Source organism: Trichosurus vulpecula, chromosome 8, assembly GCF_011100635.1.
Source record: "Trichosurus vulpecula isolate mTriVul1 chromosome 8, mTriVul1.pri, whole genome shotgun sequence".
NCBI lineage: Eukaryota > Metazoa > Chordata > Mammalia > Diprotodontia > Phalangeridae > Trichosurus > Trichosurus vulpecula.
The window spans coordinates 96813882-96885970 of record NC_050580.1 but is presented as its reverse complement, the minus strand read 5'-3'; the positions used below and the strand labels follow the sequence as shown (position 1 = coordinate 96885970).

General features: G+C 37.9%; 1 protein-coding gene across 1 annotated transcript; it reads left to right on the top strand.

Moving 5' to 3' along the window:
- Positions 1-25258: 25258 nt before the first annotated feature.
- Positions 25259-48891, top strand: LOC118828926 (inactive pancreatic lipase-related protein 1-like). The gene is made up of 13 exons (XM_036735818.1): positions 25259-25278; positions 25455-25503; positions 25978-26132; positions 29072-29197; positions 31037-31171; positions 32139-32247; positions 38049-38168; positions 38292-38411; positions 39887-40005; positions 41733-41862; positions 43836-43944; positions 46552-46716; positions 48828-48891. Exons 1-13 carry the CDS (start codon positions 25276-25278, stop codon positions 48889-48891), a joined length of 1404 nt encoding a protein of 467 aa, XP_036591713.1. The 5' UTR covers positions 25259-25275.
- Positions 48892-72089: the final 23198 nt, after the last annotated feature.

The window sequence follows — 72089 nt, the reverse complement described above, 5'->3', positions numbered from 1 at the left end:
TTCCAACCCATTCATTTCCTTGTCATGTTGGGAGAGTTAGAAGATTTCTTGTTCCCCACTGTCACATCTAGACTCTCCCTCTACCGCTTTTACTTAGTAGCCTCTGCTTGCTTGAGGATCATTCATTCATTATTTATCACAAATCAAGATTCTGGTAGGTGTTACCTACTGATCTCCCAGTTACTATCCTTCTTTTCTCAATTATTTCAGTGCTAAGCTCACTCAGTTTTCCTCTCCTCTCCATTTGTTGTCTTAATATCAGGGACCTCAACATAAAGATTGAAGTGCCCACAAAACCAAAACTTCCTAGTACCTCAATTTAAACATCCTCCTTGACTTCTTCCACTCCCTCTCAACCACATGGTCATATTCTTGATCTTTCCGTCCCCCCGCCCCAGTTTTTCACTTCCATAATCATGAACTCTAAAATTCCTTTACTTGATCATAATTTTTATCAGTCCATATTTTCTCCTCCCTTACATTCTTTAACCCTATTCTTGGTCCTCACTGTGACCTCCAATCTTTCTACCCTTTGGTTCTTTCCCAATGCCATTACTCTTGGGCCGGCTACATTCTCCTTCTTTTTCCATTTAATCCCTTAGTGAAATAGCTCAACTTGACAGCATCCTCTGTTCTTGTACCTTGTTCCCTAATAGCTGATCTTGTCTGGCAGGCTTCAACTTTAGATTGCTCCCAAGTGTGGCTGCCTTTGCTCCTATTCATGTGTTTCTAAACAAAGCTGGAGAACTTCATGAAACTATGTTGATAGACCCATTACAGATTTATCTTACAAAATCTCCACTGGATTATTACAGAAACAAGGCATTTCACTAATCAATATATTATCTCATTAACCACAATGGCTTTTACCAATCCCTCTTCAAACCTTCTATGACTTCTCTCACTGTTCTTTTTAGCTGAGAAATTTGCCTCCTTATTTCACTGACAGCTTTGAGGCAGTTGACTAATAGATCTCACTGCTACTATTACTACTACTACTACTACTACTACTAATACTGCTACTGCTACTGCTACTACTTCTCCTTCTCCTCCTCCTCCTCCATTTCACTTTGTTCAGACAGCTTCCCTCCCTATATCCTGCTTCATTTCTGACTCATATGAAAAGATGGTCTTTCTTGCCCAGATAAACCTCTCTATGTGCACAAGTGATCTCATTTCATCCTCTCTTCTCTAGTAGATTCATCCTTCTTCTATGCCCAGTCTGTCACTCATCTGCAATCTTTCCATGTCTCTTGGCTTCTTCTCTACTGCAAATAAACGTGGCCATGTCTCTCCCATTCTTATAAAACTCTCATTTGATCCATCCAGACCCACTATCATCCTATGTCACTTCCTCTCTTTTGTGACTAAACTCCTTGAAAAAGCTGTGTACATTGATTCCATTTCCTTTTCTCTTCCCTTCTCAATTCTCTGTAGTTTGGCTTTTGACCTCATCACTCAACTGAAACTGCCCACTCCAAAGTTACCAATTGCTAAATCTAATGACCTTTTCTTAATCATTATTCTTCTTGACCTCTCTGCAAGTTTGACACTCTCAATCAACCTCTTCTCCCTGATACTGTCTTCTATTTATGTTTTTGTGACATTATTTTCTCTTGATTCTTTTCCTTGTCTGGCTCCTTTGTTGTAGCTTCTTCTAGGCCATGCCAACTAACCATTTCTATCCCCTAAGGCTTTGTTCTAGGCCCTCTTCTATTTATATCTATACTATTTTGCTTGGTGATTTCATTAGCTCCCATAAATTCCGTGATCATTTCCATTCATATGATTCTTGGATCTATTTATACAGCCCTAATTTCTCTCCTTACCTCCATTCTTATATCACTAACTATCTATTGAACTGGAAGTCCCACAGGCATCTTAAATTCAATGTATCCAAAACTCAACTCATTATATTTCCCCCTTTTTCCGTCCTTCTAAGACTAAAGGCCTTCCCAGTAAATTCAGAGATATTGCAAGGTGGTCCATGATCACAATTATTATTTGATACTGTTACAGAAAAGCTAATGGAAGAAAGAGAAATTGAATGAATGAGTATAGGCAAAACAGAAACAATATTACAACTTTAGGAAGAGTCAAGATAGCAGATTAAAGGCAGCAACCCAGCCAAAGTCTCCCAACATTCCCCTCCAAACAACTTTAAAATAATGCCTCAAATCAAATTTTGGAGTAGTAGAGCCAACAAAAGACCAGGATGAGATATTTTTTTCATCCTGAGACAATTTAGGAGATAAGCAGGAGAGGTCTGTGACACTGAGGTGGGAGCTGGCCTAGAACATGGCAGCAGCACCACCAGCAGGCTTTGGAGGTGGCTATGTAGCAGTAGCAGTTTTGGAAGCTCTCAACCCAAAAATGGCAAGGGGTTTGGACAAATGGTCAGAAAGAGAATTCAACTGACTGTTTGCTGACACTGCTTGCAGCTGATGCTTATTAGCAACGTTTTACCTGTATGCAGTTCTGGGTAGCAATTTCAGGGTGGAAGAAAGTGCTGGGGGGTCAGTCACAGGGGATCAGAGGCCCTGGTCATAGTGCCAAGGCAGAGCAGAGCACTAGGACTTGTGGCTGAAGGAGAGCACCATTCCAGAAACAAGAGGAGCACTATCACTTGAGTCTACAGAGGAGCAGGGGCCCATCCCGGGTAAAGACCAGAGTGTAGACCAGGAGAGCAGTGACCACACCTCTCCTTACATCACACCACCTTGAAAGCACTAAAAACTTGCAGACCCACAGAAGTACCTCTGAAAACAGTAGCAAAAAAAGTTAGAAACTTTGGATAGTGCCTCCTCATGCTCAGATAAGCAAAACTCAACTTTAACATAAACTTCAAAGTCAAGAAATAAGCTGGAAAATGAGCAAACAACAAAAAGGGAACTTGACCATCAAAAACTACTACAGTGGCCAGAAAGACCAAGACACAAACTCAGAAGAAGATGACAATGTGAAAATTCCTACAACCAAAATATCAAAGAAAAAAATGCTAATTGGACGGATGCCTAAAAAGAATTCCTGGAAGAGTTAAGGAAATAGAGTGGTATAAGAAAAATAGGGAAAACAAATGGGAGTGATGGGAAAAATTATGAAAAGAGAATTAATAGTGTCAAAATATTTCAGAGATATCCTGTTTTCCAGAGCTAAGGTCCAGCAAGCAGGCTGTGCCCTGAGCTTGCCATAATAATAATCCTTTGTAGTCTGAATGATCTCAGCCTCTTGCAAAGTGTATTGCTTTGACCAACACTAGATATTCACAGAGAGATTTATGACTTTAGCTCCCCCTATTTCCCTGGGCCCTGAGAGCCAACATCCATCACATCTGTTGACATGTTAACAATCACTGTTACTTGTAACTAACAGGTACTATGTTCCTGTTTCCATCACAGAACTCTGGTTCTGTACCCCACAAAGTGGCAATGACCTCTAAAACTTCAGACAATGAGTGTTCCCACAGGACCGCAGAATGCCTATATTGTTCCAAGAAATGTCAACCATGAGAACTGTCTCAAGACCTAAGAATGATTGTGTCACAGGCCAATGCCTTTCACGTGTGTGTGTGTGTGTGTGTGTGTGTGTGCCCACAGCCTTAGTAGTCTTAGTCTCCTCGTTAGGATGGGAGAAGGGGCAGTGTTCTGCCTGCAGGCATAATATTCTTCACTCTGAAATTAATTAAATTTCTATTGGGTCCTGATTCTCCTGTGTCTAGCCTGCTCTGTTTTGGGTGTGGCCACCCACAGGTTAGAGGCCAGTACTGGTCCAGTTGAAAAAATCTTGGTAAAAGAGGGACAAAAAAATCCACCTTAAAAACAGAATTGGCCTAATGGTAAAAGAGGTACAAAAATTCACAGGGCAAAAGAATTCTGGAAAAAAAAACTTTGGTCAAGAAAAAAGGCACAAAAGCTCACTGAAGAAAATATGACTTAAATTAGAATTGGGCAAGTGGAAGCTAATGATTACGTGAAACAGCAAGAAACAATGAAACAAAGTCAAAGGAAGGAAAAATAGAATGATATGTGAACTGCTGCATTAGAAAAAAACTGACCTGAAAAATAGATCAAGGAGACATAATTTAAGAATTATTAGACTACCTGAAAGTCACCATCAGAAAAAAATGTCTAGATATCATAGTTCAAGAAATTATCAAGGAAAACTGACCCAATATCCAAGATGTAGAGGCTAAATTAGAAATTGAAAGAATCCACTGATCACCTTCTGAAAGAGATACCAAAATGCAAACTTCCAGGAATGTTATAGCCAAATTCCAGATCTCACAGGTTAAGGAGAAAATATTTCAAGCAACCAGAAAGAAACAATTCAAATATTGTAAAGTCACTGTCAGGATCATGCAGGATTTAATAGTTTCCATGTGAAAGAATTGGAGGGCTAAGAATAGCATATTCCAGAAAGACAAAGAAGGTAGGATTACAATTAAGAATAATATATCCAGCAAAACTGAGCCTAATTCTTTCTTTTAAAGCACTTTATTTATTTAATATTTTTAGTTTTCAGCATTGATTTTCATAAGCTTGAATTATAAATTTTCTCCCCATTTCTACCCTCCCACCCACTCCAAGATGGCATATATTCTGATTGCCCCTTTCCCCAGTCAGCCCTCCCTTCTGTCACTCCACTCCCCCCCATCCCCTTTTCCCTTACTTTCTTGTAGGACACGATGGAGTTCTATGCCCCATTGCCTGTATATCTTATTTCCTAGTTGCATGCAAAAACTTTTTTTTAACACCAGCTTTTAAAACTTTGAGTTCCAAATTCTCTCCCCTCTTCTCTCCCCACCCACCCTCCCTAAGAAGGCAAGCAATTCAACATAGGCCACATGTGTATCATTAAGTAAAACCTTTCCACAATAATCATTTTGTAAAAGACTAACTATATTTTGCTCCTTCCTATCGTATCCCCCTTTGTTCAATTTTCTCCCTTGACCTGTCCTTTTTTGCTTTTGACTACCTCCTCCCCCATCTACCCTCCCTTCTATTGTCCCCCCTTTTTTATCTCCTTCCTCCTTCTTTCCTGTGGGGTAAGATACCTAGTTGAGTGTGTGTGTTATTCCCTCCTCACATCAGATCTGATGAGAGCAAGATTCATTCATTCCCCCTCACCTGCCCCCTCCTCCCTTCCTACAGAACTGCTTTTTCTTGACACTTTTATGTGAGATAATTTACCTGATTCTATCTCTCCCTTTATCCCTTTCTCAATATATTCCTCTCTCATCCCTTAATTATTCAACTCATCCTGTGGCCTCTCTCTCTCTCTCTCTCTCTCTCTATATATATATATATATATATATATATATATATATATATATATATATGTATATATATACATATATATATAGATAGATATATTGCCTTCAGCCGTTCTAATACTGAGGTCTCATGGATTATACACATCATCTTTCCATGTAGGAATGTAAACAAAACAGTTCAACATAGTTCAACTTTAGTAAGTCTCTTATGATTTCTCTTTCTTGTTTACCTTTTCATGCTTCTCTTGATTCTTGTGTTTTAAAGTAAAATTTTCGATTGAGCTCTGGTCTTTTCACTGAGAAAGCTTGAAAGTCCTCTATTTTATTGAATTATTTTATTGAAAATTCATATTTTGCCTTGGAGCATGATACTCAGTTTTTCTGGGTAGATGATTCTTGGTTTTAATCCTAGCTCCATTGACATCCAGAATATCATATTCCAAGCCCTTCAATCCCTTAATGTAGAAGCTGCTAGATCTTGTATTATTCTGATTGTGTTTCCACAATACTCACATTGTTTCTTTCTGGCTGCTTGTAGTATTTTCTCCTTGATCTGGGAGCTCTGGAATTTGGCAACAATATTCCTAGGAGTTTTCTTTTTGGGATCTTTTTCAGGAGGCGATCAGTGGATTCTTTCAATTTCTATTTTACTCTCTGGCTCTGGAATATCAGGGCACTTCTCCTTGATAATTTCTGGAAAGATGATATCTAGGCTCTTTTTTGATCATGGCTTTCAGGTAGTCCAATAATTTTTAAATTATCTCTCTTGGATCTATTTTCCAGGTCAGTGGTTTTTCCAATGACATATTTCACATTGTCTTCCATTTCTTCATTCCTTTTGTTCTGTTTTATGGTATCTTGATTTCTCATCAAGTCACTAGCTTCCACTTGCTCCAATCTAATTTTTAAGATAGTATTTTCTTCAGTAGTCTTTTGGAGCTCCTTTTCCATTTGGCTAATTCTGCCTTTCAAGGCATTCTTCTCCTCATTGGCTTTTCGGAGCTCTTTTCCCATTTGAGTTAGTCTATTTTTTAAGGTGTTATTTTCTTCAGTATTTTTTGGGTCTCCTTTAGCAAGTCATTGACTTGTTTTTCATGGTTTTCTCGCATCCTTCTCATTTCTCTTCCCAATTTTTCCTCTACTTCTCTAACTTGCTTTTCCAAATCCTTTTTGAGCTCTTCCATGGCCTGAGACCAGTTCATGTTTTTCTTGGAGGCTTTTGATGTAGGCTCCTTGACTTTGTTGACTTCTTCTGGATGTATGTTTTGGTCTTCTTTGTCACCAAAGAAAGATTCCAAAGTCTGAGTTTGAATCTGAGAGTGTTTTTGCTGTCTGACCATGTTCCCAGCCAACTACTTGACTCTTGAGTTTTTCGTCAAAGTACGACTGCTTGTAGAGTATAGAGTACTTTGTACCAAGCTTGAGGTGATGTGCTGTTGTTTCAGAGCTATTTCTACACAGTAAGCTCTGCCACACCAGCACTCCTCTTCCCCCAAGAACCACCAACCCAGACTGCAACTCAGATCCAAGCAGGCTCTGCACTCCTGCTCAGATCTGCCACTTAATTTTTCCCACCAGGTGGGCCTGGGGCAGGATACAACTTCAGCTGTAGTTCTGTAGCTGTGCCACCTCTGCTGCCCCTGAGATGGTGGCTGAACCATGAACTCCTTTCATTCTGTCCCTGCAGTTTTTTCCCACTAACCTTCTTTGTTGTCTTTGGTGTTTGTGGGTTGAGAAGTCTGGTAACTGCTGCAGCTCACTGATTCAGGCTGCCAGGGCCTGCTCTGCCTGGCTCCTGGTCTGGTTGGTCCGTGCCGCCCATGCTGGGCTCTGCTCCACTCCGCTCTGCTCCGCTCCCAGCTCCGTGTGATAAACCTTACCCAGAGACCATCCAGGCTGTCCTGGGCTGGAGCCCTGCTTCCCTTTGCTATTTCGTGGGTTCTGCAATTCAAGAATTTGTTCAGAGCCATTTTTATAGGTGTTTGGAGGGTCCTGGGGGAGAGCTTCAGGCCAGTCCCTGCTTTCCAGCCTCCATCTTTGCTCCGCCCCTCACCTGAGCCTAATTCTTCAGGAGAAAATGAATATTTAACAAAATAGAGGACTTTCAAGCATTCTTGATGAAAAGACCATAGCGGAATAGAAAATTTGACATTCAAATACAATACTCAAGAGAAGCATAAAAAGGTAAACATGAAAGAGAAAATATAAGAGACTCAAGGTAAAACTGTTTATATTCCCATGTGGGAAGGTGATACATGTAATTCCTAAGAACTTTATCATCATTAAAGTAGTTAGAAGTAGTCTACATAGACAAAGTGTATGAGCGTGAGTTGATTAGGCTGAAATAATATCCAAAAAAATAATAAAGGGATAAAAAAGAGAGATGCACTGGGAGAAGGGAGAAAGGAGTGTTAGAATGGGAGAAATTACCTCACACAAAAGAGGCACACAAGGAAGAGATTTTACAGTGAAGGGTAAAATGCGGTGAGTGCCTGAACCTCACTCTTATTAGAGTTAGTTCAGAGGAAAGAACATAGATGTACACCCAACAGTGAAAGAAGGAAAGGAAGTGAGAGAAGGGGGGGGCGTTAAAAGAGAGGACATGTTAAGGGAGGCAGTGGTCAGAAGATAGATTTTTTTTGAAGATGGAGAGAATAAAAATATAGAGATGGATAAACAGAAGAAAATGGGATGGAAAGAAATTTAAGTTAGAAAATCACTATGAATGTGAATGGGATGAGTTCACCCGTAAAATGGAAGTGAATAGAAAAATGGATTAGAAACTAGAACCTAACAATATGATATATACAAGAGACACACTTGAAACAAAAAGACACATGCACAATTAAAATCAAAAGATGGATCATAATCTGTTATGCTTCAACTGAAGTAAAACAGTCTGGGGTAGCAATCATGATCTCAGACAAAGCAAAAGAAAAAATAGTTAGTTGAAAGATATAATTGGGGAAACCATATTTTGACAAAAGGTTCCACAGACACTGAAGGAATATTTTAAAAATTTCAGCAAGTTTCTCTGATAAAGGTCTCATTTTTTAAATATATAGAGAAATGAGCCAAGTTTACAAAAATAAGAGCCATTCCCAAGTTGATAAAGGTCAAAGGATATGAAAAGGTAGTTTTCAGAAGATGAAATAAAAGTTATCTCTAGTCATATAAAAATGCTCTAAATCGTTATTGATTAGTTAAATAAAAATTAAAACAACTCTGATGTACCACCTGACACCTATCAGATTGGCTAACATGACAGAAAAGGAAAATGATAAATGTTGGAGAAGAAGCAGGAAAATTGGGACACTAATACACTGTTGGTGTAGTTGTGAACAAATCCAACCATTCTGGAGAGCAATTTAAAATTATGTCCAAAGGGCAACCAAACTCTGCATACCCTTTGATCCAGCAATACCACTGCTAGAATGCCTATCTAAATTACAGTGAATCCATATATTGCTATTTTTCAGTGATACTAAGAGTGACAGGTATTAGGAAATCTGTAAAACTCTCTTATTAAGTTTTTTGAAGAAGAAATAGAGCAACCAGAAGGGAATACACATTAATAATCAGAATACATGAGGAAAAGTTAATGAGAATAAATGAATATAGTCTTCATAAGGATTTGTAATAAGTGACTAAAAAGCTTTTATGACACATTATGTGTTGAAACTAATTAATTAATTCAAGTAACTAAATAGTTATTTAGCAAGGTCAGTTGGTTCAAGCCAACAAATTGGCAGCATGCATTTTATTATGTTCCAGGCACTGTGCCATATGCTGGAGACACAAAGACTCCCTCCATTATTGGAAACAAAGAAAGGTAAAAACCAGTCCTTGCTCTCAAAGAGCTCACAGTGTAATTGTGGAGACAACATGTAAGCAACCGTACAAGATATATACAGGTTAAATTAGAGATAATCTCAGAGGGGAGGCACTAAGATTAAGAACTGGGAAACTGTTTCTACCAGAGGCCTGACTTTATTTGGCACTTATAGGAAGTCAGGGAAGCCATGGGAAGCTAGAGCATTCCAGACATAAGAGAGAGCCAGTGAAAATGCCCGGTCGGGGAATAAGTGTCTTGTACACGGAATGGCAAAGGGGACAATAAATGGATCACAAATATATAGGTTTGGGAGTAAGTTGAAGAAGACTAGAAAGGCAGGGAGAGGCCAGGTTAAAAAGGACTTTTAAAAAGAGGGTTTTATACTTGATATATAAAATTGGAGGCATTGGAGTTTAATAAATAGTAAGGTAGCATGGTCAGGCTTGCCTTTTCGGAAGATCAAAGTGAGAGCTAAGTGAAGTATTGACTATGGTAGGGAAAGACTGAAGGCAAGGAGGTCAACCAGCAGACTTTCCACAGTCCAGGTGTGAGTTGATGCAGGTCTGCACCAGGATAGTGGCAGCATCAGAAGAGAGGAGGCATGTATAACAATAACAACTAACATTTACATAAAACTGTGTGCCAGGTACTGTGCTAATGTAGAATCAATAGGACTTGGTAACTGATTGGATATCAGGGTGGGGGGGGTGGAAGTAGGAGAGAGTGAGGAGTCTAGGATGAAACTTAAGTTTTGAGCCTGGTAACTTATGAGCCTGGCAAGATGGTGGTGTCTTTGACAGAAATAAGGAAGTAAGAAGAGGGAAGGGTTTGCGGGAGCAGATAATGTGTTCATTTTTGACATGTTGAGTTTAAGAAGTACAGGAGATATGAATACAAGGTCCAGGATATATCCCTGGGGGCTTGGGTGTGCTGCAGCCTGGTCATACTAGCTCTTAAGAATCAATAGTTAAACTCCCAGAGTGGGCATTTATACCACAGAAATAGGCAAATGGAAAATCAGGGCTTGACTTTTTTGTTTGTTTTTTGATTGTCTAGACTTCATAGAGTGATAAAGTGTTAATGCAGATTAAACTTAAAAGATTTTTTATGTGATTCATCCTAATTCAGAAGTTCTAACATGGGTAAAGCATCCCTGTGTACTTTCCATATTTTCCCTATTAAGTTAATTGGTGGTAATGATATTTAATATTATTTTTGATGAATCATTTAATTTTTAAAAATCAAAATGTCTTGAAAGTATAAGGTGTCTTCAAAGCAAATCTCTCAGTGTGACTGTGTTATATATTTATAGATCTGCTAGAGGATAGGAAGAGGGACTGGACTTGTGATTTCAGTGACTAGAGGGAATTCCCAGGCAAAGAATCTGCTTATACCATTGCAAATTGGTACTTTCTTACAGTCTTATAAAGTTGTCTAAATCACTGAGAAATTAAATGGCTTGCCTGATGTCACTCAGTCTTGTGTTCAGGGCTCCTGGATCCAAAACAAGTTCTCTTTTCACTATGCAACACTGCTATACTAATCTTGCTGTCCTGATCACAAAGTAAAACTTTTATCAGAAAATTCAACCTGCAATTTTAATATCCAAAAATGAATATGAAGTCCAGGAATGATCCTAGACCCTTATACCTGAGCATTATCCAGCTTGAGATGCTTTACTGGTATCTATATGAGTGTGATCACTTCTGTATGAGTAATTCTGAAGTTAACCACAATGAGGTGATAAGTATGATGAAGATATATTCTCCATTTCTCACTAACTCTCAAAAACAAAGAACTGGAAAAGCAGAATTATGCATCAGAGAGAGAGGAATTACAGTTGAACCTACAGGACAAGAGAGTACATAGACCAAGAAGGTAACAGTAGAAAATATAGTCCCTATCATACTCCTGTAGCATCCCTCCTTCACCAGGTTCTATGCCCTGGAAGGCACTTACATCAAATTGCTATTACAGGCTGATGCCTTGGCACACACTTAGGGATTTCCCTGCTTCTACAAAGACTCTGCCAGTGCACCTTGAAGTCAATCCCTGACCCCACCCCATTGTAATAAGCAATAGACATTGATGACTCTGCCCAATCCCAATAAGGAAGAAAAATGGAACCTTGAGAGGAGAATAATCCAACTTCTTTCTACCTGCAATAGCTCCCAATAAAGGAACCATTCTAAAGATTATGGCAGGAACATCCCTACTGCTCAACTGAAAAAGAAAGAGGCAGATATTGCTTCCACCCAGCCACAGAATTAAAGAACTCAGGAAAATGGATAAGGAAAATGGTATATTTGAGTGGACCAGACTGAGAGAGGACTGAAATTCAGGTTTGTCTTCCCAGAAGCTTCTTGGAGCAAGAACTCAGGTCTGTAAGAAGCAAATTACTAAGCGTGGGAGGAGGCTGAGTGTTTGAGTTCCAGTCTAAGGAAGTATGCCCATTATCAAAAAGGGAACAATAAGAAAATGAGTCACAAAGAAATATAAGGGGAAAAAAGACTAAAAATCATCAAAGATCTGAAAGAGGAAGGGAATTCAATTAAAAACCTAGAGCACAATCAGATAAATCAGGAGAGATGATGTTAAAATTAGAAAGAAGGGTAAATGCTAAATGCCTAAGAGAACACAACCTTCTCCAAAGGCATATTGAAAGATGAAGGAAATTGAATCAGTGACCAGTGAGATATAGAACCCTATGGAATCCCAACAGGGCATACAACAACAGGATGTTCCAAAATGGTTAATGTGAGAAATGAAAATCTTAAGAGAAGTCATACAGGAACAAATATAAGAATTATGGCCTATACAGCAGAAATAATTATCTAAGTAGAATAGCTTAAATCCATAGTCGGAAAGTCTTTGCAGGAAACAAAAGAGAGAAGAAAGGATTTGGAATACATTATACTTCAGTGAAGGACAATCTAAAAAAAGAGAAACAAAATGCAATAATGCTAAAAGGATATATGTTCTCACTAAAATTGGAGTACAATAATCTCAAAGATAAAATACGTAGAGACAACTTAAGAATCATGACTCCCAAAATAATGAGACAAATCAAAGTACCAAATGCAATAATTTCTTTTTTTGAGGGTGGAGGGCAGGCAATTGGAGTTAAGTGACTTGCCTAAGGTCACACTGCTAGTAAGTGTGTCAAGGGTCTGAGGCCAGTCCTCCTAACTCCAGGGCCGGTGCTCTACTCACTGCACCATCTAGCTGCCCCTGATGCCATAATTTCTAAAGCTTCTATTGGGTCTAGAATATTTATGTTATTATATTTTAATTTTCTTACATTTGTAGGTCTGAAGCTTCAGAAAGAATGCTATAATTCAGGAAATAGGTTACACAGGACCTAGCAGCTTCTACATTAAGGGATCAGAGGAGTTGGAATATATTCTGGAAGGGAAAGGAGCTTGGAGTACAACCAAGAATCAACTACCCAGCAAAATTGAGCACAATCTTTCAGGGAAAAAGATCCACATTCAATGAAATAGGGGACTTTCAATCATTTCTGAAAAAAAAAAACAAGAACTGAACAGAAAATTTGATCTTCAAATACAAGACTCAAGAGAAGCATAAAAAGGTAATCAAGCAAGAAAAGAAAAATATGTTATTTAATAAGGTTAAACTGTTTAAATTCCTACAATGGCAGATGATACTTGTAACACTTGAGAGTTGTTTCTTTATTACTGCATTTTGAAGGGTTATACATAGACAGAGGGTGTGGATATAAGTTGATTTCGATGTGATAAAAAAATGATTAATTAAGGGTAAGAAAAGGAATGTACTAAGAGAAGAGGCACAATAGGGCAAACTATATCACATGAAGAGGTGCAAAGACCTATTATAGTAGAGGGAAAGAAGGAAGAAAGGCAAGCACTTACTCTCATCGGACTTGGCTCAAAGAGGGAATAACATACACATTCAATTGGTTATACAAATCTATCTTACTCTATAGGGAAGTAAGATGAGAAACAGGAAAGAAAAGGGATGAGGACTGATAAAAGGGAAGACACACTGAGAGAGGCCTTGGTTACAAGCAAAACACTGGTGAGGAGGGAAAGGGTGAAAGGAGAGAAAAAAAGTATAAATGGGGGGGGGATAGGATGGAGAGAAAGACACAGTTAGTAATCATAACTTTGATTGCAAATGGGGTGAACTCTCCCATATTATAATCCTACAATATGTGGTTTGTAAGAAATATGTTTGAAACAGAGAGATACACACAGAGTAAAGGTAAAAGACTGGACCAAAATATATTATGCTTCAGCTGAAGTTTAAAAAAAAGCAGGGTTATAGTCCTGATCTCAAACAAAGCAAAAACAAAAATAGATCTAATTAAAAGAGATAAGGAAAGAAACTACATCTTGCTAAAAGGTACCATAGACAATAAAGTAATATCAATACTAAATCTATATGCACCAAGTGGTATATCACCCAGATTCTTAAAGGACAAGTTAAGGGAGTTAAGGGAAGAAATATACAGCAAAACTATACTAGTGGGGGACCTCAACCTCCCCCTCTCAGAACTAGATAAATCTAACCACAAAATAAACAAGAAAGAAATTAAGGAGGTGAATACAATTTCATAAAAACTAGATATGGTAGACCTCTAGGGAAAATTGAATGAGGAAAGAAAGGAATATACCTTTTCCTCAGCAGTACATGGCACCTACAAAAACTGACCCTGTACTAGGGCATAAAAACCTCATAATCCAATGCAGAAAGGTAGAAATATTAAATTCATCCCTTTCAGATCATAATGCAATAAAAATTACATGTAATAAAAGGCCATGGAAAGACAGACTAAAAATTAATTGGAAACCAAATAATCTAATCCTAAAAATGGGTGGGTCAAATAACAAATCATAGAAACAATCAATAACTTCATCAAAGAGAATGACAATGGTAAGGCAACATACCAAAATTTATGGGATACAGCCAAAGCAGTTCTTAGGGGAAATTTTATGTCTTTAAATGCTTACATGAATAAAATAGAGGAAGAGAAGATCAATGAATTGGGCATGCAACTAAAAAAGCTGGAAAAAAGAACAAATTAAAAAAATCACCAAGTTAAATACCAAATTGGAATCCCTGAAAATCAAAGGAGAGATTAGTAAAATTGAAATTAAGAAAAGTATTGAACTCATAAAGAAAACTAAGAGCTGGTTTTAGGGGGAAAAGCAATAAAATAGACAAATTTTTGATTAATTTGATTTTTGAAAAGGAAGAAAACCAAATTACCAGTGTCAAAAATGAAAGTGTTAATTCACCACCAATGAAGAGGAAATTAAAACAATATTTAGGAGCTATTTTGCTAAACTGTATGCCAATATATCTGACAATCTAAGTAAAATGGATGAATATTTCCAAAAATATAGATTGTCCAGATTAATAGAGGAGGAAATAAAATACTTACATAACCCCACTTCTGAAAAAGAAATTGAACAAGCCATTAATGAACTTCTAAGAAAAGACTGCCAGAGTCAGATAGATTTGCAAGTGAATTCTACCAAATATTTAAAGAACAATTAATTTCAATACCACATAAACTATTTGGAAAAATAGGTGAAGAAAGAGTCTTACCAAATTCTTTTTATAATACAAATATGGTGCTGATACCTAAAACAGGGAAAGCAAAAACAGAGAAAGAAAATTATAGACCAACTTTCCTAATGAATAGTAACATAAAAATTTTAAATAAAATATTAGCACAGAGATTTACAGTAACTTATCATGAGGATAACATTATTCATAGGTGGATTTATACCAGGAATGCAGGTCTGGTTCAATGTTAGGAAAACTATCAGTGTAATTGACCAAATTAATAACAAAATTAACAGAAATCATTTGATTATTTCAATAGATGCAGAAAAAGCTTTTGACAAAATACAGTACTTCTTCCTTTTAAAAACACTAGAGAACATAGGAATAAATGGAGTTCTCCTTAAAATGATAAGTAGTATCTATCTAAAACTATCAGCAAGCATTATATATAATGAGGATAAGCCAGAAGCATTTCCAGTAAGATCAGGAGTTAAACAAGGATGCCCATTATCACCACTATTATTCAATATTGTACTAGAAATGTTAACTTTACCAATAAAAAAACAAAAATAAATTGAAGGAATTAGAATAGGCAATGAAGAAACAAAGCTATCACTCTTTGTAGATGATACAACGGTATACCTAAAGAATCCTGGAGAATTAACTGAAAAAACTACTTGAAATAATTAATACCTTTAGCAAAGTTTCAGGCTATAAAATAAACCCACATAAATCATCAGAATTTCTATATATTACCAACAAAACCCAGCAGCAAGAGGTAGAAAGAGAAATTCCATTTAAAGTAACTGTAGAAAATATAAAATATTTGGGATTCTACCTGCCAAGACAAATCCAGGCACTATATGAACAGAATTACAAAACACTTTTCACACAAATAAAGTCAGATTTAAACAATTGGAAAAATATCATTTGCTCATGGGTAGGCTGAGCCAATATAATAGAAATGAAAACTGTACCTAAATTAATTTACTTATTCAGTACCATACCAACCAAATTACCAAAAATATTTTATGTGGCTAAAATAAATAATAACAAAATTCATCTGATAGAACAAAAGATCCAGAATATCAAAAGACATGCAAGGGAAGGTAGCCTGGCCATACCAAATCTAAAATTGTATTATAAAGCAGCAATCATGAAAACTACTTGGTGCTGGCTAAGAAATAAAGTGGTACATCAGTGGAATAGGTGAGGTACACAGGACACAGTAGTCAACAACTATAGTGATGTACTTTTTGATAAACCCAAAGACTGCAGCTTCTGGGATAAGAACTCTCACTATTTGACAAAAACTGTTTAGAAAACTGGAAAATAGTATGGCAGAAACTAGGCATACACCAACATCTTACAGAATATACTGAAATAATGTCAAAATGGGTACACGATTTAGACATAAAGAGTGATACCATAAGCAAATTAGGAGAACACAGAAGAGTTTACCTGTCAGGCCTGTGGAGAAGGGAAGAATTTATGACCAAATAAGAGATAGAGAACTTTATGAAATGCAAATGGGTAATTTTGATTACACTAAATTAAAAAGGTTTTATGCAAGCAAATCCAATGCAAGCAAGATTAGAAGGGAAGCAGAAAGCTGGGAAACAATTTTTACAGCCAGTGTCTCTGATAAAGATCTCATTTCTAAAATATATAGAGAAATGAGTCAAATTTATAAGAATACACATCATTCCCCAATTAATAAATGGTCAAAGATATGAACAGGCAGTTTTCAGATAGAGAAATTAAAGTTATCTATAGTCAAATGAAAAAATGCTCTAAGTCACTATTGATTAGAGAGATGCAAATTAAAATGACTCTGAGATACCAGCTCACACCTATCAGATTGGTTAATATGACAAAAAAGGAACATAATAAATTTTGGAGAAGATGTGGGAAAATTGGAACACTAATCCATTGCTAGTGGATCTGTGAACTAATCCAACCATTCTGGAGAGCAATTTGGAACTATGTCCAAAGGCTATAAAACTTTGTATACACTTTGACCCAGCAGTATACCACTACTAAGTCTGTATCCCAAAGAGAGCTTAATAAAGGGGAAAGGACCCACATGTATAAAAATATTTATAGCAGCTCTTTTTCTGGTGGCAAGGAATTGGAAATTAAGGGGATGCCCATCAATTGGGGAATGGCCAAACAAGTTATGGTATATGAATACAATGGAATACTATTGTTCTATAAGAAATAATGCACAGGCTGATTTTGGAAAAACCTGGAAAGACTTGCAGGAACTGATGCTGAGTAAAGAGAGCAGAATGAGCGACATTGTACGATGAATAAATATGATAGATTTAGCTCTTCTCAGCAATACAATGATCTAAGACGATTCCAAAAGACTCAAATTGGAAAATGCTGTCCACATCCAGAGAAAGAACTGTGGAGTCTGAATGCAGATCAAAGCATACAATTTTCTTTTTTCGTTGTTGTTTTTTTTCTTTCTCATGGTTTGTCCTTTTTGATCTGATTCTTCTTCCACAACATGACTAATGTGGAAATATATTTAATATGATTGTACATATGTAGCTTATAGCAGATTGCATGCCATCTTGAGGCGGGGAGAGGAAGGAGGGGGAAAAATTTGGATTTCAAAATCTTTAAAAAATTGAATGTTGAAAACTATAGTGACTTTATTTTTTTTCTTTGTTATAAGAGATAGATCTCTGGGGTTTGGGGAGAGAAAGGACAAATGACATAGGGGAAAATCTAGGAGATGTAAAAAGAAAAGATATAAATATTAAAAAAGCTAAATAGAGTATTAAGTGACTTGCCCAAAGTCACATACTAGAAAATTACAGAGCCAAATATTATTTCAGGCTTCAAATTTGGCACACTTCTCTAAGTACCATATCTCCCTAGCAAGTAACTAGCAATCAGTCAAACACTTGACTTTTAACAGGTCCAGGTTGAGTCAAAGGCTTGACATCTTTATCTGATTCAACTCAACAATTATTTATTAATTACATTCTATGGGTAAGATACAGTGTTAGACACTGTGAATGCAAAAACTGATGGCTTTGATATATTGCCTTGTAGTTCCTTGTAAAGATTTTCAATCTGCAAATTATTTTCTTGTGTAGAGTAATGAGGTGGGGGCACAGCTAGATGGCACAATGGATAGAGTGCAGGGCCCAGAGTCAGAAAGACTCATTTTCCCGAGTTCAGATCTGGCCTCGGAGACTTACTAGCTGTATGACCCAGGGCAAGTCTCTTAAGCCTGTTTGCCTCACTTTCCTCATCTATAAAGTGAGCTGGAGAAGGAAATGGCAAACCTTTCCAGTATCTTTGCCAAGAAAACCCCACAAAAAGGGGTCACAAAGATTCAGACATTACTGAAAAATGACTTTACAGGCTAATGGGTGTCATAGAATCAGGTAATCGTAAGTTCAAGATTTGTTCAGTTATTTCAAGTCATTTAAAATCCATTTATGGAGCAGATACTCAATGCTTAGCAGAATCTTCAGGGAGTTTATAGTCTTGGTGATTATACAAGGTAGTCCAACAAGGAACACTGGTAACATGCATAGTAGAATGGATAGAATGATGAGCTTGAAAGAAGGAAGGCCTGGACATTAATCCTCTGATACTCACCAGCTGTGAGACCAAGGGCGAGTTATTTATGCTTTTAATAATTCAATTTCCTCATCTGAAAAATGAAGGGGTTGAACTAGATAAATTAGATGGCCTCTACGTTCCTTTATAGCTCTAAATTTATATCCTATGATATAAGTGTGGACATGACTGGTACCATTAATGAGACTGCAGAGAAAGGTGCCATCAACAGAGATTCTATCAGTTAAGGAAACCTTTTGGAGGAAGTGGCACTAGAGTAAGACAGTGAAGAACGAATAGATTCAGAAAGCTGACTAGGAGAGGAGAAGGCACTGTCAATGATCCAGGACAACATGAAAAAAAGGTTTGCTATGAGGTTTCTGAGGAGCCCCAACTATCTGGAGTGGAGGGTATATATTGGGAAGCAGAGAGTGACATGATTAGGTGGGTAAGGAGAACCACAAGATATTAGGCTTTGAATGTCCAACAGAGAATTTTGTACCCAAACTTGCAGTCAACAGAGAACCAGAAAAGGTTTCTGATCCAGTGTATGAGATGATAAAAATATTAATTCCAAAAGATATTAAAATTTAATCCCATAAATGACAAGAATGAAACAGTCATATCTTTAACAACCATAAATGGTTGAAAATTCACAGAGCATTCAAACGTGGAACCTTGACTCATCCCAATTGTTTACCTATACATCCTGAGCTCACCAGGTTATTACTCAACTTTTCATTTTGTTGGTATCAACTTCTAGCCTAAAAGTGCTCCTTGAAATTCTTTTGTTAAGATGTGAATATGTGTAAGAGTGCCATAACATGTTCATAACAACATAGCAGCAAAGGTTTATAGATTTAGGGTTAGAATTGATCTTAAAGTCCATTTAAAAAAAATGAGTATTCTGAGGCCCTCAGAGGTTAAATGACTTGCTCAAAGTCACAAAGCAAGAACGTTGTAGAACTAGATTTGAATTCAGATTCCAAATCTAACATGCTTTCCATGGTAGCATTATGTCTCCATAGCAAGTGATTCACAATCCAGTCAGCCTAGTAAAACATTGGGTTATTAACTAGTCAGTTACATAGGCTTACTTAAAGACTTTATATTCTCAATTCAATTCGATGGGGTGTATGGGTATTCAAGAAGGACTAGCACTTCTGGTGTGAGGTCTTGCTGAGCCCTTTTCAGGGCTGCTCATCCACATTTGGTGTCCACCTGGCACTCAACTCTCATCTGTAGCTCCAAGAAGCTGTAGCATGCCTAGTGGCCATATCCTAGTAAACCTCAGCAGATGGGCTAAAGCAGGTTGAAGTTAATGACAGGCTTCAAACCCATCAGTGAGTTACAGAGATGTCTACCCTGATATGTGAAGATTTCCCCCAGTGGAATGGGCAGATAAGAGCAATTTGTTTCAATGACCACGAAGGCAGCTGAAGCAGGTACTTGATTAGACATTGAAGACACCAAAGACCATCACCAGTCATCCTGACTTTTTTCTTGCCACTGGACTTCAATGACTCTGGAATGGAGAGTGAGGCTGATGACTTCATGCTATTCTCCCTCACTTAAATCCATTTCACCCTTTAGTCAAGACATCATCCTATGATATCACTGGTCCTCTTCAAAAACAACAACAACGTTAATGATATATGCTCTGTATAGCACAGGCACTCTGTCCAAGATAAACTTGATCAAAGGGTCAAGAGTTTTGCCAAAGCCACAGAGAACTACCCACATGCCCCATCTTCCCTTCTCTGGATCCAAGGGCTGCATCTCTAAGACTTAAATGAGATCATTTAGGTTTTAAAGCATTTTATGAACTTCAAAATACTATATAAGGTTATATAATATTTACGGATAGGAGATTGGGTGGGGGCACATGGCAGTGTTAGCAACTTGAGATGCAAAGTCAATAATGAAATTGGAGCTTATAGTCTAATTAATAACAGAATTATCTCAGAAAACTTTAGTGAAGGGACCAGTACAATCTCTTCACTTTATTTTTTTCTTTTTAATAATTATTTCTTTATTTAATATTTTTTTGTTTTCAGCATTAATTTTCACAAGAGTTTGAATTACAAATTTTCTCCCCATTTCTACCCTCCCACCCACTCCAAGATGGCATATATTCTGATTGCCCCTTTCCCCAGTCAGCCCTCCCTTCTGTCACCCCACTCCCCTCCCATCCCCTTTTCCCTTCCTTTCTTGTAGGGCAAGATAGATGTTTATGCCCCATTGCCTGTATATCTTATTTTCTAGTTGCATGCAAAAACTTTTTTGAACATCTTCTTTTAAAACTTTGAATTCAAAATTCTCTCCTCTCTTGCCTCCCCACCCACCCTCCCTAAGAAGGCAAGCAATTCAACCTAGGCCACATGTGTATCATTATGCAAAACCCTTCCACAACACTCATTTTGTGAAAGACTAACTATTTAATTTTGCTCCTTCCTATCATATCCCCCCTTTATCCAATTTTCTCCCTTGACCCTGTCCTTTTCCAAAAGTGTTTGCTTTTGATTACCTCCTACCCTTATCTGCCCTCCCTTCTATTGTCCCCCCTTTTTTAATCTCCTTCCTCCTTCTTTCCTGTGGGGCAAGATACCCAATTGAGTGTATATGGTATTCCCTCCTCAGGTCAAATCCAATGAGAGCAAAATTCCCTCATTTCCCCTCACCCGCCCCTTCCTTCTCCCTAAGAACTGCTTTTTCTTGCCACTTTTATGGGAGATAATTTACCCCATTCTATCTCTCCCTTTCTCCCTCTCTCAATATATTCCTCTCTCATCCCTTAATTTGATTTTACTTTTTTTAGATGTCATTCCTTCATATTCAACTCACCCTGTGCCCTCTGTCTATATACACACACACACATATATACATATACATGTATGTATGTATATATATGTATGTATGTATCTATATTTCCTTCAGCTACCCTAATACTGAGGTCTCATGAATCATACACATCATCTTTCCATGTAGGAATGTAAACAAAACAGTTCAACTTTAGTAAGTCCCTTGTGATTTCTCTTTCTTGTTTACCTTTTCATGCTTCTCTTGATTCTTCTGTTTGAAAGTAAATTTTTTTTATTCAGCTCTGGTCTTTTCACTGAGAAAGCTTGAAAGTCCTCTATTTTATTGAAAATCCATATTTTGCCTTGGAGCATGATACTCAGTTTTGTTGGGTAGGTGATTCTTGGTTTTAGTCCTAGCTCCATTGACATCCAGAATACCATATTCCAAGCCCTTCGATCCCTTAATATAGGAGCTGCTGGATCCTGTGTTATTCTGATTGCATTTCCACAATACTCAAATTGTTTCTTTCTGGTTGCTTGCAGTATTTTCTCCTTGATCTGGGAGCTCTGGAATTTGGCAATAATATTCCTAGGAGTTTTCTTTTGGGGATCTTTTTCAGGAGGCGATCAGTGGATTCTTTCAATTTCTATTTTACTCTCTGGCTCTGGAATATCAGGGCACTTCTTGATAATTTCTGGAAAGATGATATCTAGGCTCTTTTTTGGATCATGGCTTTCTGGTAGTCCAATCATTTTTAAATTATCTCTCCCGGATCTATTTTCCAGGTCAGTGGTTTTTCCAATGAGATATTTCATATTGTCTTCCATTTTTTCATTCCTTTGGTTCTGTTTTATGGTATCTTGATTTCTTATCAAGTCACTAGCTTCCACTTGCTCCAATCCAATTTTTAAGGTAGTATTTTCTTCAGTGGTCTTTTGGACCTCCTTTTCCATTTGGCTAATTCTGCCTTTCAAGGCATTCTTCTCCTCCTTGGCTTTTTGAAGCTCTTTTGCTATTTGAGTTAATCTATTTTTTAAGGTGTTGTTTTCTTCAGTATTTTTTGGATCTCTTTTAGCAAGTCATTGACTTGTTTCTCATGGTTTTCTCGCATCCTTCTCATTTCTCTTCCCAATTTTTCCTCTACTTCTCTAACTTGCTTTTCCAAATCCTTTTTGAGCTCTTCCATGGCCTGAGACCAGTTCATGTTTTTCTTGAAGGCTTTTGATGTAGGCTCTTTGACTTTGTTGACTTCTTCTGGCTGTATGTTTTGGTCTTCTTTGTCACCAAAGAAAGATTCCAAAGTCTGAGTCTGAATCTGAGAGTGTTTTTGCTGCCTGGTCATATTCCCAGCCAACTACTTGACCCTTGAGTTTTTCATCAGGGTATGACTGCTTGTAGAGTTGAGAGTACTTTGTTCCAAACAAACAAATACATAAATAGATAGATAAGTAAACAAACAAATAAATAAATAAATAATTAGATGAATAAATGAACAAATAAATAAAGGAATGAATGAATAAGAAAATACTGAGGAAAATAGCACCTTAAAAATAGACTAGACAAAATAATAATAAAAATGACACCTTAAAGAACAGATTAGACCAAAAAACAGACAAACAAACAGAGTAGGCCAAAAATCCTATGGGGAGAAGAATATCTTAAAAAGCAGAAATGGCCAAATGGAAAAAGAGGCACAAAAATTCACTGAAAAAAACTCCTTAAAAACTAGAATTGGCCAAATAAAAAAGGAGGTACAAAATCTCACTGAAGAAAATAATTCCTTAAAAATTAAAATTGAACAAATGGAAACAAATGACTTCATGAGAAATCAAACAACAATAAAAGAAAAAAAAGAATAATAAAACAGAAGACAACGTGAAATATCTCATTAGAAAAATAACTGACCTGGAAAATAGATTAAGGAGACATAATTTAAGAATTATTGGACTAGCTGAAATTCATGACCAAAGAAAGACACTAGATATAATCTTTCAAGGAATTTTCAAGGAAAACTACCTTGATATTCTAGAACCAGAAGGGAGAATAGAAATGGAGAGAATTGCAGATTACTTCCTGAAAGACATCCCAAAACAAAAACTCCCAGGAATATTATGGCCAAATTCCAGAGCTCCCAAGTCAAGGAGAAACTATTGCAAGCAGCCAGAAACTAACAATTCAAGTATTGTGGAGCCACAGTCAGGATAACACAAGATGTAGCAGCTTCTTTACTAAAGGATCAGAGGGCTTGGAAAATGATATTCCAGAAGGCAAAGGAGCTAGGGTTACAACCAAGAATCACCTACCCAGCAAAACTGAGTATAATCCTTCAGGAGGAAAAATTGACATTCAGTGAAATAGAAGACTATCAAGCATTCTTGATGAAAAGACCAGAGCTGAATAGAAAATGTGACTTTCAAATACAAGACTCAAGAGAAGCATAAAAAAGTAATCAGGAAAGGAAAATCATAAAGGTTAAATTGTTTACATTCCTACATGGGAAGATGATACTTGTAACTCATAAGAACTTTCTCATTATTAGGGCAGTTAGAGGAAGTGTATATAGAGAGAGGGCACAAGACAGGTATTGCTGGGTCAAAGGGTATGCACAGTTTTATAGCCCTTTGGTTATAGTTCCTAATTGCTCTCTGGAATGGTTGGGTCAGAACGCAACTCTACCAATGATACATTGGTGTACCAATTTTCCCCCATCCTCTCCAACATTTATCATTTTCTTTTTTTGTCATATTAGCCAATCTGATAGGTGTGAGGTGGTACCTCAGAGATGTTTTAATTTGTATTTGTCTTATCAAAAGTGATTTAGAGCACTTCATATTCCTGTATATGGCTTTGATTTCTTCATCTGAAAACCACCTGTTCATATCCTTTGACCATGGTTTATATTCTTATAGATTTGACTCAGTTCTCTATCTATTTGAGAAATGAAGCCTTTATCAGAGACACTTGCTGTAAAGACTGTTTCCCAGCTTTCCAATTTCCTTCTAATTTGGTTGCATTTTTTTTCTTTACAAAAAATGTTTATAGCAGCTCCTTGCTGGTGGCAAAGTATTGGAGATTGAGGGGATGCCCATCAATTGGGGAGTGGCTGAATGAATTGTGGTATGTGATTATGACGGAATACTATTGTGCTTTAAGAAGTGATGAGCAGGATGTTCTCAGAAAAACCTGGAAAGACTTGCATGAACTGATGCAAAGTGAAATGTACTACATACAAAGTAATCACAATATTGTAAGATGATTAACTGTGATGACTTAGCTATTCTCAGCAATGTAATGATCCAAAGCAACTCCGAAGGACTTAAGATGAAAAATGCTGTCCATCCCCAGAGAAAGAACAGATGGGTTTTTTTTGGTCTACGTTTTGTTTCACAACATGACTACATACATATAACATATATCAAATTACTTGCCTTCTCAGTGCTGGGGAGTGGAGAAGGTGTTAGGGAAAGAATTTGGAACTCAAAGTTTTAAAGACAAATACGAAAAAATTGTTTTTACGTGTAACTAGGAAAAATGAAATACTAAATAAATTTTTTAAAAGGGGAAAATGATCATAGGCTACTTCTTGTTGGAAACTATCAAGCCAAGGCTGATAGTTTGTCAAGTATGTTATAAAAGGAATTGGCTTTCAGACATCATTTGGGTAAGATGCCATGGAGGTCCTATTCAACTTCGAAATGCAAGGATTCTCAGTTTTCCATAATGTGTCTATGAACTGAAAAGCACCACAGGATAGTCTACAAAAGGGAAATGTGATTTAGCCACCTGAATTTTAGAATTCCCACTTAGCACAGGTATTCAAATGTGCTATTTCATTGACAAGTTCTCTTTAGCATCAGGATTTTAAGGGAATTTGCATGAATAACACACATGCACAGCAAACACTGAGCAATCAGGATTACTGTCATGCTTAGACTGAAAGCAAGGCACATTTTATCAGCAACACATTTATTGAAAACTCCCTTTTCTTCATCTTAATAAAACATCCTTTGCTTTCCCACAATTGAACTTAATGGAAAACTCTGTCCACTATTATTAATCTTGCTGTGTGTGTTTGTGGAGGTTAAAATGTGAAATACACACATCATTGTCTATCTTCATGAGTTTTTTTTTGTTCCCCTTGAAATTGTGTACAAATGATAAGATACAGGTATAAAAGAGCTTTAGCATTTGATCCCATTGGTATAGAGACCCTGAATATTCAACCATGGTAAGTGTTGTTCATTTTTTTTAATATAAGTATTGGGGAAAAAAATTCCAAGGATCTTTGCTTTGTTATGTACAGATTATTATTATTATAGAGAAGTTTAAGTTGTTATGAATTCCTATATATTTTATGATAACCTCTCTAGTGAGGTTCAGTTGAGTATTTCTTGATTGGTTTAGATGCTGGGGCTTTGGACTGTCACTCTTCTCCTGCTGGGCACAGTCATAGGTAAGAAACAATTGGTCATTTTTTAGAAGTTATTCAGCACCATCCCCCTCCCACTCAAGCAGGTTTTGACCAGAACAGCCTCAGTTTCAATATCATGTGACTTACTGCCTTCAGAGTGGAGGATATCTGGTTCCAGAGAAATAGTATACTGGCTGATCCTGTGCTAGGTAGGGTAGACAGCTCTGTAAGATGTGGTTTGAGGGGAGTTGAGAGCCTATTCTGTTCTTAATCACCTCCTTCCCCCATCTTCCTCAATGTTTGATATATCCATTTAGATTTGATATTTCCATAATTAGACAATCTCTTAGGTTATGGTTTTGAAGACAAAAGGAAGGAGAGCAGTCTTTTTCTCAATTTGCCAGGAACCAACCCCAGCCACTGGATAGTCCAATCCCATCCATCAGTCACACATACACACAAAAAATTCTCTCTTTAAATTACTAAGATTGAATTTTGAATTCATTTATTATAAAGGAAAGGAAATCTGCTATGGTGATCTTGGATGCTTTCCAGATGATGACCCTTGGGGTGGAATATTAATAAGGCCTCTTAAGGTTTTACCCTGGAGTCCAGAAACAATCAACACCCGCTTTCTGCTCTACACAAATGAAAATCCAAACTCCTTCCAAGTAAGAGCTATGGTTATTTTAATTTAATGTCTGCTTCATCCAACAGAGCTAATTATTTGGTTTGAATTTCCTAGAAGCCATCCTTTGGGCCAATAATGGAAATAGGATGCTTTAAAAAAGCAAAATTTTCATATTATGATCATCAGTGTTCTTATGTCATTAGAGTGCTTCTTTGATGCCTCAATATGATGTTAAGTAATTTGGGGTCCGTAAAGGGTATGTCAGTGCTGCACAAGCTCTGTGTCCCAGGCACTGTGTTAAGTGCTGAGTATACAATGAAAGCAAAATTCAACTCAATTCAATAAACACTTATTAAGTGGCATTAGGATTTAGTCCAGCATCACTGATTCCTCCATCTTTACATTTGTCCAAGGACCAGTTGGTAAGTTAGTCAATAAACAATTACTAAATACCTACTGCCTGTCAGGCACTGTTCAAACCACTGGGGATACAAAGAAAGGCAGAAACAGTTCCTCAAGAAATAATTGGGAGACAAATATGCAAACAACTATGTACAAATAAGGCATATATGGGATAAATTTGAGAGAATCGTAAAGAGAATGTTTCAGCATTATGGGAAGCCATGAAAGACTTATGGCAAAAGGTGGGATTCTAACTGAGACTTGAAGAAAGTCAACGAAGCCAGGAGATGAAGGCCAGCAAGGAGAGCTTTGGGGGCATGAAGAATAGCCAGTGAAAGTGTACACATTTCAGGAGATAGAGTGTCTCATAGAAGGAACAGCTAGAGGGAATCAATGGAGAAAGTGCAGGACCTGAAGTCAGGAAGATCTAAGTTCAAATCCAATCTCTGATGTTTGTTAGATATACAACCCTGGGTAAGTCACTGAACCAAGAAAGTCTGCCTCAGTTTCCTTCATCTGTAAAAATGGGGATGATAATAGCACCTACTTCACATGATTGTTGTAACGATCAAATGAGATCATATTCATAAAGCCCGGGACAAACCTCAAATTGCTACATGGATGCTGGTTGTTGCTACTTTATTACCACTATTATTATAAGAACAGCAAGGAGACCAATGTCACTAAATTGCAGAGTACATGGGAATGAGGTGTAAGGAGACTGGAGAGATTGAAAGAAACCAGATTATGAAGGGCTTTAAAAGCCATATAAAATTTTATATTTGATCCTAGAAGTAACAGGAAGCCCTGGACTTTACTGAATAGTGGAGTCTCATGACCAGATCTTTAGGGAAATCAATTTGATAGCTGAGTGGAAGATGGACTGGAGAGAGGAAAGACTTGTGGCTGGGAGACTAGTTAGAGGCTATTTCAATAGTACAGGCATGAGGTGAGGAGAGCCTGCACTGGGGTGGTGGCAATGCCAGAGGAGAGATGGGGGTATGCACAAGAGATGTTGCAACAGATTCGATATGAGGGAGTGAGAGAGTTTGAGGTATTGGTGATGATACCTAGGTTGTGAGGCTGAATGACTGAGAAAATGGTGGGACCCTAGACAGTAATAAGAATATGAGGAAGAAGGAAGGGCTCGGGAAGGAGATAGTGAGTTCAGTTTTGAACATTCCAAATTTAAAATATCCATGAGATTTCCACTTCAAGATATCCAATAGATCATTGAAGATGTGAGACTGGAAGTCAAGAGAAAGGTTAGGACTAAATGGATAGCTCTGAGAACCACCTACCTAGAGATTAAAATTGGATACCCAGAATTCTAGAATGTGTCTTCAAACTTGTGAGCCAGAAATCAGGGAATCCAGATTCCAGGGCTATGTCAGCACAAAAAAAATTGTTGCCTTGACCACAGTACATGATGCCCTCTTTTCCTATCCCTCCCTCCAAATCAACAACAGTTGATTGCTTTCCTAGATGTAGATTTAAGTTCACTCTTCTCTCACCAACTGCTTTCTTCTTTCCCTTCAATGGAGTACACAAGGGATGCCATTGATCACTTGCTAAGAAGTGGTAGCCTGTGCAGCTTCTAGCAGACACAGAGTCAACATTTCCCTACTGTGAAAAGGGGAGGCCAGCCCAGCTTAAATACAATGTGGTCTGATAGAGAGAGTGAAGGACTGAGAGACAGGCTTTATGGGTTCTAGTCCTTTATTCTTTCCTGACTTTGATTTAACTATCTAGAACATTAATACACATTATTACTACCTATATGACCTTGGACAAGTAACTAAACCTCTGGGGAGCAGTTTTCTCATCTGCTAAATGAAGGAGTTCAATCTGAAGTCCACTCTAGTTCTCATTATATTATCCTCAGATCTCCCTACTCCCCATTTGGTTATGTCCTGTCCCACCTCAGACCTCTGATAGTACTTTGTTTTGCCACTTCCAAATGTACTATCATTGTATATTATGATTATCATTGTGTATTCTCTATATATGTGATCCCCCAGAGCCCCACGACAATAAGCTCTTTGATAACAGGAACTCTATTTTATATAAATATTACATCTTCCCCCATGCCCAGTTTAGCATATTATTTTATTTTTACTATATAGGCAGATAGATGGCACAGTGGACAGAAAGGTAGGCCTGAAGTCTGGGAGACTCGAGTTCAAATCCAGCCTCAGGCACTTACTAGCTGTGGGAACCTGAGCAAGTCACTTAATCTGTCTGTCTCAATTTCCTCAACCCTAAAATGGGGATAGCACCTATCTCTCAAGGTTGTTGTGAGGATCAAATGAGATAACATTTGTAAAGAGAACTTGTCACAGTGCCTGGCACGTAATAGACACTTATTGCTCATTTCCTTCCTCATAAGTACTTGTTGGATTGAACTGAATTGACTCATGTTGAGGACCAAATTATCTACAAGGTCCCTTCTACCTCTAAAAGTCGATGTTTCTTTTCTACCTATGAAACAGTCTTCTGTAGTAAAGGGGAATGAGGTAAATGACCATAAATTGTTTATGATCGAAATATCATCTGATACTTTTCTTTTTATCACAGATACTCCGAACATCAGAACCATCCACCATTGAGTATTCCAATTTCAAAACAGACAGGAAGACTCGTTTCATTATCCATGGCTACATAGACAATGGAGAAGACAGTTGGCTGTCAGAGATGTGCAAGGTATAAGGTGGACCTTTTCCTGTATTCCCTTAGTCCACATCTTAAAGTCAGTCTAGCTGTCAGTTTTGAAAGAATTAAAATCCAAAAAAAGGCTCATCTCCAAATAGGTAATCCTTGGTTTTTAATATGACTCAGTTAAATGGCAATTCAAATTTACAAAAGAGATTAAAAATTTGGAAAGGAAGTTGGGAATTTTTAAATGTTAGGGATTTAAAATGGTAGGGCATTACACACAACAAAATGAATAAATATTCAAAAGTATTCACTATGCCATTTACAATATTTGTGTAATAAGTATTAGAGATACTTCAGGAAATAAACAGAGGTCTTCCCTCAGAGTCAGAAAGACTTGGTTTCAAACAATGCCTCTGACATATATTGACCATGTAAACAGAGGCAACCAGGAAATGATGAGAAAAACATACTTCAGAGGAGTGTGTGTGATTATTCACTTGGCAAGATGATGTGGCCCAAGACTTCTTTAAATAGTGTTTCTTAATTGCATTTAAAATTATTTACTTTAGCCAAAATAAGTTTGCTGACATGTTTTCAGGATGACATCTGTTATCTATCACATAAAGCAAGCAAGAAGTGGCTTTTTTTCCCACGCAAGCTTTTCCACTTTAAAGTGTAACATAAATATGATTAGTTACTGTGGTGAATATTTTCTCATTTTATTGATCTTCCCTAAGGAGCCTGAAATGCAAAGTAACAGAATCTCCACCTTCTGTGATGACCATTTTTATTCAAGGAAGCCATTTTCTTTATGAACAGTTTTAATTTTGTCCTATTAGCTCTATTTATAAGGAAGTATAATATAATTATTAGTTTTCACCATCGGTCAGTTCTTGCCACAATAGGGGGGATGTTTTAAATTTCCATTGGAAGGAGAGTAAAACAAGAGATACATTGATTTTATGGGGGATGAGGAGTAAAAGAAAGAATACACAATTGAGCAAAATTCTTGTGACACCCAATGGCACAAGCATAACAAACACATTTGTTGCAAGAGGAGAAAATATCCCTAAGATAAACAAAACTTTCTTTCTTTGAAATTCAGTTCCTTGGTTCAGGACTGTTTTCTCCCTTCTAAACAGCCAATTTCATAATGCTACCTTCCTCAAATCCATTAATGACTCAGTCCATCCTTGAAATGATCAATGAAAGCAGGAAAATCACATGCAGAAAATCAAAGATTTTAAGCCTCAGGACATAGTTTTCCCAGTGATTCATCTTTTCATACCTGCTTTCCCCCTAGTAAAACAAGTGTCCTGTTTATATGATGCTACAGACAAGACTCTCCAGCTCTTCCCCACACATCAATGCTTTTATTTCCCCTGGTATGACATAATAGCACATATGAGTGTCACATATATTTGCATGCTAAATTGATTTTGGAAAAAAAATATGTAGCACCATTTTAAACTCAGGAGGTTGGATGTGCCATGAGGCAGGGCTGCTGAGGACCCATCAATTCCCTGGACATCTCTGGAGCAGTATTCCTTGTGAAATAATTGATTCTATGCTGGACTTTTTCAGTTTTATTGGATATAACAACTTCCGCAGACTATGTCTGAAGAATATGTTTCCACATGAGATTCTGCCGGTTATTAGTTACTATAATTATAATTATAAAAGCCTGTTCATTTAAAAACTCACAAAGAAAATGCACTTCAAGTTAAGTGGAAGATTCTTGTTCTCTGTACAAAGAAGTTGTGCTAGGATGCTATCAAGCATTTGATGGCTCAGGTCTTGGGATGGGTTTTCAGTAAGGAAACTGAGGGACCTTTGCACTAATGCTTCTCCTTAATAATTTTTCACTTTATATCCCAACCTTAGAATATGTTTCAAGTGGAGCAGGTGAACTGCATCTGTGTAGACTGGAAAGGAGGCTCACAAACTACTTATAGCCAGGCTGCAAACAACATCCGTGTGGTGGGGGCTGAAGTCGCTAAAATGATTAAAGTTCTTTCGGTAAGTAGACAGGTACTCAGTGTTCCATACTTGTTATATTGCCTGGGTATTTTGCGTAATCTTCATTGCTGTATCCCTCCAATAGAATATAAGGTCCTTGAGGGTACAGATTGTTTTGTTTTTAGTTTTTGTATCTTCAGTTGCTAAAACAATGTCTTTCAGATTGGAGGCGTTTAATAAACATTTATAGTATTGTACTGTATTGGGGCAGCTGAGCCTGGAGTCAGAAAGACCTGAGTTCAAATTTGGTCTCAGATACTTACTAGCTGCATGACCCTGAGCCAGTCACTGAATTTGTTTGCCTCAGTTTCCTCATCTGCAAAATGAGCTAGAGAAGGAAATGGCAAATCACTCCAGTATCTTTGCCAAGAAAACTCCAAAAGGGGTCACAAAGACTTGGACACAACTGAAAATGACTAAACAACAACGACTCTATTCTTGCCATTCCAAATGGACCATGCCAAAGAATCCTATAAAAGAATAAACCAAATAGAATAGAATTATGTTATGCCCTTTACTTAGTGGGGTTGAGAATTTCTTTTGCCCCTACCATATCATGTCAGAATCACTTCAGTGACTTCTTTCTACCCCCAGACTCTTATTTATGTGGTTTAATTTACTACGATGTCCCACAATGTCTATAGATACCAAATGTTCTTTTTCATAGCAAAAGGGCACACAAAGGCCCAAGATTCATTATGTTTTATTACAAAAATGAACAGCCTTCATCCAGAGAAATGAGACCATAAGGAGGAATCATTGATCCTAACCCAAACAATCCCAGAGAAAGTCAAATCTTTTTAGTTTCTGTCAGGGAGACCTTGCAGAAGTCCAAGGGCACGCAGCCATGAAGTCATATAGCAAGCCTAGCAAATAGTTTCCCTTGCCATCGGTGGGGAATATTTCTGTACTCAACATGAGCAGGAACCTAATGAGTTCATTTTTTGAAAATATGTCTTTCCATTAGACTGACTATCAATATCCACCTTCTGAAATTCACATCATTGGCCACAGTTTGGGAGCTCATGCAGCTGGAGAGGCTGGGCAAAGGACACCTGGTCTGAGCCGAATTACAGGTAGGTAGGAGTGGTGATATTGCCTGGCTTCCTCACAAAGCACTCTGAAGGCCACTGGATGATTAATTAAATGCCACTCTATTTTTCAAGGAGAATCACCTCATTTACTTGTGGCAAAGTAAGACATGTCAAGAATAAATATTATAGGGAACCACATATTTGTAACTATTTGGTCCTTATAAATAGTTGTGGTTTTCATATCTTTTGTTACCCTTTCTTCTTTACTCTGTTTCTTTTCTCATCCCCACATAAGTTTTGTATTGCCCCATCTGAGTCCATGAAAGTCTCAGACTTCCCATCATGTTGCTACATCTCCTTTCCCCACAGATGCTTTCAAGAAATGATTTTCCTAAAAAAAAAATTAAGCGAAACAAACTTAAACTAATACACTTTAATTGGGATGGATCAATCCTCATCCTTTTAGGAGATACTTTAGAAAAATGAGATAGGAGAGATAGGGAGGTGGAGCAAAGATGGAAGATTAGAGGCAACCTAGCTGAATTCTCTCAATGTTCCCCTCCAAACAACTTTAAAATCACACCTCAAATCAAACTTTGGAGTGGCAGAGCCAACAAAAGGTCAGGATGAGACATTTTTCCAGCCTAAGAAAACTTAGGCAGTCAACAGAAGATGTTTGTGAGATAGGGTTGAAGGCCTGTCTGGTGGGCAGTGGCAAATGCTGTTGTTGTGACAGCAGCAGCTTTGGGAGCTCTCAGTCCAGAAATAGAAAGGGGGTGGCATCAGACAAATGGTCAGAAAGAGATTGCAGGGGAACCTTTGCTGGCACTGCATATGGCTGGCACTGATTGGAAGTACTATTGATCATGAGAATTTCAGGGTTTCAGGTCCAGGACAGAGAGGAATGCTAGGGCTGGTCATAAGGGAGCAGGGGCCCTGGTCACAGTTCCAAGGCAAAGACAGTGCTAGTGCTTCTGACTGCAGGGCACTAGGGACTGTTCCTGGGTAAAGACCAGAGTGCAGATAAGGAGATCAGTAACCATACCTCTCTCAGGATGACACTTTGGACGGATCAAAAACTTGCAGATCTCAAGAACTAACTCTGAAAACAGCAGCACAAAAAGATCCCATAGCTTGAAACAGCACTTCCCTACCACCAGGTAAGTAGAGCCTAACTTTAACGTAAAATTTAAAGTCAAGAAATGGGCTGAAAAAATGAGCAAATAACAACAACAAAATGAATTTAACCATAAAAAGCTGCTACAGTGGCAGGGAAGAGTAAGGCATAAACTCGTAAAAAGACAAAAATTTAAAAATTCTTATACCCAAAGTCCCCAAAATAAAAAAAATGCTAATTGGACATGAGCCCAACAAGAATTCTTGGAAGAGTTAAAAAAGAGATAGAAGAATGGTAGAGAAAAATGGGAAAAGAAATGAGAGTGATACAAGAAAATTATGAAAAGAGAATTGACAGCTTGGTAAAAAAAAAATACACAAAAAGATGGGAGACAATGATACCTAAAAAACCAAAATTGGCCTAATAGTAAAAGAGGTACAAAAATTCACTGAAGAAAATAACTCCTTAAAAAGCAAAATAGACCAAAGAGAAAAACAGGTACAAAAGTTCACTGAAGAAAATAATTCCTTAAAAATTAGAATTGGGCAAGTGGAAACTAATGACTCCATGAGACACCAAGAAACAATAAAACAAAGTCAAAAGAATGAAATAGAATAATATGTGAAATATCTCACTGGAAATAGATTGTGGAGAGAAAATTTTAAAATTATTGGATTATCTGAAAGCCATGATAAAAAAAGAGCCTAGGTATCTTATTTCAAGAAATTATCAAGGAAAACCATCTCAATATCTTAGATCCAGAGGGTAAAATGGAAATTGAAAGAATCCACTAACCACTTCCTGAAAGAGATCCCAAAATGAAAACTTTCAGGAATATTATAGCCAAATTTCAGAGATCCTAGCTCAAAGAAAAAAAATACTTGAAACAGACAGAAAGAAACAATTCATATATTATGGAGCCACAGTCAGGATCATATGAAATTTAGTGTCTTCTACATTAAAAAAGAGTAGGGCTTCGAATACGATATTCCTGAAGGCAAAGGAGCTAGGATTACAATCAATAATAACCTACCCAGCAAAACTGAGTATAATCCCTCAAGGGAAAATTGTATATAGGACCTTCAAGCAGTCCTGATGAAAAGACCAGAACTGAATAGAAAATCTGACATTCAAACACAAGATTTAAGGGAAATGTAAAAAGATGAACATGAAAGCATAATCATAAGGGTGTCAACAAAGCTAAACTGTTTACATTCCTATATAGGAAGATGATACATGTAACTCCCGAGAACTTTATCATTAAAAGGAGTTTACATAGATAGAGGTCAGGGATGTGAGTCAATTATGTAGAATGGTTGCCAAAAAAAGATGGGGGTGGGGTGGGGAAAAAGAGGGATGCACTGAGAGAAAAAGAAAGGGAGAGATAGCGTGGGGACATTTTTATCACATAAAAAAGCACACAAGAAGAGCTTTTACAGTGGAGGGGTAAATGGATAAGGGTGGTAGCAGGCAATGCAGCAATGCTTGAACCTCAATCTCATTGGAATTGGTTTAAACAGGAAAGAAAACATAAGTGTGTACATACATATATGTATTTGAAGATACACATATATATATTTATGTAGGTCTATATGCATGTGCATATACACACATATATACAAATTGCTTATATACATATACATATGTGTGTACATGTATGTATATACACACACTCAGTTGTGTCTAGAAATGTAACTTACCTAACAGGGAAATAGGAGGGGAAAGGGATGAAAGTGGGGGTGGGGATGATAAAAGTCAATGTACATTAAGGGAGGCAGTGGTTAGAAGCAAAATAGACTTTTGAGCAAGGATGGGATTAAAACAGAGAGAAAGAAGAAAAAGAACAAAATAAGACAGTGGGGAAAAACTGTTAGCAGCCAGAACTGTGTATATGAATGGGATGAGCTCCCCATAAAAAGGAAGCAGATAGCAGAATGGATTAGAAACTAGAATCTAAAAATATGTTGTTTACAAGAGACACACTTGAAATAGAAAGAGACACAGAATTAAAATAAAGGGCTAGAAAAGAATCTAAAATACTTCAGCTAAACTAAAAAAAGGCAGGGGTAGCAATCATGATCTCAGGCAAAGCTAAAGCAAAAATAGACAATTAAAGGCAACTATCAGGGAAACTACATTTTGCTAAAATATAATAAATGAATAAATATATTATACATAATATAATATATAATAAATAAATATGGTATAATAACAAAAAAGTTTTATAGAAAGTTTCTCTGATGAAGGGCCTCATTTCTCAAATATATACAGAATATAGAACTGAGTCCAATTTATAAAAATGTCATTCCTCAATAACTAAATAGCCAAAAGACATATACAGGTAGTTTTCAGAAAAAGTAAGTTAAATTAAAACAACTCTGAGATACCACCTCACACCTATCAAAATTAACAAATGCTAGAGATGAGAGGAAAAATAGGTATGGAGAAGTGAACTGGTCCAACAATTCTAGAGAACGATTTGGAAATATACCCCAAGGGCTATAAATCTGTACATACCCAACAATGCCACTATGAAGTCTGTACACCAACGAGATCAAATGATAATGAAAAGGGCTTACATGTACAAAAATATTTATACTAGATCTTTTTGTGGTGGCAAAGAATTGGAAATTAAGAAGATGCCCATAAATTGTGGTATGGCTGAACAAGTTGTGGCATAGGATTGTAATGGAGTATTATTTTGCTGTGGAAAATGACAAGGGGGTAGTCTCGGAAAAAACATAGCAAGACCTATATGAACTGATGCAAAGTGAAGTGAGAAGAACTAGGATATTATTGTGCACAGCAACAGCAATGTTGTAATGATCAACGTGAAAGATGTGGCTACTCTGATCAATAAAATGATCCGAAACAGTTCCAAAGGGCTCATGATGAAAAAATGCTATCCACCTCCAGAGAGAGAACCACTGAATTCTGAGTACAAACTGAAGTATAATGTTCCCACCTTCCTTATTTTGGGGTTTTTTTTTGGAAATGTGGCTAATATGGAAACATATTTTGCATGATTTCACACGTATAACTGATACCAAATTGTTTGCCTTCTCAGTGGGTGGGGGAGGGTGAGTAGGCAAGAGAGAATTTGTGGCTCAACATTTAAAGAGAAAGTTTAAAATAGATAAATAATATTTTTTAAAGGGATGGGAAAAGAGCAGAGAAAGTACTTTATGCCAAGGCAAGGAGATTTATCAGACAGTACTTCTCCCCCTCTTTTGTCATCTGAATAATTGTCTCAAACTGAGCTCCCACCTGGATCCAAGGCAGTATAAACAGTGTCTTTGCAACGACCAGAGTCTTTTCTTTGCCTGCAATAACATTCACATTGCTTCTCCTAATTAATCTAATTAGTCTAATTAAGTTGATTTGGCTTCTTGTGACAAAATTGCTAGTAACCTCTGGAGAAGAGTAAAAAAAAGCAAGGAGATTTTGAGCTCAAGAACCAAGATATTGTGAACATAAAAGAGCGCTAGACAAGGAGTCAAAAGGCCTAGATTTAAATCTCAGCTTTGCTTTTACTAGAGATCTGACCCCAGGCAATAACAATAACTCAAACTTCTCTGATGCTTTAAGGTTAACAAAGCACATCATTCACAACTGTGAGGTAGGTAGTGTAATTATGATTGCCTATATTATATAAATGAGGTGCCTGAGACTTGCTGAAATTAATTAGTTCTTACCAATAGTCATACAACCAGTCAATGCCAGGGTCCAAACCTAGCTCTCCTGACTCCTAGCCAACATGTTTACTACAAAACCACACAAATTTTTACTTCTCTGGGTCTCCGTTTCTTTCGCTGTCAAATGAGGGAAACAGTTGAATGATCACTGTGGTCCTTTCTAGTTTAGAAACTCTGATTCTATGGGTTTCAGTCTGGGCTATGTAGGGTTGGTGGAATATACAATCTGTCCATTCTCCACTTCCTTTCATGAATTTCCCTTTTATCTGTGTGTCCCTAGGGCCTAGCAAGGTGCCTTAAGCATAGTAATGCTTAATAAATGGTTGTTGAATTAGAGATTGCTCGTGTCATACATGAAATCTAAAATGAAAAGAAGGCAGGGTCAACTAATAAACTCCTATAAAACAAGCATTTTAAGACGCGAAGGGTGATTATATCAGCTGCAGCTTAGGGAAACAGCTTCACATTACATACTTTCTCCCCATCTTTTATAAAGGCTCATTATAAGTTACATCTTCATTAAATAAGAATTGTATCTTCATTTAAGTGTCCCTCCTCAGCTACCGTGAGAAAACTTTCAGATCACAGCTGATTAAGAGACTTGTTAAGTAGAAAATGCATCTGAAAGACAAAAATCATGCCACTCCTCCTCCAAACTGGGGAGATGATGTTAATAACTTGAAAAGAAGGAAATATATGAAACTTATTCTCATATTTTATTTCAGAAATTCACAAAATTTATTCATCAGGGTAAATCTGATGGATAGACAAAATCTAGCAATGAATCACAAAGCCAAATATAAATACATTTGATTTTCTTTTCTTTAGGGCCATCCATACCACTGCACCCCTCCATCAAGGGTGGCAAGGTTATTACAGATATTTACACTATGCAGCTAAAATAAAAACTCCTTGAAGGTGGAGACGTTTGTTCTAACGTTTGGATCTGACACGATAGGCAGTAGCAGTGTTGGTTTTGTTGAGTTGGGTTGAATTAACTATTAACCTGTACATACAAATATTTGTTTTAGGGCTGGATCCTGCAGAGTCTTCTTTTGAAGGTGCCCCAGAGGAAGTTCGATTGGATCCCAGTGATGCTCTGTTTGTTGATGTGATTCACACTGATGCGGCTCCTTTGATCCCTAATTTGGGTGAGGTTTCGCTATATTCCAGTACTTTCCACATACTCAGCATCAGCACATTTCATCACTAGAGTGATTGTTAATTCCAGAGCAATAGGTTTTGACATGTTTGTCCTTATCTGAAATCTTCAGGTTTTGGAACAACTCAACCAGTTGGTCATCTCGATTTCTTTCCAAATGGAGGAGAGGAAATGCCTGGGTGTAAGAAGAACATCCTCTCACAGATTGTAGACATAGATGGCATCTGGTCTGGTAAGCCCATCTGGGAAATAATAACCACTGAAGAAATATCATCCAATATTTTTGGCCATAGCTAAAATAAAAGAATACTATGGATTTTGTTTTATCTACAAAAACAGAACTTTGTGTTAGGTCCTTTATTGTTATTTGCATAACACAACATCATTTGTTGTTTCTTCATTCTACCAAATTTGAATTTCTCATATTTTTTTTCTTTATGGTTTAGTGCAGAGCGCCAGAGGAAAAAATCATGAATATTTTTGATTCTCTGTGTTTTTAAATATTATTTGGCAATTTTCTTAATGAGAAAACATATGTAAAAAATGTTGTGGTCATAATTAAGATTTCATGGTTCCACAAAAAACCTAGTCATTTGACTCAATTATAATTATTTTTAAATTTTACCAAACTGAATCAAAATGTCTTATAAAATCTCATAAGCAATTATTACAAATATACCCTACAAGGGATAAGGACTAGGATAGGAACTGTGATTTCATTTGCATAGAGAATTCCGGGTGAGCAAACTCCCTCTACCAGATGCAGGTCACCACACTTTCTATGCAATATATAGTCATAGAGAGTTGCCTAGGGCAATGAGAGTTGCAGTGACTTGCCCAAGGTAAACACAACCAATACGTATCAAAGATAGAACTTGATCCTGAATCTTCCTGGCTTCAAAGCCTTTTCTGGAGCCACTGTGCCAAACTACTAATCATTACCTGAAAGTATTCTCAAAAACAGAAACAAAAAAGCTACCTGTTCAAAGATTTTATTTTAAGCAGCATTATATGTAATTGTAAAAAAACATTTGGGAGTAATATAAATGTTCAGTAATAAGGTAATGGTTGACTAAATTGTTCATTCAGGTAGAGAATGGAATTCTATAATGTCATTTATGACCAATAGGTATGAAGAATACCAAGAAATCTGGAAAGATCTTTATTAAATTTTACAAAGAGAAAAGCAGGATCAGAAAAAAATGGCAATGTGCACTACCAAGATTATACAAGAAGAAATATGAATCAGAATAAATGGAGTCCTGAGAGGGAACTCAAAGGAAGTGACTGAGAAACTGTTATAATATCTTATGTATTGACATTCATTCAATTAAATGCTAAGCAAGTTTAGTTGGTTTTATTTGTATTTTTACATTGTTTTTAATGAAGCATAATTTTTAAAATCCTCAAAATTAAAATTATTTGCAAGTATAGATATATTGTCAAAGCAAATCCCTTTGGGGTGACCACTTGTAAACTTGAGTTTCAGTCCTTTGTAGATTTTACTATACTAAACACAAAGCATAAATTTTATCATGAAATTCAGTTTATAGTTTTAAGATGTGCAAGAATGATGACTATAAAATCTGGGGCTGATTCTAGAGACCTCATTAGCTTTATCTTGGTTGGAATATTCCCTTGAAGAATGTACAAATTTGATCACTTCTATGTTCTTCTGCTAAATATAACCAGAACTTTTCTCCTCAGGAACTCGGGACTTTGTGGCTTGTAATCACTTGAGGAGCTACAAATACTACTCTGATAGCATCCTGAACCCTGATGGTTTTACTGCATTCCCCTGTGCTTCCTATAAGGCTTTTACAGCTGTGAGTTATTCTTCTGTCTAGATCAATAGATGTCATGAAATCTCATAATTACAAGTCCATGATTTATTCATTTTGATTCATTTCAAAATATATGAATAGAATATCTGCCAAGTGCTTAGAAGGCCCTCAGAGAGCTTGCAGTCTTGATGGGGAGACATCAAATATGGAACAGTAACAATAGAGGTGTGAAAATGAATGGTGCAACTGATGGGATTTCAGAGAGGGGGGCAATTAATAGGGGCTATAGTAACTAAAGGAAGCTTCATGGAGGAGGTGGGACTTGAAAAATGGATAATTAGTTGAAGAATGAGTAGGATTTAGATAAGAGGAAAGGAGAAGACAAGATACTCTAAGTGGGGGACAACATTAAAAAAAGTTTGGCTATTGGAATGCTAAGGTACCTTTGAGAAATAATGAGTAACCCACCTAACTGAAGTAGAGGGGCTAGGCTGAGAAAGAGGAGGAGATAAGGTTGAGTAGATACATAGCAGCAGAGAATTTTGTACCTTAACTTTCTTACAATGGAGAGCCATTGAAAGTTTTTGAGCAAGAGAGGGATATGATGGAAATAAGGTTCATGTTTAATCCCATAAATTAAAAGAATGAGAAAATTATAATAATCATATATAATAGAAAAATTCACAGTGCATGCTAACATGGGACCTCGAATCATCTCAATTGTTCATATATGCAACCAGGATACTGCTCAACTCTTTATTTTGTTTTTACTTGTTCTAACCTAAAAGTATCCCAAGAATTGCTTTAGTAAAGACGTGAATTGTTAAAGTAATAATGGTTTGAAGAATCTAAACCAAACTGCCAGATGCAGTGGCAACATATCTGTAACATCTGCTATTGAGTAGGCTGAAGTTAGTGGATCAATTGAACTCAGGAGTTCTGAGCTGCAGTGGGTTTAGCTGGTTTAGCCAAAGAGATTTTGGGATAAAGTCCAATATAGCAAACCCATAGGAGCCAGGGGTGGTGGTAGTGGTACTGAGCAACAAGTGAGGAGTGGAGCTACCTAAGAAGGAACAAAATGAACCTGATTGGAAACAGAGTAGGGCAAAGTGTCTATGTCAGTCAACAGTAGGATTGGGCCCAAGTCAAAGATTTAGTATTCTTAATTCAACTCAACAAACATCAGCAGAGGATCTCCTATGCATTTGGTCCTGTAGATGCAAAGACAAAAATGGCCTGGCCTCAAGCATCTAACATTCTACTTAATAGTATTCCTTGGAATGGATCTTTAGACCAACTCCTTCATTTTAAAGATGAGGAAACTATAGTAACATGGTTACTACAGGACTACCAATATAGTTAGTAACAAGAACTAGAACCATGTCTCATGAGTTATGTCTATTACATCATGTGATGCCTTAGCTAGGGAACTTGGTCTTCTTTTCTTGTACCAAAAATAATGAAACATTCCCTAATACGTTCTAAATTGACTAACAAACTTGATATTGATCATCAGAACTCATGAGGTTTATTGTTGCACAGTCTTATAATAGTTAAATGCATACAGGGAACTTGTCTGTCTACATACTTTTAGTTCAAAGGGGTAGTTGATTTTAATGTGTTAATATGTCAAATTTCCATGTCACACATTTTAAAAAGTAATTTTCCTCATCAAAATGGGATGTTTAGGAGTTATGAAGGCCCAGCCATAAGAATTAACCACAAAAAGACAAACTTTTCTGATAAACCAACCCACTTCTTCTCTTCAGGGATCATGCTTCCCCTGTCCAGATACAGGCTGTCCACAAATGGGTCACTATGCTGATAAATATGCTGGGAAAACGAGTCAAGAAGAACAAAAATTCTTTCTGAACACTGGAGATGCAAGTGACTTTGCTCGTAAGTTGATATTTGGCTTCTCTCAATCTTTAAAACCTATATCAAGTCTAAATTCCATTGCATATGAACAGTTCATCTATCACCTGAGATGTCAAAGCTGCTTTTGAGAATTTGGATGACTCTGGAAAATCTCCACTAAGAAGCTCATTAAGCATATCATATTTATATGTAATATAATACATCCGTTATAACCTGGACACACACCTCTAGAAAAGAGAGCCAGTCCACTAAAGTCATGGAATGATATGACCCTGTTTGATTAACTGATTTTTGCAGCTGAGGAACTCCAGAAAGATTGTCTTTCTTCTAGCCTATTTACTTTGAATTAAACAAGGGAAAATAGCAGTGGCAGCTTATAGAGATGAGAATTCAGATATTTCATATGGGCAGACCCAACTTTCCACAACTTCTTATTTCACCACCTTGCTTATTTCAGAGGTGTCATGGCCTGTTCAGTAGAAAGCTGGATTTGGAGTTCAAATTGTAACTTGGAACACTTAACTGGCTATGCAATCCTGAACAAGTCACCTAACCTCTTTGTGAACCTAGGACTTATCCTCTAAATTATAGGCCAATTGCCATCTGTGTTGATGGAAGGATTTCCCACACTGGGAGTTCTCTACATTGCAGAAATCACAGTCTTCCATTATTGTTAGTTATTATATAGTATTATCTACTTATTCATTCATTCATCCAATCAATCATTCAAAGAATTGGTTATATAGCTATTATATAAAAGGGCCTATGGTAGGTACAGGAGCATGACATATGGGGTGTGTGATACAAAGATGACTGAGACACAGTACTTTCCTCTAAATGGCCTATTTAATTTCTTAACAATTCACCCATTCATTTTTTCTTACTCATGATGAATGAAATTTGCTAAGGCTCCAAAACATATGTCCTATAGTCTGGTCAATATTTTCTCTTATGAAGGCAAGAGAGTAACCCAATGGTAAAATCAAGGTAACTGCATGCATTTACATTAAGCAGGTTTAAAGAGAGGAACAAGAACATATTCAGTCTGAATTATGATGACTGGATCGATGCAATAGTGGAGCTTCCATAATTCATTGCAGTGTATAAATGAGAACTCCCTGTAATAAATTTATTTTTCAAGAGGACACAGGTTATCCAGATTATCCATGGGATTGTGCACTGATATATGAAAGACTCAACCATTTTACATTGAGTTCATATATCTAAAGTTATTCCAAGGTGGGAAAATTGGCTCCTTTTCCTTGCTAGAGCTTTCTTTTTTAAAAAATGCCTTCGTATCTAGAAGTTAATACATTTATCTTCTTCAACAGTTTTAGTTCAATAACAAGTATTCTTTATTGTCTTCCTATGCATTTTGGTCTGAGTATATATATATATATATATATATATATATATATATATATATGTGTGTGTGTGTGTATATATATATATATATGGTATATATGTGTATATATATATACGGTATATATGTGTGTGTGTGTGTGTGTGTGTGTGTGTGTGTGTGTATATATATATACCATAGAAACAAAGCTTTGTCTATTTAGCTTCCATGTCTATCTACAGGGTGTCCCTAAAGTCTGGACACATAGGCAAAAATGCATGTTTTGAAATATTTGGAATATTAACAGACCCTAGCCCCCTTGACTTCTTTTTCTGGGGTATGCTAAAGGAAAAGCTGTACTCAATGAAAATCACAGATGCAACACACTTGATTGAATGCATAAAGAGTGAATGTGCTAAAATTGATGGCAATGTGGAGTTACTGTATCAGGTTCACGTGAATCTTGCAAAGCGCATCAATCTTTGCATCATAAATGATGGAAATCATGTTGAAGATGTTATTTGTTAATATTCCAATTAAATAAAATGTTATTGAAAATTTCATTCATTTCATTTCTTGAAAATATGCATTTTGCCTATGTGTCTAGACTTTAGGAACACCCTGTATTTGATGCTTTCTGATTTCTCTTTAGGATGGAGATACAAGGTATCTGTCACTCTATCTGGAAGAACAGTGATTGGCCAGGTAAAAGTTGCTTTGTATGGAAGTAATGGAAACACCAGACAATATGACATCTTTAAGTAAGTCGTACATTTTGGTGGTACATATTATTCAATATCATAGTAATACAACTATTCTTGAATATCCCAGGAATAAGGTAGTAGTCCTGTGAAACTCTAACCTAGACAGGGAATATCTAGCGTTCACTTCTGGGGATCATATTATAAGGATATCGATTAGAAAGTATCCACAGGAGGGAGACCAGGATGGTGAGAAAGGTAAGTGGGATATAGCTTTCTTCAAGTATTTGAAAGATTATCACAAGGAAGAGGAATTACACTTATTCTTCTTGGTCTCAGTGAAGAGAGCTAGAGGCAATAGATGGTATCAATCAATTAACAAGCATTTTTAAGCACCTACTGTGTGCCAACCATTAGGGGCTAGGTGCAAGGGATACCAGTACACAGATTAAAACAATTTCTACTCACAATACAATGAAACAAATTTAGGAGTGTTATATAGAAAAATTATCTAACAACCAGAAGTTGCATTTAATGAGTGCCTATTCTAGGCTTGGCACTGTGTTGAGTTCTTGGAGGGGAGGGTGCTGAGAATGTGAAGGAAGCATCAGGTATGGTTTGGATTAATTGGGTTAATTAATTTCATCTTCAAAGAAAGACTGGTTAACTAACGTCAGGCATATTGTGGAAGGGTTGAACTAAGCGGCCACTTAGGTCAATTATAGCTCTAAAATTCTGTGCCCATCTGATATATGAGTTGTATCACAGATGAAAGCATTTCATGAAAGTTCTAGAGTATTTCTTTATTACTAGGTGACTAGAATACGGTGATGAAGCTGGGGTAGTAGAAAAACATTGGATTTCAAATTTAAAAACCGAGTTTTGAGTCCCAGTTCTCACATTTGCTGTGTGACCCTAAACAAGTCACTTATACTCTTTGAGAACCAGTTTCCTTTTATATTAAATGGGTAAAATAAAACATGCTCTCTATGCATCACAGAGTTGTTGTAAGGAAAGCCCTTCATAAAGCATATAACACTGCAGACATTTGAACTATTAATATTTTAAAAGATTTTAAAATTTCTCCACAAAATGAATGATATATGGTGGATATATGCCTTTTTTCTTATTTGGTTTCCAATGTTACTGTTCGGTTTTATGTGTTTTAGTAGAACAAATTTTCTTTTATAATGAGGGGAACAATCTATTAACTGTGGAGTTATTCTTCCTATAAATGGATAATAAGGGGCTGCATTTAATGAAGTCACTACTTATGAATCTTTAATGTGAATTCAAAATAATAAGTGAAAGGCAGAGTGGAATGGGGGTAATATATTGAATATAGATACTCAGGATACTGAGGTTCAGATCTCATCTCTCATACTTAATAAATGTATGACCTTGGGCTAGTCATAACTCTCTGAGCCTCAGTTTCTTCATTTGCAAAATGTAGATATCTACCTATTTTACAACAGTGGTTGTTATAAAGAAAGTGTTATATGAGCCTCAAAGAGCAATAGAAACGTAAGTTCTTCATGACTAATGTGAAAATAGGCTTAATATGAAGGTATATGTAGAGCCTGTATCAGATGGCATGCCATCTTGGGGTAGGGGAAGGGGAGGGATGGGGAGAAAATCTGGAACTCAAAATCTTACAAGAGTAAATGGTGAAAACTGAAAATAAATAAATAATTTTTTAAAACATTTAAAAAATAAAGTATTGAGCTCTACATCAGTTTGACTGACAAAGCCCTAGAATACTAAGTATAGATTCTACATATGTTAATAAACAACCAGGCTGCCTTTTAAATTCTGGCACTTGCAAGAGTTTTTTTTTTCTTTAAACATGTGGCTTTTCAGTGAGGTATCAATTATAAATTTCTATACTTTGTATCTAAAAATCAGCTTGCTGCTGAAAGAAATTTCAAATATTTAGCAAATGCCGGTAAAGCCTATGGTCATCATTTGAATCCTTACAATGTGCAATATTAGGAATTCACCTTTCTTTAAGGGTGCCAACTCTATAGTCATTGAGAAAAATTTAATGATGACCTAGTAATAAGACACATGAATAAAAAAAAATTTTTTTTGCCCTGAGACAGAATGAAAGTGATCTGGTAAAAAAAAAAACCTGAAATGTGAGTTCTTATAATTTACATTTTTAAGCTAAGAAGCAGCTAGAATAGTGAACAGAGCACTGGGCTCAGAGGCAGGAAGACCTGAGTTCAAATCCAGCCTCAGACACTTACTGCCTGTACAACCAACTCTGAGCAAATTCTGTTTGCCTTCATTTCCTCATCTATAAAATGGGGATGGTAATACCACCTACTTCCCAGGGTTGTTTTGCAGGTCAGATGAGGTAATATTTGTAAATTGCTTAGCACATTGCTTAGCAAATATCAGGTGCTGTATAAATGCTAGCTATCATTATTCTTATTCAAATCATCAGGCTACTTTTGATTAGACATAGCTTGGGTTTTAAGAAATCAAATGTATTTAAAACATCTTAACATCATCAAAATACAACTGGCTTTCCATTTTCCATATTTGCTTGGTAATTCACTTGAAAAATGAACTGATTACAGCAAGTAGCGAAGAATAAAATTTCCCTGTAAGGTCTCTAGAGTATTTGTCTATGACTATGAATGTCTCTTCTTATTTTTCCAGGGGACTGCTCAAAAAAGAGTCTATTCACTCCAGTGAGATCGATGTAGAAGTCAATGTTGGAACACTGGAAAAAGTTAAATTTCTGTGGAGTAACAATTTTATCAACCCAATCTTCCCCAAAGTGGGAGCCTCAAAGATCACTGTGCAAACAGACGATGGCAAAGAGTATGTATGCTTATTCATACGAATCTAAGAATATTGGGAAAGATAAACATTTGCAATGAAAATTTGCCCACAGAAAATCTATTATGACTAAGGCAAAAAGACTTAAGAAAATACTTTTCCTTATTGAACCCTGTCCCCAAGTGAAGAATGGCTTATAGAAACCTTAAAATGTGTCAATCTACAAGAATTAATGAGTACCCACTCTAGGTGGAACAATTATGTGTTGGGTTCCATGGGGAATTATAATTCTTGACCTCTAGCTAGGAAGATGAGGTATATATCCTTGATAGGATTCTTGAACAAGATAAAACTATTCAGTGAGTGCTATAGAAGAGAGAAAGGAGAGATGTATTAAAATGTAAGAGATACAAAACTATTAAAGAAGAGTTATTGACACAGAAGCGATAGCCAGGTAGTATAGAGCAGTGGAGAGAGAGACTATCAGATTCAGAATAAGGAAGACATAGATTCAAACCCTTTCTGTTGATGTTCATTTATTTCAGTTGTGTCCAACTCTTCATGACCTCATTTGGGGTTTTCTTGGCAAAGATGCTAGAGTGGTTTGCAATTTCCTTCTCCAGCTCATTTTACAGATGAGGAAACTGAGGCAGAGTTAAGTGACTTGCCCAGAGTCACGCAGGTAGTAAGTGTGTCTGAGACCGGATTTAAATCTTCCTAACTCCAGGCCCAGCACTCTATTCATGGCATCACCTAGCTGCCCTGATTCAAATCCTATTGTTACTAATTAGCTGTGTAACAATCATCAAGTCATTCAACCGCTCTAACCTTCAGTTTTCTCATTTCTAAATTAGGATCAGTATTAATTACCTAATGAGCTTGTTGAGAGCGTTAAATGAGATAATGTATTTAAAGTATTTTGCAAAGTTTGTAGTGTTAATAACAATAATAATAGCTAATATTTATCATTTTATATTTCCAAAGTGCTTTATATCTGAACCTCAAAACAACCTTGTGATGTCATTATTATCATTTCAGAAGTGAGGAAACTGAGATTAGGAAAGGTTAAACAACTCGTCTAGAGTTGAAAAGCTAAAAGGTGTCAGAGTAAGGATAAGGAGACCATCCTGCCTCCAAGGCTAGCACTCTACCCACTATGCCAGGTAGCAACCTCAGTGAGCAAAGTCTAAAGAAAAGGTAGCAGAGGAAGTGAGAACTGAACCTGGAGATTTATCTATCATTAGGAAGCAAGAGGAAGAGAGAAGTCACTAAAATAGACAGAGAAATAACCAGAAAGGGAAGAGGATCTAATTTGGATAGCACAATTAGCATATCCTAATTGGGATAGCAGTCGGGGTGAGGAACCTGTGGAGGACACGTGTGGCTCTCTAGGTCCTCAAGTGCAGCCCTTTGACTGAATCCAAACTAGTTCTGTGAAGTTTGGATTTGGTCAAAGGGCCCCACTTGAGAACCTAGAGGGCCACATGTGGCCTTGAGGCTGCAGGTTCCCCACTCCTGGATAGCTTAATGGTAGAAGCAAGAGGAGGTTCAATAATGGGAAAACTACAGAGAGGTTAAAGAAAATAAAGATTGAGAAAAGGTTGTCAGACCTGGCCATCAGGAAACTGTTGATGACCTTTGAGAGGACTAAAAACCAGATTTCTAGGAGTTAAGGAGAATATAAGCTGTAAAGAAGTGGAGGCGAAAATTGTGTATCAAAAAGTTTGACAGTGGAAGGAAAGAGAAAGATTACAAGAGGGTTACAAGAGAACAGGAACAAGAGAAGGTTTTGTCCATGATATCATTCAGTAAAATAGGCCACCTCCATTTGTTGAGGCCTACCATGTGGGTCAGCATTGATTGTCCTAGGTGCTGTAGACAACACAGGAGAAGCATAAATTATGTTCTTGTCCTCAAGGAGCTTTTTATTTCTCTGGGAAATAGAAAGTGTCTAGACCTGAAACCAAGTACACTATGAGGCCATTTATTAAGTGGAATGTTTTGAGGTCAAAAAATGTCATTTCCAATTCATTCCCTTTGTCTAATACAATGGAACAGAGCAGCACAGAAATTGTATTTAACCCTGACAAATCTAACAAGCTATTCTTAAGGTGAACATGCATACACTCAAACATCCATATTTTTCTTCACAGGTATAAGTTCTGCAGTGAAGAGACTGTGAAAGAAGATACTTACCTCACTCTTACTCCCTGTTAAGTATGTGACCAAATGTTGTCATTATGTTTACTTTAATAAAATTTTACTATGCATCAATTTATTTCTTTGATGTGTCACTGCTGTCAGAGCCTTCCTGTGGAGATACATAAGACCTTGAAATGTGGGGTAAACTAAGGCAAAGGGGAATCAACACCTGGGCATTTTTAAATTTCATAAAATGGTATGATCCAAGGACCAGCCTAATTAAGTTTAGAGAAGCTGGGTGAGAATTGTTTGAGCCACAGCTGAGCATAAAACCTGCTACTGGGTTTTGAGCTGCATTGATAGGGAAGACTCACATGAATGAAATCATATCCTCTTGAAGTGAAGCAGATGTACATGCAGTAAGATGTTTAGCAGGCTCTCTGGAGAGGGGGGTATACACAATATGTTTTTAAGTTTAATCTACATTATTACTATTTTCTTCATCACTGCATTGTCTAGACAATCCAAACAATAAATGAAGCCTCGATGTGTAGCATTAGCTGATATCTAAGGTATAAAAGCTCACACTTAAAATTTAACAATTAACTTTCACCAGCTGAGTAAAGCACCTCTGTTATATAAATGATGAGGTTCCTCATCAGTGATCTTCTAAAATCAAATACTCTTTCCCAAAGTATTTGTAAATCACTGTTATTTTTATGTGGAAAGGTCTTTAGAGATCATCTTGTCCAATCCTACCATTTTACAAGTGGAAGAATGAGACCCAGAGAGGTCAACTAACTTTGCCAAGACCACTCACACTGGCTAGCTGACGGCAGAGTTGGAACAAAAATGAGTCCTGTTGACTTTCAGGCCAGTGGTCTTTCTAACACATAATAATAATAATAATAATAATAATAATGTATTTAATATTTCAATGGCTCCGTGATCTCCTCTCTCTCTCTCTCTCTCTCTCTCTCTCTCTCTCTCTATATATATATATATATATATATATATATATATATACTCCCTCCACTGGCAAAGATTGCAACCTTTCCATGTCCTTTCATCCTGGGAAATTCTTATCTATGCCTTTTCTTAAATCTACCCTAGAGATTCTACCTGACAAGGATAGTAGAAGTCTGTGTTTTTCTTAACATTTTACAGGTATTAACATAGTATGTCTCTCATTCTCATTACATGACTACTCAGTTGCTAATAATATTATAAATACAATAAAACCCAACATAATATCACCTCTGTATACCATAGACTTGAGTGTATTGATGATCTAACTCCACCCCCTATGTAGAGAGTGGTGCTTGGTGCATCTCTTTCTCTACTCCATTGGATGGTGTAGAAGCCATACGGTGGTTCCACTGTATGTCAACAGCCATGGGGGGAATGGGGTGGTCTCAGTGCTCCCTCTAGAACAGCAGACAGGGCCAGCTTTAGACAGAAGTATAAGTTCAGAGAAGGTTTTCTTTTACCCTCCTCCCTTCCTTTGGGCATCCTGGCTCTTGAGTACCTCTCTTTCTTTGGGGGTTCCCTCTTCTCTGTCTCAGTCAGTCCTCTATAGCCCTGAGGAGGATCCATTGCTCTAGACTTTTTATACATCCCAAACCCCCATTAAAGCCTAATAGTGGTTTGAGATTGAGCAGTATGACTCCCCTAGAGTATGCCTCTGTTACTGTACTGATTTGATTGGGCCTGGAAGGGAAATGTCTTAGCTGCTCTCTCAAGAGAGTATCTAGAAGATGAGGAGTGAGGTAAAGACAAGGAAAAAGAGGAAGTATCATTGGCCTAGGACCTGGTGCTGGCTCTGCCTCTATCTTCCTGTATGCTCTAGGACTGCTCAGAATTAAAGGATCATGGTGATGATTTAAATCTAAAAGCAATCTCAAAGGCTGGGTGATCCAACTCCCTCATTTTACAGACGATGAGACTGAGTCTTAGAGAAGGTAAATGACTTATCTATTGACATGGATATCAGTTCCTTTCTTTTAAAGAATAAATACTAGATTTCATTTCTGAAGTCCTTGCCTTCATCCCATGAATGCCATAAGAGGGGCTGATGGGAAAGAAACAATTCCTAGCCAAGAATCTGCCCAAGTCACCATTTGTCTCTCCGTGGCTCAGCTGGGGCAGTGTACAGGTCCCGTGGAATCAGACCTGGATCACAGACAGACCAAAGGAGCAAATCATATTTGGGAAATAGTAGAGGGAATAGTTAATTCACTACAGAATGAGAGCAGAAACCCTATGGGTCATGTCTGATTGTTGGAGCGGGTCAGTGTGGTCTGATATCTCACTGAAAGAATCCTCTAAAGAACAAAATGTCTCTCCAATATGTTTGCTTGTGCCTGAAATTGTACCACTGAAGCTTTGCTACTGACTTATGATTTAGATGTCTGTTAATGTACAGTAGCTCCCCTGAGTAGTAATACTTTATACTACTGGTAGTCATTTACACTTTATTATGAGTGAGTTTCTGATCATAAAACTTTTTTTGCAGGGGGGAAGGCAGGGCAATTGCGGTTAAGTGACGTGTCCAAGGTCACACAGCTAGTGTCTGAGGCCGGATTTGAACTCAGGTCCTCCTGACTCCAGGGCCGGTGCTCTACTCACTGCGCCACCTAGCTGCCCCAATCATAAAACTTAAAACTGGGAGGAGCTTATATATAATCCAGCTACCTCATTTTACAGAAAACTAAGCATCAGAGATGGAATTCAAATCCCTTTTCTTGAGAATAGATTTTGCTAGGAAGGGAACATGGCAACACTGGGTACTTGAGGAAGAGGAGCAGCAAGAATAAGGGAAAGGATATATAAAAGGCAGAGATTTTGTATACTTTCCAACTGTGCCCAGGGCCAGCACTCTCTCTAACTCATGCATCTGGTATTCAAAACCACTTATGTCCAAGGCCAGCAGAAATCTGAGATGACAAGAAATTAAAAGATACTTTAAAGCAGGTAGGGGTCCGGGTGAAGTAGGGAGGGGCAGAGAGGAGCTAGTAGCAAGGAAGAAAGTCAGTCATAAAAAACTACAGAGTCTATTAGCAAGCACCATAAACATTCAAATGAGGCATTATAGAACAGACCCATTATCTTCTGAGTTTTGAAGTATGATGGAGTGGCCATATGTTACTAAAATTGAAGAGCAGGAATGGAGACAGATTGCAATTACCTGAGTTGGAATTGGGCCAGGGTGCCAAAATTCAAGTTCTTGCATCCCTTTGTGTGTACATATTTCATTCATCAGAAGTACTACTCTGGGGAAAAAAAAAACTCAAAAAAACCTGGGAGGCCAGTTCTGATGGTAAAAGATCACCATGTTTTTCAGTGTCCACTTTGTGCTCTCACGCTCATCTGCTTTGTTATAAAACAAAGTTCTCAGCCTTGACCTCAGATAACAGATCTCTTGCTCGGCTCCAGAGGGAGGACTGAACATCTAACAGGGTTCTTTCAAGTCTGTGTTCTTGATATGAAATCTTGTGAGTGCCTTATGAAAACTCAGGTACATTTCTAAGGCAGTGTCTATATGTACCTCAATGAACTGATGTATTTCATTTCATCAAAGGACTAGATTTAGGATACTTTATATACACATTCTATGTACCACATACCCATTTCCAAATTCACTGGTTGTTGAGGATTCACATAGATATACAATCTTTTAAAAATGAGCACATCCAGCACCCACTTCCCAAGGGTTTCATGTGGATAAAATGAAATATAATTTATAAAGTGCTTTGCAAATCTTAAAGTACTGTATACGTGGTAGCTGTTATTATTATCTGCTGTACAAAAATACATTTGAAAGACTTGTTGGGATACACTTGAATGTCTATAGTCAGAGTGAGACAGCTGGGTGCTGCGGGAGGAACCATAAACACCCTAGTTTGAGTATTTAGTCACCCCCTTCTATCTCTGTGACCTTAGGCTTAATCATTCTGAGCCTGTTTCTTCGTCTGCCAAATGGGGATAGTAAACTTAAGCAACCTCACCAGACTGTTGTCAAACTCAAATGAGATAATAAAGGGGAAAGTCTTTAAATGGTATGTAAATATAAAGGATTTATACTGTTATGTTGAGTAAAGGCAGGGAAAATAGCGAAGAGACATGGCCTCATAGGCAAGAAGAACTGGACTCATGTCGTGCCCCCATATAAGGCATCTGTGTGACCCTGAGAAAGTCACTTAATCTCTTATTGACCAGGGCAGCTATCTAAGGCTGGAAGCTGCAGAGCAATTGTTAATATGCATTGTATATAAGCTTCTTAAAAGTCGTGACCAGTTTATTTTTTTACATTTGTATCCTTAACCCTAAATAAACGCCTGTTGACTGAATGGCAGAGGGCATCCCCTCACAAAGAGTTACATATACCAATGAAATGACAAGTTCATACAAAAAATTATATATGTATTGTATATATGGTTACATATATAACATGTGTAATGTCATATAATATGCATCAGTTAAATATAATATACAAATGCTTAAGAAACTTGTATATTATACATAACATATAATATAAATTAGGTAATTTTATATTTTATTTATGTGTCCATATAATATATAGTAACATTATATAAAATTTAAGTTTAATTTTGTATATATAAATCTATTTAACTTTAAACAATTAATCCAAATAAACATACATTTAAACAATTTACACTCAAAAATTATATTCTATGAACAATATGGACATAGACTTCTTAAGACTGTAAGTTTCAAGAGGTGCCAAGTTACATTGGCAGAAAAAATTCCCCTTTAGCAGTTGGTTCCCCATTCCAATGAAATCAAAGGTCTAGTCCAAAAAAAAAAAGAATATCATAGCATCACATTAGCTCTTCTCTCTGTATTCCCTTCCATCATCTGTATTTGTGCATATACTTTTCCTTTCATTTAGCCATAGTGTGAATAGCAGTAGTAGTGTCAGTAGCAGCAGCAGCAGCAGCCGCGGCGGCAGCGGCAGTAATAGCTAACATGTACTCCCTATGTGCCAAGCCTGTACTAGGCACTTTACAATTATTACTTCATTTGATCCATACAACAACCCTGGGAGGTAGGTGCTACTATTATTCCTACTTTACACCTGAGGAAACTGAGGCAAACAGAGGTTTTAGGTGACTTGTTCTTCAGTTCTGCTTTCTTCACTTCATTTCATATAAATCTTCCCCAATGTCTTTTTATCCCTCATAGTTATTATTTCAAAACTTTATTGTAAGAAATGGGAGGAGGAGTTTTGTTTCCACAGAACTAAAGGTGTGCTTCCCTGCCCTCCCCCACCCCAGCTCTAGCAGAAACCAGGCCTCAAGGTCAGTCAGGTGAGAGGTCAGAGGCTTGCACGCATGCTTTTTGAGAAGGCAGTCAGGGGAATTAGAGAGGCCAAACCCCTTGAACCAGTTCAAGCTTATCTAGGGTATGGTCTTGGTCAAGAATCCAGGCCTACTGATTTGCATAATTTGCATATGCTAAAGACGGAAAGCAGGGTAAGTAAAAGAATATAGTTTAATCCTAAACTAAGACAAGGAAAATCTAATTAACTTCACTTTTGCTTCTGTATCCTTATTATACTATCTATATAAACTGTATAACCTAGGAAAACTATGTAAAAAAATAAGTATTATAAAGTAACCATAACTCTAGCAGGAGTGTAGGGAATGGTTACCTCTGCTCCTGCAGTTGTATCACCGTGAGTGTTAACACTTGGTCTTCCTCAGGGAGTCCTGTGGTTTGTACAGCCTTTCCTAGGGATTATCACAGGGGTCTTCCTCAGGACTTTGGCCCTGCCTAGGAAGTCCAGTAATTCCCCAAAGCTGCATTTTCTCACAATTTGGGGAAGTCCAGTGATTCCCATAAACCACATTTCTCATAATTTGGGGGCTGTTCCTGGGATTCTGAAGATACCAGGAAGGGTGAGTAAGATAGGGCAAAGGGAAGAGGGCTCCCGATCACTGTTAGATGCAAAAGGGACCAGCCAGAGGCTGCGCAAGTCGGGTCACTTGAGCAAGGTAGGAACAAATGGGTAGTACCACCTTGTCAAGTCTGGGGGTTCTAGGTTGAGAGGTAAGGTTTGCCTAGAACGGGAAATAAGAGCTCTAAGAAAAAGGTACCTGGGGGGGGGGGGGTGGAAGGCATCCTCCTAACATTCCTCCTCAAGTTAGGAAGAATGTTGGCTAGCTGGGAAGACAATAAGTCGACCCAGGGAAAGTGATTTGGTTTAATGTTGGAAATGAGTCTGAATTCAAATTCTAAATTGTTCATGTGAAATGTCTGTCTAATGTTTTGTCTGTGTTTTTTTTTTTTGTTCTATGTTCAGGTAAAAGTGTTTAACTCTAGGAGACTGAAATGGGCTCCTTTGGTATTAAAATAGATAAGGAATCAGAGCTGAAGCTGCCAGCTGGGAGGACTGGGGGCTCTGAATTAAGGGTTGGTTAGATTGTAAAGGAAAAAAAAATCTGTATTTTGCATTGAGTCAGTCTATCTAACATCAAGCAAAGTGTTTTAAAAACTGTAGAAGTAAAAGGGGTCTGTCTGGATGAAAAATTGGATGACCACTTTAAAGAAGTTCAGTGGTCTGCTTAGAATGTGATTAAAAATTGTTGGTCGAGTTCAGGGGCGGAGCCAAGATGGCAGCTGGTAAGCAGGGACTAGAGTGAGCTCCGTTACGGAGTCCCTCCAAAAACCTATAAAAAATGGCTCTGAACCAATTCTAGAATGGCAGAACCCACAGAACAGCAGAGGGAAGCAGGGCTCCAGCCCAGGACACCCTGGATGGTCTCTGGGTGAGGTCTATTCCACACGGAGCTGGGAGCTGGGAACGGAGTGGAGCAGAGCCCAGCCTGAGCAGTGTGGACCATCCAGACCAGAAGCCAGGCGGAGGGGGCCCTAGCGCCCTGATTCAGTGAGCTGCGGCAGTTACCAGACCCCTCGACCCACAAACACCAAAGACTGCGGAGAAGGTTAGTGGGAAAAGCTGCAGGAGTAGAAGGAGTTCGCGGTTCGGCTTCCAGCCCAGGGGGCAGCGGAGGTGGGGCAGCTACAGCTGTTGTTACTTCCGGCTCCAGGCCCACCTGGTGGGAGGAATTAAGTGGTGGATCAGAGCAGGGGTGCACAGCCTGCCGAAGATCTAAGCCCAGTTCGGGTTGGGGGTCCTTGGGGAAGGAGCAGTGCGGGTCTGACAGAGCTGGCACCTCCCCCCCAAATGTGGAACATAGAACTCGTTAGTCTACAAGCAGTCATACCCCACTGAAAAACTCAAGGGTCAAGTTAGTTGGTTGGGAATATGGCCACGCAGCGAAAACGCACCCAGATTCAGTCTCAGACTTTGGATTCTTTCTTTGGTGACAAAGAAGACCAAAACATACAGCCTAAAGAAGACAACAAAGTCATAGAGCCTACAACAAAAGCCTCCAAGAAAAACATGAACTGGCCCCAGGCCATAGAAGAACTCAAAAAGGATTTGGAAAAGCAAGTTAGAGAAGTAGAGGAAAAATTAGGAAGAGAAATGAGAAGGATGCGAGAAAACCATGAAAAACAAGTCAATGACTTGCTAAAGGAGACCCAAAAAAATACTGAAAAATACACTGAAGAAAACAACACCTTAAAAAACAGACTAACTCAAATGGCAAAAGAGCTCCAAAAAGCCAATGAGGAGAAGAATGCCTTGAAAGGCAGAATTAGCCAAATGGAAAAGGAGGTCCAAAAGACCACAGAAGAAAATACTACTTTAAAAATTAGATTGGAGCAAGTGCAAGCTAGTGACTTTATGAGGAATCAGGATATTATAAAACAGAACCAAAGGAATGAAAAAATGGAAGACAATGTGAAATATCTCATTGGAAAAACCACTGACCTGGAAAATAGATGCAGGAGAGATAATTTAAAAATTATTGGACTACCTGAAAGCCATGATCAAAACAAGAGCCTAGATATCATCTTTCAAGAAATTATCAAGGAGAACTGCCCTGATATTCTAGAGCCACAGGGCAAAATAGAAATTGAAAGAATCCATCGATCACCTCCTCAAATAGATCCCAAAAAGAAATCTCCTAGGAATATTGTTGCCAAATTCCAGAGCTCCCAGATGAAGGAGAAAATACTGCAAGCAGCCAGAAAGAAACAATTTGAGTATTGTGGAAACCCAATCAGAATAACCCAAGACCTGGCAGCTTCTACATTAAGAGATCGAAGGGCTTGGAATGCGATATTCCAAAGGTCAATGGAGCTAGGATTAAAACCTAGAATCACCTACCCAGCAAAACTGAGTATCATGTTCCAAGGCAAAATATGGATTTTCAATAAAATAGAGGACTTTCAAGCTTTCTCAATGAAAAGACCAGAACTGAATAGAAAATTTGACTTTCAAACACAAGAATCAAGAGAAGCATGAAAAGGTAATCAAGAAACGGAAATTGCAAGGGGCTTACTAAAGTTGAACTGTTTTGTTTACATTCCTACATGGAAAGATGATGTGTATGATTCATGAGACCTCAGTATTAGGGTAATTGAAGGGAATATGCATATATATATGTATGTGTTTATATATATATATATATATATGAGAATGTGTATGTATGAATATATCTATGTGTATATGTATGTATGTGTATGTATGTGTGTATATATATGTCTATATGTGTATATATATGTCTATATGTGTGTGTGTGTATATATATATATATATATATATGTAAAAGAGAGAGAGCAGACACAGGGTGAGTTGAAGATGAAGGGAAGATATCTAAAATAAATAAAATGAAATTAAGGGATGAGAGAGGAACATACTGAGAGAGGGAGATAGGGAGAGACAGAATGGGGTGGATTATATCTCACGTAAAGGTGGCAAGAGGAAGCAGTTCTGTGGGAGGAGGGGAGAGGGCAGGTGAGGGGAGAATGAGTGAACCTTGCTCTCATCAGATTTGGCCTGAGGGGGAATACCATACATACTCAGTTGGGTATCTTACCCCACAGGAAAGAAGAGGGAGGAAGATAAAAAAAAAAATAAAAGGGGGGGATGATGGAGGGGAGGACAGATGGGGGTGGAGGTAATCAAAACAAACACTTTGGAAAGGGGACAGGGCCAAGGGAGAAAATTCAATAAAGTGGGATGGGTTGAAAAGGAGCACAATGTAGTTAGCCTTTCACAACATGAGTATTATGGAAGGGTTATACATAATGATACATGTGTGGCCTAGGTTGAATTGCTCGACTTCTTAGGGAGGGTGGGTAGGAAGGGAAGAGGGGAGAGAATTTGGAACTCAAAGTTTTAAAATCAGATGTTCAAAAAAAAAGTTTTTGCATGCAACTAAAAAATAAGATACACAGGCAATGGGGCATAGAAATCTATCTTGCCCTACAAGAAAGGAAGGGAAAAGGGGATGAGAGGGGAGGGGGGTGATAGAGGGGAGGGCTGACTGGGGAACAGGGCAACCAGAATATAAGCCATCTTGGAGTGGGGGGGAGGGTAGAAATGGGGAGAAAATTTGTAATTCAAACTGTTGTGAAAATCAATGCTGAAAACCAAATATGTTAAATAAATAAATTTAAATTAAATTTAAAAAAAAAGTAAAAAAAAATTGTTGGTCATTTTTAAGTTTTAAGGTAAAAAGAAAGCAGCTGGGGAAAGGGAAAGCTGGGTATGTAATTTATTATTTATTTGAAATATTTGAGGTAATTTGGGTCAAGACTAGGGAAAGAAAGACTGAAATTGGAGATACGAAGAGTAAAAAGTTTCAGTAAAGATTGGGAAAGAAAGGGAGATAGAAAAGGAATTTAGGTGGGGGTTGTAGAATGGCAGCTTTCGACCACCTGGAATTCAGTCTATGTGCTGCTCTTAGCTGCCATGTGCTTTTGGCCACCCCCTCCCCCCCCACTCCACCTTAGAAGACTGGGTGTGTCAATTAGGAGCTGAAGCCAAAGAAACTTGTAACCTGATTGGAAAATAGGGCTAACTAGTTAGTGCTTGGAAAGGTAGGCTCCTTTGCTCTCAAGGGGCTGCCCCACTTAGGGAGGAGCCCTTAGAAAACTGAAAGGGATTTTTCCCTTTATCTAAGGCAGCAAGCTGGAGGGGAAACTGAGAAAAATATTTTAGTTTGGTATAAAGAATGGGTGGGGGAGTTACAAACCCATGTGCTCTTAAGGACCACTCCCTCTTATCTAAGAGTCCAAAAGGTTTTTTTTTTTTAAGAGAAGTGCCCGCACCCCTTCCCCCTCAAAAATCCTTAGAATCCTTAGGCATTTTGTTAATTGCCAGTATGCATAAGATGAAGCTTGGAGAAAGCAGGGTGCCAAATTCAAAACTGGATGGTTCTTAAAGCAAATAATGATATAAAAGGCAAATATTCCTAATACCTAGGCAGAATTAATGTCCATACTCAACCTCCTGTTTATGGGAGAAGAAAAGGGTATAATTAGAAAGGCAGCCATGGAGGGATGGAAAAGGAGACACCCTCTAGGACCAGGAGTGGTAGCTGTGGATAGAAAATTCCCAAATGAAGATCCAAGCTGGGATAACAACATTAAAGAACATCATAGGAATATGCAGGATCTTAGACAATTGGTAATAGAAGGGAAGCCGTGCCAAAATCACAGAATATAAATAAGGCTTTTGAAATACATCAGGAAAAAAAATGAATCTCCTTCTCAGTTCCTAGAAAGAATGAGGAGATATTCAAGATCCTGTTGAAGAGGTTAAATCAAAATGATGGTTGTTAGTGAACCATTGGTTTCTGGGGGTGCTGAAGACCCCAAGGTGTCCACATGCTGCATCCTGCTGAAGGAGTTCGACTCGGGCCTTCTCAGCCAAGGGAAGGGACAGGGTTTGTCAGGGGTTCACCATGATGGGTTGTCTTGGGAGGTCCTACCCTTTGTGGTGCCTGTTTTCACAGGCAGGCTGGATTCAATCTAGGCTGAACTAGATTGAATCTGAGCACCTTCATGGAGGCAAGATGGAGCTTATACAGAAAGATTGTAGGAGGGATTGAGGGGTAGTCTGGGGTTACTAGAGGAGGGCTTGGGGGGGTGGTCTTGAGGAGGAGTCTAAGGAGGACGAGATGAGGTCAGACTCCAGCAACCAGGAGAATGGAATTGGGGGTGGGAAGTAGTTGAAGGAATGGATATTGATAGTATCAAGGGTGGGAAGTAGCTGGACAATAAAGGGCAAGGCTAGGTAGAGATTCGGGCCTAATGATAATGTAAGGCTTATGACCTTAGAGGAAAGCCAGATCTAGTTGGAAGATTCAAGAGCAGTTCAAGGGAGCTCCCAGAGACTGTATTCCAGATTCAAGGGGGTTCCCAGAGACTGTGCCCTCATCACTGTGGCCCAAGGGATGCTAAAAGTAAACTTTGTCACTAGGGCATGGCCAGATATAAATAAGAAATTGCAAAAATTAGAGAGATGGAGTGAGAGACCAATAGATGAATTATTGAGAGAGGCTCAGAAAGTATATGTAAGGCAGGAGGATGAAAGACAGAAACAGAAAGCTCGGGTCATGGCCAATACTATGAGGGAAGTTATGAGGAAGCAAGAAGGAAGAGGCAATCATAAACAATCCTTAAGGGAGAATCTCAAAGGGCACAGGGCTTCAGGATATAGGAGAGATTTAGGTAAATGGGCAGGTAGGACAATCTGTTACTATTGTAATAAAGGACATTTTAAGAGAGAGTGTCCTGAGTTAAGAAAGGAAGACCAGGTAGCTCCCCTCCTCACTTTTGAGTAAGAAGACTATTGGGGTCTGGGGTTCTTTCTCTCTAGACCCAGCTGAGAACCCCTAGTAAACCTAAAGGTTGGGGATCATAAGGAAGACATAATATTCTTGGTAGACAGGGGCAGAGAGATCTTCCCTTTGTACACTACCCACTGGGGTAAAAATTGGGAGAAAAGCCCTAAAGGTTATGGGAGTTTAAGGGTGAGGATGGACCCCTATCTATTGGAAGGGTCAACAGGTTTTCGCTCAATTTTTATATATACCAGAAGTAATAGGATCAATAATTCTTATATGTGGTAACCTGGAAATGTAATTGATGTCACCTGAAACTTATTGTTTCTGTATTTCTAAAATTCTCTTAGATTGTGAAATTTGAGAAGACCATTATGTGATTTTAATCTGAGTTTGATATATATGAATTGGGTACTTTTAAAGGATATGATGAAAATTTGATAATTCTAAACTGTCATATTTGGTTTAGAAATGTATTTACCTAGACTGAAATGAGTAGTTCAAATTTTACATACATGATAATGTTTAGGGCATTATTACATTTCTATAGTATAAATTGTGTTAGAGTTGCAGTAGGTTAAGAAGTTGGACAATTGCTATAACCTAAGAAGTTATAACTTCCAAGTTTTGTCTGGAAGTTCAGTTGAAATTGTTTTTGCTATAAATCAACTATTTGTACAAAGGCTTTGTTGGGTCCTCTTGTAATCTCTGTCAATTCAGGGTACATTGTGAACTGTTAAAATGTGGTTTTATAAACAGTTATCTTTTCTTTTACAATGCTAAGAGTATTGGGCCTTAGAAATTAAAATGTTACCACTAGTGATTAAAATAATTTCTCTTGTAATCTAGATGTTGTTAGGTTAAGAATTGTACTTAAGAAATTGAGGTTGTTAACTGAACCAAGGGCTTTTGGATATTCGATCTTGTGTAAAGTTTTCGGAGTGGAGGAATTCCTATGGACAAAGCTTTTAAAGTCCTGGTAGACTTTGTTATTGTGATAAAGCTAATTTAATTGGGTATGTAATGTATAGAAACTAAGCGTTCTCCCCATTACAACACCTTTTTGACTAAAGAATTTTGTGATATCTGGAAATTCTGTAATAACAAAGAATTAAGTTGTTATAATACTTTGAAAAATACAGAGGTGTGATTTTCAAGCCTGTAAATCATCTAAAGATATATTTATGTATGTTAATCTGGAGGTTTATGGACTAATTGGTGATGGCACTTTGGGAATTTGAATTAATCCCAATGTTTAAAGGTTATTTTGCTTTAAGAAGGAGACACATCTCATTTTAGAGCTGTCCAAATAATTTTTCTTCATGAAAGTTTAGTGAAAATCCCTGTTTATATCAGGATCAATTTTAAACTGCTTTAAAGAAGGGAAGGAAGGGGGAGGAGCAGCAGTTACTGGGATTTGAGTTTTTACTGAAAGAAAGAACAGTAGGGGTCAGAAGCCTGCAAACCTGGCTTCTTAAAGTCAGCAGATAAGATTAGATTTGAGATGGGATTTGGTTTGGTAGTTTTCATTAGTAAAACTTGCCATCTGATGGAAAAGAACCCACTCTCGGGGTGAGATGATATGATGCTTTTTTTTTATGGCAGATCTCTGTAATCAGAAATAAGCCGGTAGTGACAAAAGGGAAGGTATCTGCCAGAATCTGTTGCCATTGTGAAAGAAGTTGGTTTTATGGGGGAAAAATGGAAAATTGGATAAATGCAAATATGTGAAATCTTGTTGTTTTTAATCAAATGACTGGTTACATTGGTACTCTTGTATAGCCAAATGAAAGATATTATGGCTTCTAAAGTATTAATGAAAATAATTTGGGAAAAAGGGAAAAGTTTTATGAGATAATATTGTTTACAAATATAAGGGTGAATCATTATCCCATAGACTAAGGCTGGGATTTAAAGTTATATTGTATCTATGTGGGATAGGGTCCTTAGATGTTTTAAAGTGATATAAGAGCAAAATCATGTAATCACTGGAACTAAATCAGAGACATCTTCAGTTTAGGGAAAGGAATTTCAATGTAAGTCTCTTTAGGAGAGAAGTTGTAGAATATTTATGGAAAAAGTTAAATGTGGATTTGAATTCATTCCATCGTCTAAAACATAAAGATAAAAATTATATGGTTCAATTCTTTCAGATCAGGTATAATTAGAGAAGAATAGAAAAATAGAGGAGAAACTGATGCAAATGTGTTAGAGCCGTAACTTATGATCTAATGGGAAGATTTTATGAACAAGGGGAGAAATGCATGCAAGCTATTTAGAGCTAGCTTTAAGGATGTTCCTTAGGTAATGGTCACTGATCATTGGAACTTGCCGTTTAAAGACTTAATGGGACTGTTAACAGACTTTTTCTGAGTCTAACTCCAGGTGTGAGTATCAAGGAAGGCTGACCCAAGATGCCAGCAGCCCTGTTGGAAGGCAGGCATGAACTGCAGGTATGGTTTCTCGGCAAAGTTGAGAGGGCAACTGTTCAGCATATGCTGAGGTGGGACCCTCTTAACTTAACTGAAACCTGAGCCAGACTAGGCCTGGCTCAATGCAGCTTGCAGTTTGACACAGCCTCTGCCTGGAGTTGATAGGAAGCTGGGGAAAATATGGTCCCCTTACTCTAAGTCCCTACTCTCTTGGTGGCAAATTTCTATAATCAGAAGGTTTTGTAAATCTATTAAAATAATTGATTATGGAACATCTTAGATTACTATAGGACTGAGACTAGTGTTAAGTTAGGTTTTTTTCTTGGCAATGGTGTGAAGACAATTAGGTCAAGGGCTTGTGAGAATATTTTGTTATTTGGTTAATATCATGCCTGTCTAAAGCTTTGTTACAATTAGTAATGTTAAAAGAAGAATGGCTTGTGGTTTATTTTGTAAATGCCATCAAAGAAAAGTGGCATGACTAAAAGTTTATGATGTTATATATACTGTGTTAAGAATTGGTTATCTAATGTATTTATGTATGTGCTGGAGTCTGCCGTTAATGCCTTAGTGAAATATCATCCTCCTGGTGAGGAAATGTTAATGTAAAGTATATTAAGTAAAGTGTGTAAAGAGTTAATGTAAAGTATGAGGAACTGAGTTCTGATGTAAATTTCTTAAACATGGCAATTGGCCTAAGTTCCAATTTTGAATTTGTAAAAATGATCAGGGTATAAGGATTAGAAAATCGTGCCAAGGTAACTTTTGTAGGAGAATGGAAAGAAAGCTGGTTCCTACAATAAGGCAAGAAGAAGATGCTGGAGATGGCTGGAACAAATACCAAGGACCAGAAGACTTCACTAATGTTGTTCCCTGCCAGATAGCCTTATGGGAAGAGACTTTTGAATCTTAAAGGGACAATTGCATTATTGTTTTCTTTTGGGTCTCTGTATCTGTATTTACAAAGGGGACTGCCCCCTTTGATTTGTCAATGTGTCGATCAATCCTTCCCATATTTAAGGGGGTGATGATTAAGGAGAAAAATTCAAATGAGAAAGAGAGTAAGGGAATATTAAAAATGTGGAAACAAAAATTTGAATAAAAGAAGAGGGGGAAATTGTAAGAAATGGGAGGAGGAGTTTTGTTTCCACAGAACTAAAGGTGTGCTTCCCCGCCTTCCCCCACTCCAGCTCTAGCAGAAACCAGGCCTCAAGGTCTGTCAGGTGAGAGGTCAGAGGCTTGTACGTGCTTTTTGAGAAGGCAGTCAGGGAAATTAGAGACGCCAAACCCCTTGAACCAGTTCAGGCTTATCTAGGGTATGGTCTTGGTCAAGAATCCAGGCCTACTGATTTGCATAATTTGCATATGCTAAAGAGGGAAAGCAGGGGAAGTAAAAGAATATAGTTTAATCCTAAACTAAGACAAGGAAAATCTAATTAACTTCACTTTTGCTTCTGTATCCTTATTATCCTATCTATATAAACAGTATGACCTAGGAAAACTATGTAAAAAAAATAAGGATTGTAAAGTAACCATAACTCTAGCAGGAGTGGAGGGAATGGTTACCCCTGCTCCTGTAGCTGTATCAGTGTGAGTGTTCCAGTGAGCACTACACCGACTCTCTTGAGGAGCGTAACAAAATGCCTTCCTCTGCCCACTCTGGTCTTGAGTTCTTTGGGTGAGAAAAGGCAAATCACATGGATCTTCCTAAAGTCAAGTGAAGGGAAGCAATAGGCAGCGGAAACTTGTCCTGGGCTTACTCCTGGATCTTGCCTTGGGGTGTCCTGTGATCCCCACTGCGGTGTTAAGAGGCCTACCACTCCTGATTCCCATGGGGAACACTGTGGTCTGCACAGCCTTCTTAAGGGCACAGCACTTGGGACTTCCAGCCCTGTCTCGGGAGCCTTGTGATCTTACTGCAGCTCTAAAGGGGCCATCACTTAGGTCCTCCTTAGGGTCTGACCCGTAGGAAGCCCTGTGATCCCCACAGATTAAAGGGGGGGGCTAGCACTTGGTCTTCCTCTGGGAGTCCTATGGTCTGTACAGCCTTCCCTAGGGATTATCACAGGGTTCTTCCTCAGGACTTTGGCCCTGCCTAGGAAGTCCTGTGATCCCCAAAACCACGTTCCTCACACTTATGTTATCCATTACTTTGCTGTATCATAGTTCATTCAGCTGTTGGCCAATTGTTGGATATTTACGTAAGTTTCAGTTCCTTGCAATCACAAATAATGCATTTATACATCTTCAAACTGACAGCTCTTTTTTCCTCTATGGTACTTTTAGGTTTTATTACCAGTAATGGAGTTAACTGGGTCATGGTTACTTGTATAGTGCTTGATATAGACTGACAGACAATTCTCCAAAACAATCCTCCCAATTTGAAATTCCCTTAATGTACGAGTATATCTATCCACAACACCAACAGCGTTGAGTTTTGTCTGATTTATTTCTGCCCGTTTTATGCCTATGAAGCAGAGTACATCAAAGTTGTTTTAATACGCATGTCTCTAATTATTAGTGAGGTGAAATTTTCAGTGACACAATGTGCACGAAGTTATTATCAAAGCAATATGTCTATAAGACAACACATAAAAATAGAATCAATAGTGAATCAAAGAATGTGATAACAGTGTGACTATCAACAGTAAGAAAAGGTGGGGTGATGTCCAGCATTTTGCAACGAGGAAAACTGGACGCTCATTTGTTCAATTGAGGGTTCGACAAAGCACCCCTGCGCTGGGAGCATCCCAACACTGAAGAAACTTCAAGTCTAATCGAGAATCCACGACATACTCAGAAAATCTAATGCAGTCTATAATTTGGTACTAGACTTTGCATTACTGAATTTTAGAGAAATTACCAGAGTAGTCAGGGAAGACTTCATGGAGGTAGGAGGGGGCTACTTGTGCTGCCTTGAAGGATGTGGAGGGAATACACTGATTTGGAAGCTATGCCAGGTAGCAGCAGGAGCAAAGGAATTAGCAGAAGGAATAGAAAGCAGGTCAACCTAATTGAAGCAGAAGGTCTGTGTTAAGCAGCTGTTTTTGTTGTTAAGTCATTTCAATTGTATCCGACTCTTTGTGACCCTGTTTGGGGTTTTCTCATTAAAGATACCTTGGAAACTTGGGGTTTACTGGCTAGATTTCTTTCTCAGAGACTGAGCCTGAAACCCAATTCACTCTGGATCTCATAGATTGGACAACAATAGGTCCTTGCCCAAGTACCACTTACTGGTTATTTTTTGGGCCCTCCTGGCTCTGAGTGAATGTAAATAGTAATTGTTTCTCTTTTGGCCAGCAACCCTGAGGGTCTTTTATTTTAATTAAAGGGGCCATTCCTTAACTCACTTCTTAAAGAGGCTTATTCACTGAATGGGCATTGCCTCACTCAAAGTGAGAACCTGAAAAGGCCTTAGCCTGAATGGACCATGGTCTCCCATTGCATCCTGGGCCATCTCCAGTGGTCTTGATCCATATTGGGCCACTGGACTCAGATGGCTCTGGAGGAGACAGTGGTGAGGCTGGTGACTTTGTACTGCCCTCCCTCACTCAAATCAAATTCATTGCAAGTCATGTCATCATCTCCCTGATGTCATGATCCTCTTCAAGAATGAAGGACAAACCACAACCACAACTGGAGTATTTTGCCATTTCCTTCTCCAGCTCATTTTACAGATGAGGGAACTGAGGCAAACAGGGGTAAATGACTTACCCAGGGTCACACAGGTAGTAAGTATCTGAGGCCAGATTTGAACTCAAGAATTTGAGTCTGACTCTAGGCTGGGCACTCTATCCACTGTGCTTCCTAGCAGCCCCAATGTGTTAAGGAGTTAGGGAGATAGAGATGGGTCCATTTATTGATGTTATATAAGTATGAGAATAAAAAGATCATACACTTAGAGCTAGAAGGGCCCTAAGATATCACATAGTCCAACCATCTTATTTTGCAGATGAGAAAACTGAGGACCAGGGAGGTTTTCTGGAGATTAAGTGGAGTTAGTACAGAACCTGAAGTCAGGAAAACGTGAGTTCAAATCTTGCCTCTGATGCTTAAGTTGTATGATCCTGGGCAAGTCATATAAAATTCCTGTGCCTCAGTTCACTCATCTGTAAAATGGGGAGAATAATGGCACCTATCTCCCAGGGTTGTGGTGAGAATCAAATGAGCTAATATGCGTAAAGTACTTTTCAAATCTCAAAGAGATATTAAATGCTAGCTATTATCATGGTTATCAGATGGATTAAGTGGATAGAGTACCAGGTCTGGAGTCAGAAAGAAGTCATCTTCCTGAGTTCAAATATGACCTCAGACACTTACTAGCTGTATGACCCTGGACAAGTTTCTTTACCTGTAAAATGAGCTGGAGAAGAAAATGGCAAACCACTCCAGTATCTCTCTCAAGAAAACCTCAAATAGGGTCATGGAGAGTCAGACATGACTGAAAGAACTCAACAGCAACAAAATTATTGTTATTATTTTGGTCCTGTGACTTGCCCCAGGTGACACAAAGTAAACTACAAAGCAAGGATTCAAACTTGGGTCCTCTGATGTCAAACCCACCATGCTTCTCATTACATCACTCAGCTTCCCTACAAGGAGTTTGGGTTTGATCCAATAGTCAGTAGGAAAACACCGTAGGTTTTTAAGGCCAGGACTGAAGTCACGAGAGCTGCCTAATAAGAAGACTTACCTGGCCTTGGGTGGGTGTGTGGGGCAGGATGAACAGGACAAAGCAGAGACTAGAAGAAGCAAAAAGATTGCTCAGGAAGCTCAGACCTGGAGGAGGATAATGGGAATAAAAACATGGAGGAAGAAGGAAAACCTAAGAACTGTTATATAAGAATTCACAGAAGACAATGACTAATAGTCTATGGGTAAGATGGAACAGAAGGAGCAAGAGTGGACTTTGAGGTACTGAGGCTTTAGAATTAGGAGAGCTGTGGTGTCTTTGGCATTCATGAAGAGCTAGATAGGGGAGCCAGGTAGGCAGAGGCACATCCTCATTCAAACATGTAACCAGGAATGGGAATACAGAAACTACCTAAGTCATGATGCGGCATCAGCGAGCTATGATGATTCTGTTCATTTCTATGTCAGAAAACTACTGTAGCATTTTTGCAATAACTTAAGGAAGACTAAAATAACAAAGAAAGGAAGAGCATGAAGATCTCCTAGCCAGCACATAAAAATCTTTTGTAAACTGTGAGTTAGGCAGTGCCTCCATATTATTTGAGATCACCGCCACCGTTCTGGTTCTTTGACTTTTTCCTTCCTTGCTGGTATTCCCCACAATAGTTTCCCAATGCCTTCCTGAACAACCTCCACCCACTTCCCCAGACACTGATAGAGATGGCCCAAGATCCTGACCCCAAGAGCCAAAGACATGGCACATTGTTAGCCCAACAGCAAGAGATAGAAAGAAAACTTCCATTTAAAGTAACTGCAGACAATATAAAATATTTGGGAGTCCACCTGCCAAGACAAACTCAAACACAATTACAAAACACTTTTCATACAAATACAGTCAGATCTAAATAACTGGAAAAATATTAGTTGCTCACAGGTAGGCCAAGCTATAATAAAAAAGACAATTCTACCTAAATTAATTTACTTATTTAGTGTCATACCAATGAAACTACCAAAAATTATTTTATAGAAACCAGAAAAAATAATAACAAAATTCATCTGGAAGAACAAAAGGACCAGAATATCAAGGGAATTAATGATAAGAAGTGCAAGGGAAGATAGCCAAGCCATACCAGCTCTAAAATTGTATTATAAAGCAGTAATCCTCAAAACTACTTGGTACTGGCTAAGAAATAAAGTGGTGGACCGGTGGAATAGGTTAAGTGCACAAGACACAGTAGTCAATGACTATGGTAATTTACTGTTTGATAAACCCAAAGACTATTTGATAAAAACTGCTGGGAAAACTGGAAAATAGTATGGCAGAAACTAGGCATAGATCAACATCTTTCTACCAAATAAAGTCAAAATGGGTACACGATTTAGGCATGAAGGGTGATTCTATAAACAGATTAGGAGAGTGGAATAGTTTACCTATCAGGTCTATGGAGAAGGGAATAATTTATGACCAAACAAGAGATAGAGAACATTATAAAATGAAAAATGGATAATTTTGATTATATTAAATTAAAAAGTTTTTGCTCAAACAAAGCCAATGCAACCAAGATTAGAAGAGAAGCAGAAAGCTGGGGAACAATTTTTACAGCCAGTGTCTCTGATGGAGGCCTCATTTCTAAAATATATAGAGAACTGAATTAAAGTTATAAGAATACAAGTCATTCCCTAATTGATAGATGATCAAAGGATATGAACAGGCAGTTTTCAGATGAAGAAATTAAAGTTATCTATAGGCATATGAAAAAAATGCTCTAAATCATTATTGATTAAAGAAATGCAAATTAAAACAACTCTGAGGTACCACCTCACACCTATCAGATTGGCTAACATGACAAAACAGGAAAATGATGAATGTTGGAGATGTGGGAAAATTGGAACATTAATGCCTTATTGGTGGAATTGTGAATTGATCCAACCATTCCGGAGAGCAATTTGGAACTATGCCCAAAGGGCTATAAAACTGTGCATATCCTTTGATCCAGCAATACCAAGTCTAGGGCTGTATTCCAAAGATATCATAAAAATGGGGAAAGGACACACACATAAAAATATTTTAGCAGCTCTTTTTGTGGTGGCAAAGAATTGGAAATTGAGGGGTCGCCCATCAACTGGGGAATGGCTGAACAAGTTGTGGTATATGAATATAATGGAATACTATTGTGCTCTAAGAAATGATGGGCAAGCAGACTTCAGAAAAACCTAGAAAGACATGAACTGATGCTGAGTAAAGTGAGCAGAACCAAGAGATCATTGTACACAGTAACAGCCACAATGTTTGATGACTGACTTTGATAGACTTATGACTTCTTAGTAATGCAAGGATCCTCATTGTTGATATATAACCCGACAACTTCCTCTGCTGGCACTGCAGCTCTCCCTTCCTCATCAGCCACAGCTACTAAAAACCCAGAAAGTTCTTGGCATTGTCAAATAGTTCAACATCAGAAACAGACAGGGTTTCACTAACGGAAATCACTTTAAAGAAGATGCCTTACCATTGGCTCAGTTGCAGCAACCACGAGGTCTTTCCATCAAACCTGCAGCTGAAACCTGTTTATATGTGTTGTCTCCCCTAATTAGAATGTGAGCTCCTTGAGAGCTGGGGCTGCCTTGCTTTTCTATTTGTATAACCAGCACATAGTAAGTTTTTTCACTGATTCATTTTTATCTTCATTCAATCCTTCAAAACTTACTGTTAAGAAAGAAGCCAAGACTCATTCATACTCTAAAGGGAAAATGACTGACAGCTTAAGATTTGACTCTTCCCTGGGAAGATTTCATTTAGTAAAAACAAAAACTTCTGGTTAGAAAGCGCACGTTCTAAAAACTCAACATTGGCATTAGCCAATATGTGAGGGAGGTGCTTGGAAGTGGGAGAGGTAGGATGGACTTGCTGTCTTATCCTACCTAGGACAAGCTTGATCCTGGACAACATTTTAAAGGTAGATAGGCTATCGATAGAAAAATTTGTAGGCAAGAGTTTCCTATTTTGTTTCAATAAGCTAAAAATATAGAAGTCCATGAAAATGCTGGTCAGTGTCTAGAGATGCAAGACTAACACTGACTTTGCTCATATGCAACCTGTAAAATGGGACACACCTGTGGAATAAGAGCAGGGCTCCCATTCCTTTCTGCATATTATCACTGCTTCTCTTCATCCAGATGTCTTTGGTTCCATGTATTTGCATTCCCAATTAGTTATTATCTCTTGTTTCTTTGGTGAGACCAGCCACCACGGGTTTGCATTTTCCTATTCCGCCAATTATATCTCCTGAAAGCCATATAATTCTTCTCCCACAATTATTTTTTTCTCTTTTAATCAATTCAGGAAGTGTGCCGTGGTTCCATGCTTTCTTTGAAATCCACAGGGTCCTTGGCTTCCTCAGGGATTGAATAATTTTCCTTTGTCTTATAGTATTTACTCATAGACGTTTGCATTCTTTTACCAGATATGGAGGCCAGATTTCCTTCTGCTATTAAAGTCTTCCCTGTTGTTTCATTTGTTTATGCTTGGAGTCTTCTTCCTATTGAGGTTTTAAGTAATGTCAGTCTTTTTTTCCTCTTAGTTTCCCTCTGTTGTTCACCTTTGATTCTCTCTGCTTTGATGGCAATTGCCCTTACGGCTGAATTTCAAAGCAACTCAGTCTCTTCCCTACTCTGGGCAGTTAATTCATAGTTCGCCAGTCTGGGTCTCTGCCTCAAATGACTTCTGTGAGGATCGAGCTGGCAAACAGTAGGCTCTTACACTCAGGCTTAGCAGAGTGCCCCATAGCCATTGACAGGTGTCCTATCCCTATTCCTGATGTTCCTCAGCTGTTTGAGCTGGGCACCCCCTCTGTTGGAGCATGGAGTGCTTGGTCTTGCCCCTTGACCAGCCTGAGCACACTTCTATTTGAATTTCCCCTGCACTGGGAGGGGTGCAGTGGGGACAGAGTCTAGTTCTATTTCAAGCATCTGGGTTAGCTTGTTCAATACTGCTTCCTGAGGGGAGACCTTGCTGAGTCAGCTCCTTAGGACTTAGCAGTTATTACACTTCCCTATTGTTAGTTCATCAGGTTTTTACCTCATTCGGGCTCTTGGTGTCCTAGAACATGGAGACAGTGGGAATCGCTTTATCTCTTACATTGGAGAGAATAGAGAGGTTATGAGGATTGGAGAAAAGGCCAAGTCTTCCATCTTGTTGGTCACTTGACCTGGAAAGGCCTCTCTTTTCTATATATTACCTCTGTTTCTCTGTCTCTCTTTGTCTCTTTCTCTCTCTCATCTATCTATATCTACTATATTGATAAAATATTTTCAATTTAGAATTGCGTAGCTAATGCCAATGTATGTCTTATCATTTATATTTCATTTATTCATTTGTTCAAGAAACATTATGGGCCTAATATGTACCTCATAAGCACTGTGGTGGTAGGCACAGAGAAGGAGCAGGAGAAAGAGATAAGAATTAATGAAATATGTCCTCTGT

What these genes read in the sequence shown, in the direction of transcription:
- LOC118828926 (XM_036735818.1), top strand. An exon ending in CATAGATGGCATCTGGTCTG is followed by an intron (nt 38,412 to 39,886) that starts GTAAGCCCATCT and finishes TTTTCTCCTCAG; the next exon opens with GAACTCGGGACTTTGTGGCT. An exon ending in AGACAATATGACATCTTTAA is followed by an intron (nt 43,945 to 46,551) that starts GTAAGTCGTACA and finishes TTATTTTTCCAG; the next exon opens with GGGACTGCTCAAAAAAGAGT.